General features: G+C 49.4%; 1 long non-coding RNA gene across 1 annotated transcript; it reads left to right on the top strand.

Annotated features, from left to right (window-relative positions):
• The first annotated feature begins 11,322 nt into the window (after positions 1–11,322).
• On the top strand, positions 11,323–27,641 carry LOC136786557 (uncharacterized). The gene is made up of 2 exons (XR_010825545.1): positions 11,323–12,997; positions 22,132–27,641. It is a non-coding gene; the product is annotated as an uncharacterized lncRNA (long non-coding RNA).
• The last annotated feature ends 25,607 nt before the right edge of the window (positions 27,642–53,248 follow it).

The raw sequence follows: 53,248 nt of genomic DNA, 5'->3' as shown, positions 1-53,248 counted from the left end.
AACAAGATGAGGGAAGGGAAGTGAAGGTACCCAGGCAGGTACTTCCGTCGGAAATTGGGCAAAGTTGTCAGGTACCTAGCCTGAAGCGATCTGAGGGCAGGATCCCAAAGTAAATCTGTATGTGGAGGTAGCCACAAGGTTTTGGCAAACCAGATCAGGCAGAGGCAAGTGAAGCCTCTTGGCATGCACCTCCGTCGAAAATTGGCCCAAGTTCTCTGGTACCTAGCCTGAAGGGTTCTGCGGTGAGAATCCACAAGTCCCTCTCTCTCTGGAAGAGGCCAAAACATTTCAGAAAGTATGCCTGGGAGGAGGAACGGGTAGCTACTGGGCATGCAGATAATTCCCAATTTGGCCAAAATTCCGGTAGCTACCCCTGACGGGTACGCTGCTTTCGTCCAGAACAGCCGCATGGAGGTGAAACGTTTTCCTAAGTACAATGTGGCGGAGGCAAAGTATGCTACCGGGCATGTACCAACCTCCAAAGTAGCCCAAATTCTGTGTTACCTAGCCCAGGGGAATCCGAGTTTAGGATCCCCAAAGAAAAAATCTCTGTTGGAGGAATCTAAATCTTTTTTCTAGAAGCATGCCGAGGTGAGAAGGCAAGGGTAGCTACCAGGCATACAGTTATGCATAAACTTGGCCAAACTTGTGGTGTCCCTACCCTGAAGGGCTTTGCAGCTGGTACCCAGAGCTAAATGTGTCTCAGGCAGAATCCCATACATTTTGAGAAGCTTTTGTGGAGGAAGCGATGGTTGCTAGCAGGCATGCAGCTACGTCCAAAGTAGGGCCAAAGTTGAGAGAGACGTAACGTGGAGGGGTCTTCAGCTGGTATTGACAAGCACTTGTTTATTTGGAGCTAGCCCAGAAGTTTTGGAAAACAAGATGAGCGAAGGGAAGTGAAGGTACCCAGGCAGGTACCTGCGTCGGAAATTGGGCAAAGTTGTCAGGTACCTAGCCTGAAGCGATCTGAGGGCAGGATCCCAAAGTAAATCTGTATGTGGAGGTAGCCACAAAGTTTTGGCAACCAAGATAAGCGGGAGGCTAGAGAAGCCTTTTCGGATGCATCTCCATCCCAAATTGGGCAAAGTTCTTGGGTACCTAGCCTGAAGGGTTCTGCGGACCGAATCCACAAGTCCCTCTCTCTCTGGAAGAGGCCAAATCATTTCAGGAAGTATGCCTGGGAGGTGGAACGGGTAGCTACTGGGCATGCACATAATTCCCAATTTGGCCAAAATTCCGGTAGCTACCCCAGATGGGTACGCTGCTTTTGTCCACAACAGCCGCAGGGAGGCGAAACGTTTTCCTAAGTACAATGTGGCGGAGGCAAAGTATTCTACTGGGCATGTACCAACCTCCAAAGTAGCCCAAATTCTCTGTTACCTAGCCCAGGGGATTATCCGAGTTTAGGATCCCCAAAGAAAAAATCTCTGTTGGAGGAAGCCAAATCTTTTTTCTAGAAGCATGCCGAGGTGAGAAGGCAAGGGTAGCTACCAGGCATACAGTTATGCATAAAGTTGGCCAAACTTGTGGTGTCCCTACCCTGAAGGGCTTTGCAGCTGGTCCCCAGAGCTAAATGTGTCTCAGGCAGAATCGCATACATTTTGAGAAACTTTTGTGGAGGAAGCAGAGGTAGCTAGCAGGCATGCAGCTACGTCCAAAGTAGGGCCAAAGTTGAGAGAGACGTAACGTGGAGGGGTCTTCAGCTGGTATTGACAAGCAGTTGTGTATTTGGAGCTAGCCCAGAAGTTTTGGAAAACAAGATGAGGGAAGGGAAGTGAAGGTACCCAGGCAGGTACCTGCGTCGGAAATTGGGCAAAGTTGTCAGGTACCTAGCCTGAAGCGATCTGAGGGCAGGATCCCAAAGTAAATCTGTATGTGGAGGTAGCCACAAGGTTTTGGCAAACCAGATCTGCCAGCTGTGTGGCATCCAGGGCAGCATTGATAGCACAGGCAGTTTGTATGTGGTCTTGGAGACTAGCTACGTGTGTCTTTATGCTGTCTGGGAGGCTACAGCTAAGGGGCAGTTAACCTTGCCAGATCAATCAGGGCTAGCTTTGGGGATCTCCGTGAGATCCTTCTCCTGCATCGCTTGTATGCAGCCTGGTTTTTGAACAGATGCAGCCAAATGGGAGAACCCTGAGGTCTTCATGAGAAGGGATTGTCCTCTTTCTTGTGGGTCTATTCCACTGACCCGATAGGCAGCTAAAATGAATCTATGCCCCTAACCCAATAGGCAGTTAATATGTTTATTTAACGTATAAATGCTATCACAGGTATTCCTCACCAAAGTGAAGGTGAAGGTGCAGAGCTTACCAAGGAGGTGTCCCTGTCTTGGTGGAGAAGGAGCACAGAACATCGACTGCCTCTTGTAGGTTTTCAATTTTTCTTCTCCCCCCCAACTCCCCAGCTCTCCCTTTTTTCCTCACTCTAGGGTTTTGCTGTCATTAACTTCTTTACCACTACCTCCTAACACTTTTATATCCTAAGCTTATCTGTCCCACCCTGGGATGACAATGAGCATATTTTGGGCAAAAAGTTGCGAATTATAGTCTTCTATGTTTAGCATGTACTTCCTTAATCTCATTATCTCCTTAAGAGTTAACTTTAATGTTTATTTTATAAGGAGTGAAGAAAAAGGTTTCACTTTGGGCACCGCAGACTTCAAGATGCTGTTCTGATGCCCAAAGAGGGTTTGTCACAGCCTGGGTATGCTGCTTTTGTTCAGAACTAAGGCATGTAGGCCCAACTTTTCCAGTGTGCTCCAGGCACCTGTCAGGACCCCCTGGGGCAGGACAGCCCAGCCGTGAGCTTGAGAGAGCTGGGCCATGGACGTCCTGGCTGCGGAGCTTCTCAGGGGCACAGGTATGGTGGAACCAAAAGAGAGTGTTCAGCTCCAGGGGAAAGAGAGAGAAGTCCGCCCTGTGGCACTTGGGGACTCCTGGACTCGCACATGCAGCACCTCGCTCAGGACCAAGCATGGGGACGCAGCTCCTTGGGAAGCCAAGGACAGGGACCGTGACCACATGGCAGCCCTGTGCTGTGAGGGGCAGTGCATATTGTGACCCAGAGTGGTGCTAGGCAACCGCCATGTCCCAGTGCAGGGCTGACAGGCACAGCCTCAGTCACCCCCAAGGCAGAGCTGGCCCCAGCCCAGACGTGCGGCTCCCAACAGGGTCCTGAGGCACCAGTGCAGGTGGGCTCGAGCTGGATGGTCTTTAAGGTCCCTTCCAACCCCAGGCATTGTAGGATTCTATGAGGGAGGCAGTGCACAGGGAAAATGGGGTGGGGTGCTGATGTCTGAAAAAAGCAAAGAAACAACAAAACTAAGTGGAGGATTCAAAGTAACAAAAGTGGTAGGATTGAAGGAAAGACCAAAGAAAGAAAAGGTCGTAATGCAAAGAAACACCCAAAGAAAACACAAGGAAACAAACACTGTCTATTCCATTGTTGCAGGGTTGGGAACGTACACCGATGGACAAAAATGAACTAGAGCAACAGCCTTGGAGGAGTTTGAGGCAGCAAGCCGAGGTTTCAGCTGTGTTCAGAGAATGCCAAAAGGAAAGGCTCAAAGAGATGCTTGGAAAGAGCCTTAAGGGTCAAACAGGACCAGACCTCAACAAATGGAGAAAAAAGTGGGGAACCTCCGTGCAATTTGAGGTAATCCGTGAGAGCTACAGGACATGCAGACACAGGCAGGTAACAAATACCAGACAGGTAAGCTGCTTTTCCAGAAGTAATGCAGGTAAGGCAAAATTTTCCCTAAGTACAATGTGGTGGAGGCAAAGGTAGCTAGCGGGCATGTACCAACCTCCAAAGTAGCCAGAATTCTCTGTTACCTAGCCTAGAGGGATCCGGGTTTAGGATCCTCAAAGACAAAATCTCTGTTGGAGGAAGCCAAATCTTTTTTCTAGAAGCATGCCGAGGTGAGAAGGCAAGGGTAGCTACCAGGCATAGACTTCCCTGTAAACTTGACCAAACTTGTGGTGTCCCTACCCTGAAGGGCTTTGCAGCTGGTCCCCAGAGCTAAATGTGTCTCAGGCAGAATCCCGTACATTTTGAGAAGCTTTTGTGGAGGAAGCGATGGTTGCTAGCAGGCATGCAGCTACGTCCAAAGTAGGGCCAAAGTTGAGAGAGACGTAACGTGGAGGGGTCTTCAGCTGGTATTGACAAGCAGTTGTGTATTTGGAGCTAGCCCAAAAGTTTTGGAAAAGGAGGGAAGGGAAGTGAAGGTACCCAGGCAGGTACCTCCGTCGGAAATTGGGCAAAGTTGTCAGGTACCTAGCCTGAAGCGATCTGAGGGCAGGATCGCAAGGTAAATCTGTATGTGGAGGTAGCCACAAGGTTTTGGCAAACCAGATCAGGCAGAGGGAAGAGAAGCCTCTTGGCATGCACCTCCATCGCAAATTGGCCCAAGTTCTCAGGTACCTAGCCTGAAGGGTTCTGCGGACCGAATCCACAAGTCCCTCTCTCTCTGGAAGAGGCCAAAACATTTCAGAAAGTATGCCTGGGAGGAGGAACGGGTAGCTACTGGGCATGCACATAATTCCCAATTTGGCCAAAATTCAGGTAGCTACCCCAGACGGGTACGCTGCTTTTATCCAGAACTGCCGCAGGGAGGCGAAACGTTTTCCTAAGTACAGTCTGGCAGAGGCAAAGTATGCTACCGGGCATGTACCAACCTCCAAATTAGCCCAAATTCTCTGTTACCTAGCCCAGGGGAATCCAAGTTTAGGATCCCCAAAGAAAAAATCTCTGTTGGAGGTATACAAAAATTTTGCAGAAGCATGCCAAGGTGAGAAGGCAAGGGTAGCTACCAGGAATACAGTCATGCATAAACTTGGCCAAACTTGTGGTGTCCCTACCCTGAAGGGCTTTGCAGCTGGTACCCAGAGCTAAATGTGTCTCAGGCAGAATCCCATACATTTTGAGAACCTCTTGTGGAGGAAGCGATGGTTGCTAGCAGGCATGCAGCTACGTCCAAAGTAGGGCCAAAGTTGAGAGAGACGTAACGTGGAGGGGTCTTCAGCTGGTATTGACAAGCAGTTGTTTATTTGGAGCTAGCCCAGAAGTTTTGGAAAACAAGATGAGGGAAGGGAAGTGAAGGTACCCAGGCAGGTACCTCCGTCGGAAATTGGGCAAAGTTGTCAGGTACCTAGCCTGAAGCGATCTGAGGGCAGGATCCCAAAGTAAATCTGTATGTGGAGGTAGCCACAAGGTTTTGGCAAACCAGATGAGGCAGAGGCAAGAGAAGCTTCTTGGCATGCACCTCCATCGAAAATTGGCCCAAGTTCTTGGGTACCTAGCCTGAAGGGTTCTGCGGACCGAATCCACAAGTCCCTCTCTCTCTGGAAGAGGCCAAAACATTTCAGAAAGTATGCCTGGGAGGAGGAACGGGTAGCTACTGGGCATGCAGATAATTCCCAATTTGGCCAAAATTCCGGTAGCTACCCCTGACGGGTACGCTGCTTTTGTCCAGAACTGCCGCAGGGAGGCGAAACGTTTTCCTAAGTACAATGTGGCGGAGGCAAAGTATTCTACTGGGCATGTACCAACCTCCAAAGTAGCCCAAATTCTCTGTTACCTAGCCCAGGGGATTATCCGAGTTTAGGATCCCCAAAGAAAAAATCTCTGTTGGAGGAAGCCAAATCTTTTTTCTAGAAGCATGCCGAGGTGAGAAGGGAAGGGTAGCTACCAGGCATACAGTTATGCATAAAGTTGGCCAAACTTGTGGTGTCCCTACCCTGAAGGGCTTTGCAGCTGGTCCCCAGAGCTAAATGTGTCTCAGGCAGAATCGCATACATTTTGAGAAACTTTTGTGGAGGAAGCAGAGGTAGCTAGCAGGCATGCAGCTACGTCCAAAGTAGGGCCAAAGTTGAGAGAGACGTAACGTGGAGGGGTCTTCAGCTGGTATTGACAAGCAGTTGTGTATTTGGAGCTAGCCCAGAAGTTTTGGAAAACAAGATGAGGGAAGGGAAGTGAAGGTACCCAGGCAGGTATCTCCGTCGGAAATTGGGCAAAGTTGTCAGGTACCTAGCCTGAAGCGATCTGAGGGCAGGATCCCAAAGTAAATCTGTATGTGGAGGTAGCCACAAGGTTTTGGCAAACCAGATCAGGCAGAGGCAAGAGAAGCCTCTTGGGATGCACCTCCATCGAAAATTGGCCCAAGTTCTCGGGTACCTAGCCTGAAGGGTTCTGCGGAACGAATCCACAAGTCCCTCTCTCTCTGGAAGAGGCCCAAAACATTTCAGAAGGTATGCCTGGGAGGAGGAACGGGTAGCTACTGGGCATGCGCATAATTCCCAATTTGGCCAAAATTCCTGTAGCTACCCTAGACGGGTACGGTACTTTTATCAAGAACTGCTGCAGGGAGACGAAACTTTTTCAAAAGTACAATGTGGCGGAGGCAAAGGTAGCTAGCGGGCATGTACCAACGTCCAGACTAGCCCAAATTCTCTGTTACCTAGCCCAGGGGAATCCGAGTTTAGGATCCCCAAAGAAAAAATCTCTGTTGGAGGAAGCCAAATCTTTTTTCTAGAAGCATGGCAAGGTGAGAAGGCAAGGGTAGCTACCAGGCATACAGTTATGCATAAAGTTGGCCAAACTTGTGGTGTCCCTACCCTGAAGGGCTTTGCAGCTGGTACCCAGAGCTAAATGTGTCTCAGGCAGAATCCCATACATTTTGAGAAGCTTTTGTGGAGGAAGCGATGGTTGCTAGCAGGCATGCAGCTACGTCCAAAGTAGGGCCAAAGTTGAGAGAGACGTAACGTGGAGGGGTCTTCAGCTGGTATTGACAAGCACTTGTTTATTTGGAGCTAGCCCAGAAGTTTTGGAAAACAAGATGAGCGAAGGGAAGTGAAGGTACCCAGGCAGGTACCTGCGTCGGAAATTGGGCAAAGTTGTCAGGTACCTAGCCTGAAGCGATCTGAGGGCAGGATCCCAAAGTAAATCTGTATGTGGAGGTAGCCACAAAGTTTTGGCAACCAAGATAAGCGGGAGGCTAGAGAAGCCTTTTCGGATGCATCTCCATCCCAAATTGGGCAAAGTTCTTGGGTACCTAGCCTGAAGGGTTCTGCGGACCGAATCCACAAGTCCCTCTCTCTCTGGAAGAGGCCAAATCATTTCAGGAAGTATGCCTGGGAGGTGGAACGGGTAGCTACTGGGCATGCACATAATTCCCAATTTGGCCAAAATTCCGGTAGCTACCCCAGATGGGTACGCTGCTTTTGTCCAGAACTGCCGCAGGGAGGCGAAACGTTTTCCTAAGTACAATGTGGCGAAGGCAAAGTATTCTACTGGGCATGTACCAACCTCCAAAGTAGCCCAAATTCTCTGTTACCTAGCCCAGGGGATTATCCGAGTTTAGGATCCCCAAAGAAAAAATCTCTGTTGGAGGAAGCCAAATCTTTTTTCTAGAAGCATGCCGAGGTGAGAAGGCAAGGGTAGCTACCAGGCATACAGTTATGCATAAAGTTGGCCAAACTTGTGGTGTCCCTACCCTGAAGGGCTTTGCAGCTGGTCCCCAGAGCTAAATGTGTCTCAGGCAGAATCGCATACATTTTGAGAAACTTTTGTGGAGGAAGCAGAGGTAGCTAGCAGGCATGCAGCTACGTCCAAAGTAGGGCCAAAGTTGAGAGAGACGTAACGTGGAGGGGTCTTCAGCTGGTATTGACAAGCAGTTGTGTATTTGGAGCTAGCCCAGAAGTTTTGGAAAACAAGATGAGGGAAGGGAAGTGAAGGTACCCAGGCAGGTATCTCCGTCGGAAATTGGGCAAAGTTGTCAGGTACCTAGCCTGAAGCGATCTGAGGGCAGGATCCCAAAGTAAATCTGTATGTGGAGGTAGCCACAAGGTTTTGGCAAACCAGATCAGGCAGAGGCAAGAGAAGCCTCTTGGGATGCACCTCCATCGAAAATTGGCCCAAGTTCTCGGGTACCTAGCCTGAAGGGTTCTGCGGACCGAATCCACAAGTCCCTCTCTCTCTGGAAGAGGCCCAAAACATTTCAGAAGGTATGCCTGGGAGGAGGAACGGGTAGCTACTGGGCATGCGCATAATTCCCAATTTGGCCAAAATTCCTGTAGCTACCCTAGACGGGTACGGTACTTTTATCAAGAACTGCTGCAGGGAGACGAAACTTTTTCAAAAGTACAATGTGGCGGAGGCAAAGGTAGCTAGCGGGCATGTACCAACGTCCAAACTAGCCCAAATTCTCTGTTACCTAGCCCAGGGGAATCCGAGTTTAGGATCCCCAAAGAAAAAATCTCTGTTGGAGGAAGCCAAATCTTTTTTCTAGAAGCATGCCGAGAGGTGAGAAGGCAAAACTTGGCCAAACTTGTGGTGTCCCTACCCTGAAGGGCTTTGCAGCTGGTACGCAGAGCTAAATGTGTCTCAGGCAGAATCCCATACATTTTGAGAAGCTTTTGTGGAGGAAGCGATGGTTGCTAGTTGCTAGCAGGCATGCAGCTACGTCCAAAGTAGGGCCAAAGTTGAGAGAGACGTAACGTGGAGGGGTCTTCAGCTGGTATTGACAAGCACTTGTTTATTTGGAGCTAGCCCAGAAGTTTTGGAAAACAAGATGAGCGAAGGGAAGTGAAGGTACCCAGGCAGGTACCTGCGTCGGAAATTGGGCAAAGTTGTCAGGTACCTAGCCTGAAGCGATCTGAGGGCAGGATCCCAAAGTAAATCTGTATGTGGAGGTAGCCACAAAGTTTTGGCAACCAAGATAAGCGGGAGGCTAGAGAAGCCTTTTCGGATGCATCTCCATCCCAAATTGGGCAAAGTTCTTGGGTACCTAGCCTGAAGGGTTCTGCGGACCGAATCCACAAGTCCCTCTCTCTCTGGAAGAGGCCAAAACATTTCAGAAAGTATGCCTGGGAGGAGGAACGGGTAGCTACTGGGCATGCACATAATTCCCAATTTGGCCAAAATTCCGGTAGCTACCCCTGACGGGTACGCTGCTTTCGTCCAGAACTGCCGCAGGGAGGTGAAACGTTTTCCTAAGTACAATCTGGCGGAGGCAAAGTATGCTACCGGGCATGTACCAACCTCCAAAGTAGCCCAAATTCTGTGTTACCTAGCCCAGGGGATTATCCGAGTTTAGGATCCCCAAAGAAAAAATCTCTGTTGGAGGAAGCCAAATCTTTTTTCTAGAAGCATGCCGAGGTGAGAAGGCAAGGGTAGCTACCAGGCATACAGTTATGCATAAACTTGGCCAAACTTGTGGTGTCCCTACCCTGAAGGGCTTTGCAGCTGGTACCCTGAGCTAAATGTGTCTCAGGCAGAATCCCATACATTTTGAGAACCTTTTCTCAGGAGGAAGCAGAGGTAGCTAGCAGGCATGCAGCTACGTCCAAAGTAGGGCCAAAGTTGAGAGAGACGTAACATGGAGGGGTCTTCAGCTGATATTGACAAGCAGTTGTTTATTTGAGCTAGCCCAGAAGTTTTGGAAAACAAGATGAGGGAAGGGAAGTGAAGGTACCCAGGCAGGTACCTCCGTCGGAAATTGGGCAAAGTTGTCAGGTACCTAGCCTGAAGCGATCTGAGGGCAGGATCCCAAAGTAAATCTGTATGTGGAGGTAGCCACAAGGTTTTGGCAAACCAGATCTGCCAGCTGTGTGGCATCCAGGGCAGCATTGATAGCACAGGAAGTTTGTATGTGGTCTTGGAGACTAGCTACGTGTGTCTTTATGCTGTCTGGGAGGCTACAGCTAAGGGGCAGTTAACCTTGCCAGATCAATCAGGGCTAGCTTTGTGGATGTCCGTGAGATCCTTCTCCTGCATCGCTTGTATGCAGGCTGGTTTTTGAACAGATGCAGCCAAATGGGAGAACCCTGAGGTCTTCATGAGAAGGGATTGTCCTCTTTCTTGTGGGTCTATTCCACTGACCCGATAGGCAGGTAAAATGAATCTATGCCTCTAACCCAATAGGCAGTTAATATGTTTATTTAACGTATAAATGCTATCGCAGGTATTCCTCACCAAAGTGAAGGTGAAGGTGCAGAGCTTACCAAGGAGGTGTCCCTGTCTTGGTGGAGAAGGAGCACAGAACATCGACTGCCTCTTGTAGGTTTTCAATTTTTCTTCTCCCCCCCAACTCCCCAGCTCTCCCATTTTTCCTCACTCTAGGGTTTTGCTGTCATTAACTTTTTTACCACTACCTCCTAACACTTTTATATCCTAAGCTTATCTGTCCCACCCTGGGATGACAATGAGCATATTTTGGGCAAAAAGTTGCGAATTATAGTCTTCTGTGTTTAGCATGTACTTCCTTAATCTCATTATCTCCTTAAGAGTTAACTTTAATGTTTATTTTATAAGGAGTGAAGAAAAAGGTTTCACTTTGGGCACCGCAGACTTCAAGATTCTGTTCTGATGCCCAGAGAGGGTTTGTCACAGCCTGGGTATGCTGCTTTTGTTCAGAACTAAGGCATGTAGGCCCAACTTTTCCAGTGTGCTCCAGGCACCTGTCAGGACCCCCTGGGGCAGGACAGCCCAGCCGTGAGCTTGAGAGAGCTGGGCCATGGACGTCCTGGCTGCGGAGCTTCTCAGGGGCACAGGTATGGTGGAACCAAAAGAGAGTGTTCAGCTCCAGGGGAAAGAGAGAGAAGTCCACCCTGTGGCACTTGGGGACTCCTGGACTCGCACATGCAGCACCTCGCTCAGGACCAAGCATGGGGACGCAGCTCCTTGGGAAGCCAAGGACAGGGACCGTGACCACATGGCAGCCCTGTGCTGTGAGGGGCAGTGCATATTGTGACCCAGAGTGGTGCTAGGCAACCGCCATGTCCCAGTGCAGGGCTGACAGGCACAGCCTCAGTCACCCCCAAGGCAGAGCTGGCCCCAGCCCAGACGTGCGGCTCCCAACAGGGTCCTGGGGCACCAGTGCAGGTGGGCTCGAGCTGGATGGTCTTTAAGGTCCCTTCCAACCCCAGGCATTGTAGGATTCTATGAGGGAGGCAGTGCACAGGGAAAATGGGGTGGGGTGCTGATGTCTGAAAAAAGCAAAGAAACAACAAAACTAAGTGGAGGATTCAAACTAACAAAAGTGGTAGGATTGAAGGAAAGACCAAAGAAAGAAAAGGTCGTAATGCAAAGAAACACCCAAAGAAAACAAAAGGAAACAAACACTGTCTATTCCATTGTTGCAGGGTTGGGAACGTACACCGATGGACAAAAATGAACTAGAGCAACAGCCTTGGAGGAGTTTGAGGCAGCAAGCCGAGGTTTCAGCTGTGTTCAGAGAATGCCAAAAGGAAAGGCTCAAAGAGATGCTTGGAAAGAGCCTTAAGGGTCAATCAGGACCAGACCTCAACAAATGGAGAAAAAAGTGGGGAACCTCCGTGCAATTTGAGGTAATCCGTGAGAGCTACAGGACATGCAGACACAGGCAGGTAACAAATACCAGACAGGTAAACTGCTTTTCCAGAACTAACGCAGGTAAGGCAAAATTTTCACTAAGTACAATGTGGTCAATGTGGTGGAGGCAAAGTATGCTACCGGGCATGTACCAACGTCCAAAATAGCCAAAATTCTGTTACCTAGCCCAGGGGAATCCGAGTTTAGGATCCCCAAAGAAAAAATCTCTGTTGAAGGAAGCCAAATCTATTTTCTAGAAGCATGCCAAGGTGAGAAGGCAAGGGTAGCTACCAGGCATACACTTCCCTGTAAACTTGGCCAAACTTGTGGTGTCCCTACCCTGAAGGGCTTTGCAGCTGGTACCCTGAGCTAAATGTGTCTCAGGCTGAATCTCGAACATTTGCAGAAGCTTCCCTGCAGGAGGCAATGGTAGCTAGCAGGCATGCAGCTACGTCCAAAGTAGGGCCATAGTTGAGAGAGACGTAACGTGGAGGGGTCTTCAGCTGGTATTGACAAGCACTTGTTTATTTGGAGCAAGCCCAGAAGTTTTGGAAAACAAGATGAGCGAAGGGAAGTGAAGGTAACCAGGCGGGTACCTCGGTCGGAAATTGGGCAAAGTTCTCAGGTACCTAGCCTGAAGGGTTCTGTGGACCGAATTCACAAGTCCCTCTCTCTCTGGAAGAGGCCAAAACATTTCAGAAAGTATGCCTGGGAGGAGGAACGGGTAGCTACTGGGCATGCACATAATTCCCAATTTGGCCAAAATTCAGGTAGCTACCCCAGACGGGTACGCTGCTTTTGTCCAGAACAGCCGCAGGGAGGCGAAACGTTTTCCTAAGTACAATCTGGCAGAGGCAAAGTATGCTACCGGGCATGTACCAACCTCCAAAGTAGCCCAAATTCTCTGTTACCTAGCCCAGGGGAATCCGAGTTTAGGATCCCCAAAGAAAAAAATCTCTGTTGGAGAAAGCCAAATCTTTTGCAGAAGCATGCCGAGGTGAGAAGGCAAGGGTAGCTATGAGGCATACAGTTATGCATAAACTTGGCCAAACTTGTGGTGTCCCTACCCTGAAGGGCTTTGCAGCTGGTACCCAGAGGTAAATGTCTCCCAGGAATAATCCCAAACATTTTGAGAAGCTTTTGTGGAGGAAGCGATGGTTGCTAGGAGGCATGCAGCTACATCCAAAGTAGGGCCAAAGTTGAGAGAGACGTAACGTGGAGGGGTCTTCAGCTGGTATTGACAAGCATTTGTGTATTTGGAGCTAGCCCAGAAGTTTTGGAAAACAAGATGAGGGAAGGGAAGTGAAGGTACCCAGGCAGGTACCTCCGTCGGAAATTGGGCAAAGTTGTCAGGTACCTAGCCTGAAGCGATCTGAGGGCAGGATCCCAAAGTAAATCTGTATGTGGAGGTAGCCACAAGGTTTTGGTAACCAAGATAAGCGGGAGGCAAGAGAAGCCTCTTGGTATGTACCTCCGTCGAAAATTGGCCCAAGTTCTTGGGTACCTATCCTGAACGGTTCTGCGGACCAAACTCACAAGTCCCTCTCTCTCTGGAAGAGGCCAAAACATTTCAGAAAGTATGCCTGGGAGGAGGAACGGGTAGCTACTGGGCATGCACATAATTCCCAATTTGGCCAAAATTCCTGTAGCTACCCCTGACGGGTACGCTGCTTTTGTCCACAACAGCCGCATGGAGGTGAAACGTTTTCTTAAGTACAATCTGGCGGAGGCAAAGTATTCTACTGGGCATGTACCAACCTCCAAAGTAGCCCAAATTCTGTGTTACCAAGCCCAGGGGAATCCGAGTTTAGGATCCCCAAAGAAAAAATCTCTGTTGGAGGAAGCCAAATCTTTTTTCTAGAAGCATGCCGAGGTGAGAAGGCAAGGGTAGCTACCAGGCATACAGTTATGCATAAACTTGGCCAAACTTGTGGTGTCCCTACCCTGAAGGGTTTTGCAGCTGGTACCCAGAGGTAAATGTGTCTCAGGCAGAATCCCATACATTTTGAGAAACTTTTGTGGAGGAAGCGATGGTTGCTAGCAGGCATGCAGCTACGTCCAAAGTAGGGCCAAAGTTGAGAGAGACGTAACGTGGAGGGGTCTTCAGCTGGTATTGACAAGCAGTTGTTTATTTGGAGCTAGCCCAGAAGTTTTGGAAAACAAGATGAGGGAAGGGAAGTGAAGGTACCCAGGCAGGTATATCCGTCGGAAATTGGGCAAAGTTGTCAGGTACCTAGCCTGAAGCGATCTGAGGGCAGGATCCCAAAGTAAATCTGTATGTGGAGGTAGCCACAAGGTTTTGGCAAACCAGATCAGGCAGAGGCAAGAGAAGCCTCTTGGCATGCACCTCCATCGAAAATTGGCCCAAGTTCTCGGGTACCTAGCCTGAAGGGTTCTGCGGAACGAATCCACAAGTCCCTCTCTCTCTGGAAGAGGCCCAAAACATTTCAGAAGGTATGCCTGGGAGGAGGAACGGGTAGCTACTGGGCATGCGCATAATTCCCAATTTGGCCAAAATTCCTGTAGCTACCCTAGACGGGTACGGTACTTTTATCAAGAACTGCTGCAGGGAGACGAAACTTTTTCAAAAGTACAATGTGGCGGAGGCAAAGGTAGCTAGCGGGCATGTACCAACGTCCAAACTAGCCCAAATTCTCTGTTACCTAGCCCAGGGGAATCCGAGTTTAGGATCCCCAAAGAAAAAATCTCTGTTGGAGGAAGCCAAATCTTTTTTCTAGAAGCATGGCAAGGTGAGAAGGCAAGGGTAGCTACCAGGCATACAGTTATGCATAAACTTGGCCAAACTTGTGGTGTCCCTACCCTGAAGGGCTTTGCAGCTGGTACCCAGAGCTAAATGTGTCTCAGGCAGAATCCCATACATTTTGAGAAGCTTTTGTGGAGGAAGCGATGGTTGCTAGCAGGCATGCAGCTACGTCCAAAGTAGGGCCAAAGTTGAGAGAGACGTAACGTGGAGGGGTCTTCAGCTGGTATTGACAAGCACTTGTTTATTTGGAGCTAGCCCAGAAGTTTTGGAAAACAAGATGAGCGAAGGGAAGTGAAGGTACCCAGGCAGGTACCTCGGTCCCAAATTGGGCAAAGTTGTCAGGTACCTAGCCTGAAGCGATCTGAGGGCAGGATCCCAAAGTAAATCTGTATGTGGAGGTAGCCACAAGGTTTTGGCAAACCAGATCAGGCAGAGGGAAGAGAAGCCTCTTGGCATGCACCTCCGTCGCAAATTGGCCCAAGTTCTCAGGTACCTAGCCTGAAGGGTTCTGCGGACCGAACCCACAAGTCCCTCTCTCTCTGGAAGAGGCCCAAAACATTTCAGAAAGTATGCCTGGGAGGAGGAACGGGTAGCTACTGGGCATGCACATAATTCCCAATTTGGCCAAAATTCCGGTAGCTTCCCCAGACGGGTACGGTGCTTTTATCCAGAACTGCCGCAGGGAGGCAAAACTTTTTCAAAAGTACAATGTGGCGGAGGCAAAGTATGCTACCGGGCATGTACCAACCTCCAAATTAGCCCAAATTCTCTGTTACCTAGCCCAGGGGAATCCGAGTTTAGGATCCCCAAAGAAAAAATCTCTGTTGGAGGTAGACAAAAATTTTGCAGAAGCATGCCAAGGTGAGAAGGCAAGGGTAGCTACCAGGCATACACTTACGCATAAAGTTGGCCAAACTTGTGGTGTCCCTACCCTGAAGGGCTTTGCAGCTGGTCCCCAGAGCTAAATGTGTCTCAGGCAGAATCGCATACATTTTGAGAACCTCTTGTGGAGGAAGCGATGGTTGCTAGCAGGCATGCAGCTACGTCCAAAGTAGGGCCAAAGTTGAGAGAGACGTAACGTGGAGGGGTCTTCAGCTGATATTGACAAGCATTTGTGTATTTGGAGCTAGCCCAGAAGTTTTGGAAAACAAGATGAGGAAGGGAAGTGAAGGTACCCAGGCAGGTACCTGCGTCGGAAATTGGGCAAAGTTGTCAGGTACCTAGCCTGAAGCGATCTGAGGGCAGGATCCCAAAGTAAATCTGTATGTGGATGTAGCCACAAGGTTTTGGCAAACCAGATCTGCCAGCTGTGTGGCATCCAGGGCAGCATTGATAGCACAGGCAGTTTGTATGTGGTCTTGGAGACTAGCTACATGTGTCTTTATGCTGTCTGGGAGGCTACAGCTAAGGGGCAGTTAACCTTGCCAGATCAATCAGGGCTAGCTTTGGGGATCTCCGTGAGATCCTTCTCCTGCATCGCTTGTATGCAGGCTGGTTTTTGAACAGATGCAGCCAAATGGGAGAACCCTGAGGTCTTCATGAGAAGGGATTGTCCTCTTTCTTGTGGGTCTATTCCACTGACCCGATAGGCAGCTAAAATGAATCTATGCCCCTAACCCAATAGGCAGTTAATATGTTTATTTAACGTATAAATGCTATCGCAGGTATTCCTCACCAAAGTGAAGGTGAAGGTGCAGAGCTTACCAAGGAGGTGTCCCTGTCTTGGTGGAGAAGGAGCACAGAACATCGACTGCCTCTTGTAGGTTTTCAATTTTTCTTCTCCCCCCCAACTCCCCAGCTCTCCCTTTTTTCCTCACTCTAGGGTTTTGCTGTCATTAACTTCTTTACCACTACCTCCTAACACTTTTATATCCTAAGCTTATCTGTCCCACCCTGGGATGACAATGAGCATATTTTGGGCAAAAAGTTGCGAATTATAGTCTTCTATGTTTAGCATGTACTTCCTTAATCTCATTATCTCCTTAAGAGTTAACTTTAATGTTTATTTTATAAGGAGTGAAGAAAAAGGTTTCACTTTGGGCACCGCAGACTTCAAGATTCTGTTCTGATGCCCAAAGAGGGTTTGTCACAGCCTGGGTATGCTGCTTTTGTTCAGAACTAAGGCATGTAGGCCCAACTTTTCCAGTGTGCTCCAGGCACCTGTCAGGACCCCCTGGGGCAGGACAGCCCAGCCGTGAGCTTGAGAGAGCTGGGCCATGGACGTCCTGGCTGTGGAGCTTCTCAGGGGCACAGGTATGGTGGAACCAAAAGAGAGTGTTCAGCTCCAGGGGAAAGAGAGAGAAGTCCACCCTGTGGCACTTGGGGACTCCTGGACTCGCACATGCAGCACCTCGCTCAGGACCAAGCATGGGGACGCAGCTCCTTGGGAAGCCAAGGACAGGGACCGTGACCACATGGCAGCCCTGTGCTGTGAGGGGCAGTGCATATTGTGACCCAGAGTGGTGCTAGGCAACCGCCATGTCCCAGTGCAGGGCTGACAGGCACAGCCTCAGTCACCCCCAAGGCAGAGCTGGCCCCAGCCCAGACGTGCGGCTCCCAACAGGGTCCTGAGGCACCAGTGCAGGTGGGCTCGAGCTGGATGGTCTTTAAGGTCCCTTCCAACCCCAGGCATTGTAGGATTCTATGAGGGAGGCAGTGCACAGGGAAAATGGGGTGGGGTGCTGATGTCTGAAAAAAGCAAAGAAACAACAAAACTAAGTGGAGGATTCAAACTAACAAAAGTGGTAGGATTGAAGGAAAGACCAAAGAAAGAAAAGGTCGTAATGCAAAGAAACACCCAAAGAAAACAAAAGGAAACAAACACTGTCTATTCCATTGTTGCAGGGTTGGGAACGTACACCGATGGACAAAAATGAACTAGAGCAACAGCCTTGGAGGAGTTTGAGGCAGCAAGCCGAGGTTTCAGCTGTGTTCAGAGAATGCCAAAAGGAAAGGCTCAAAGAGATGCTTGGAAAGAGCCTTAAGGGTCAAACAGGACCAGACCTCAACAAATGGAGAAAAAAGTGGGGAACCTCCGTGCAATTTGAGGTAATCCGTGAGAGCTACAGGACATGCAGACACAGGCAGGTAACAAATACCAGACAGGTAAGCTGCTTTTCCAGAAGTAATGCAGGTAAGGCAAAATTTTCCCTAAGTACAATGTGGTGGAGGCAAAGGTAGCTAGCGGGCATGTACCAACGTCCAAATTAGCCAGAATTCTCTGTTACCTAGCCTAGAGGGATCCGGGTTTAGGATCCTCAAAGACAAAATCTCTGTTGGAGGAAGCCAAATCTTTTTTCTAGAAGCATGCCGAGGTGAGAAGGCAAGGGTAGCTACCAGGCATAGACTTCCCTGTAAACTTGACCAAACTTGTGGTGTCCCTACCCTGAAGGGCTTTGCAGCTGGTCCCCAGAGCTAAATGTGTCTCAGGCAGAATCCCGTACATTTTGAGAAGCTTTTGTGGAGGAAGCGATGGTTGCTAGCAGGCATGCAGCTACGTCCAAAGTAGGGCCAAAGTTGAGAGAGACGTAACGTGGAGGGGTCTTCAGCTGGTATTGACAAGCAGTTGTGTATTTGGAGCTAGCCCAAAAGTTTTGGAAAAGGAGGGAAGGGAAGTGAAGGTACCCAGGCAGGTACCTCCGTCGGAAATTGGGCAAAGTTGTCAGGTACCTAGCCTGAAGCGATCTGAGGGCAGGATCGCAAGGTAAATCTGTATGTGGAGGTAGGCACAAGGTTTTGGCAAACCAGATCAGGCAGAGGGAAGAGAAGCCTCTTGGCATGCACCTCCATCGCAAATTGGCCCAAGTTCTCAGGTACCTAGCCTGAAGGGTTCTGCGGACCGAATCCACAAGTCCCTCTCTCTCTGGAAGAGGCCAAAACATTTCAGAAAGTATGCCTGGGAGGAGGAACGGGTAGCTACTGGGCATGCACATAATTCCCAATTTGGCCAAAATTCAGGTAGCTACCCCAGACGGGTACGCTGCTTTTATCCAGAACTGCCGCAGGGAGGCAAAACTTTTTCAAAAGTACAGTCTGGCAGAGGCAAAGTATGCTACCGGGCATGTACCAACCTCCAAATTAGCCCAAATTCTCTGTTACCTAGCCCAGGGGAATCCAAGTTTAGGATCCCCAAAGAAAAAATCTATGTTGGAGGTATACAAAAATTTTGCAGAAGCATGCCAAGGTGAGAAGGCAAGGGTAGCTACGAGGCATACAGTTATGCATAAACTTGGCCAAACTTGTGGTGTCCCTACCCTGAAGGGCTTTGCAGCTGGTACCCAGAGGTAAATGTCTCCCAGGCAGAATCCCATACATTTTGAGAACCTCTTGTGGAGGAAGCGATGGTTGCTAGCAGGCATGCAGCTACGTCCAAAGTAGGGCCAAAGTTGAGAGAGACGTAACGTGGAGGGGTCTTCAGCTGGTATTGACAAGCAGTTGTTTATTTGGAGCTAGCCCAGAAGTTTTGGAAAACAAGATGAGGGAAGGGAAGTGAAGGTACCCAGGCAGGTACCTCCGTCGGAAATTGGGCAAAGTTGTCAGGTACCTAGCCTGAAGCGATCTGAGGGCAGGATCCCAAAGTAAATCTGTATGTGGAGGTAGCCACAAGGTTTTGGCAAACCAGATGAGGCAGAGGCAAGAGAAGCTTCTTGGCATGCACCTCCATCGAAAATTGGCCCAAGTTCTTGGGTACCTAGCCTGAAGGGTTCTGCGGACCGAATCCACAAGTCCCTCTCTCTCTGGAAGAGGCCAAAACATTTCAGAAAGTATGCCTGGGAGGAGGAACGGGTAGCTACTGGGCATGCAGATAATTCCCAATTTGGCCAAAATTCCTGTAGCTACCCCTGACGGGTACGCTGCTTTTGTCCAGAACAGCCGCATGGAGGTGAAACGTTTTCCTAAGTACAATCTGGCGGAGGCAAAGTATTCTACCGGGCATGTACCAACCTCCAAAGTAGCCCAAATTCTGTGTTACCTAGCCCAGGGGAATCCGAGTTTAGGATCCCCAAAGAAAAAATCTCTGTTGGAGGAAGCCAAATCTTTTTTCTAGAAGCATGCCGAGGTGAGAAGGGAAGGGTAGCTACGAGGCATACAGTTATGCATAAACTTGGCCAAACTTGTGGTGTCCCTACCCTGAAGGGCTTTGCAGCTGGTACCCTGAGCTAAATGTGTCTCAGGCAGAATCCCATACATTTTGAGAACCTTTTCGCAGGAGGAAGCAGAGGTAGCTAGCAGGCATGCAGCTACGTCCAAAGTAGGGCCAAAGTTGAGAGAGACGTAACGTGGAGGGGTCTTCAGCTGGTATTGACAAGCAGTTGTGTATTTGGAGCTAGCCCAGAAGTTTTGGAAAACAAGATGAGGGAAGGGAAGTGAAGGTACCCAGGCAGGTATCTCCGTCGGAAATTGGGCAAAGTTGTCAGGTACCTAGCCTGAAGCGATCTGAGGGCAGGATCCCAAAGTAAATCTGTATGTGGAGGTAGCCACAAGGTTTTGGCAAACCAGATCTGCCAGCTGTGTGGCATCCAGGGCAGCATTGATAGCACAGGCAGTTTGTATGTGGTCTTGGAGACTAGCTACGTGTGTCTTTATGCTGTCTGGGAGGCTACAGCTAAGGGGCAGTTAACCTTGCCAGATCAATCAGGGCTAGCTTTGTGGATGTCCGTGAGATCCTTCTCCTGCATCGCTTGTATGCAGGCTGGTTTTTGAACAGATGCAGCCAAATGGGAGAACCCTGAGGTCTTCATGAGAAGGGATTGTCCTCTTTCTTGTGGGTCTATTCCACTGACCCGATAGGCAGCTAAAATGAATCTATGCCCCTAACCCAATAGGCAGTTAATATGTTTATTTAACGTATAAATGCTATCGCAGGTATTCCTCACCAAAGTGAAGGTGAAGGTGCAGAGCTTACCAAGGAGGTGTCCCTGTCTTGGTGGAGAAGGAGCACAGAACATCGACTGCCTCTTGTAGGTTTTCAATTTTTCTTCTCCCCCCCAACTCCCCAGCTCTCCCATTTTTCCTCACTCTAGGGTTTTGCTGTCATTAACTTCTTTACCACTACCTCCTAACACTTTTATATCCTAAGCTTATCTGTCCCACCCTGGGATGACAATGAGCATATTTTGGGCAAAAAGTTGCGAATTATAGTCTTCTGTGTTTAGCATGTACTTCCTTAATCTCATTATCTCCTTAAGAGTTAACTTTAATGTTTATTTTATAAGGAGTGAAGAAAAAGGTTTCACTTTGGGCACCGCAGACTTCAAGATTCTGTTCTGATGCCCAGAGAGGGTTTGTCACAGCCTGGGTATGCTGCTTTTGTTCAGAACTAAGGCATGTAGGCCCAACTTTTCCAGTGTGCTCCAGGCACCTGTCAGGACCCCCTGGGGCAGGACAGCCCAGCCGTGAGCTTGAGAGAGCTGGGCCATGGACGTCCTGGCTGCGGAGCTTCTCAGGGGCACAGGTATGGTGGAACCAAAAGAGAGTGTTCAGCTCCAGGGGAAAGAGAGAGAAGTCCACCCTGTGGCACTTGGGGACTCCTGGACTCGCACATGCAGCACCTCGCTCAGGACCAAGCATGGGGACGCAGCTCCTTGGGAAGCCAAGGACAGGGACCGTGACCACATGGCAGCCCTGTGCTGTGAGGGGCAGTGCATATTGTGACCCAGAGTGGTGCTAGGCAACCGCCATGTCCCAGTGCAGGGCTGACAGGCACAGCCTCAGTCACCCCCAAGGCAGAGCTGGCCCCAGCCCAGACGTGCGGCTCCCAACAGGGTCCTGAGGCACCAGTGCAGGTGGGCTCGAGCTGGATGGTCTTTAAGGTCCCTTCCAACCCCAGGCATTGTAGGATTCTATGAGGGAGGCAGTGCACAGGGAAAATGGGGTGGGGTGCTGATGTCTGAAAAAAGCAAAGAAACAACAAAACTAAGTGGAGGATTCAAACTAACAAAAGTGGTAGGATTGAAGGAAAGACCAAAGAAAGAAAAGATCGTAATGCAAAGAAACACCCAAAGAAAACAAAAGGAAACAAACACTGTCTATTCCATTGTTGCAGGGTTGGGAACGTACACCGATGGACAAAAATGAACTAGAGCAACAGCCTTGGAGGAGTTTGAGGCAGCAAGCCGAGGTTTCAGCTGTGTTCAGAGAATGCCAAAAGGAAAGGCTCAAAGAGATGCTTGGAAAGAGCCTTAAGGGTCAAACAGGACCAGACCTCAACAAATGGAGAAAAAAGTGGGGAACCTCCGTGCAATTTGAGGTAATCCGTGAGAGCTACAGGACATGCAGACACAAGGCAGGTAACAAATACCAGACAGGTAAACTGCTTTTCCAGAACTAACGCAGGTAAGGCAAAATTTTCACTAAGTACAATGTGGTGGAGGCAAAGTATGCTACCGGGCATGTACCAACGTCCAAAATAGCCAAAATTCTGTTACCTAGCCCAGGGGAATCCGAGTTTAGGATCCCCAAAGAAAAAATCTCTGTTGGAGGAAGCCAAATCTATTTTCTAGAAGCATGCCAAGGTGAGAAGGCAAGGGTAGCTACCAGGCATACACTTCCCTGTAAACTTGGCCAAACATGTGGTGTCCCTACCCTGAAGGGCTTTGCAGCTGGTCCCCAGAGCTAAATGTGTCTCAGGCTGAATCTCGAACATTTGCAGAAGCTTCCCTGCAGGAGGCAATGGTAGCTAGCAGGCATGCAGCTACGTCCAAAGTAGGGCCATAGTTGAGAGAGACGTAACGTGGAGGGGTCTTCAGCTGGTATTGACAAGCACTTGTTTATTTGGAGCAAGCCCAGAAGTTTTGGAAAACAAGATGAGGGAAGGGAAGTGAAGGTAACCAGGCGGGTACCTCGGTCGGAAATTGGGCAAAGTTCTCAGGTACCTAGCCTGAAGGGTTCTGTGGACCGAATTCACAAGTCCCTCTCTCTCTGGAAGAGGCCAAAACATTTCAGAAAGTATGCCTGGGAGGAGGAACGGGTAGCTACTGGGCATGCACATAATTCCCAATTTGGCCAAAATTCAGGTAGCTACCCCAGACGGGTACGCTGCTTTTGTCCAGAACAGCCGCAGGGAGGCGAAACGTTTTCCTAAGTACAATCTGGCAGAGGCAAAGTATGCTACCGGGCATGTACCAACCTCCAAAGTAGCCCAAATTCTCTGTTACCTAGCCCAGGGGAATCCGAGTTTAGGATCCCCAAAGAAAAAATCTCTGTTGGAGAAAGCCAAATCTTTTGCAGAAGCATGCCGAGGTGAGAAGGCAAGGGTAGCTACCAGGCATACAGTTATGCATAAAGTTGGCCAAACTTGTGGTGTCCCTACCCTGAAGGGCTTTGCAGCTGGTCCCCAGAGCTAAATGTCTCCCAGGAATAATCCCAAACATTTTGAGAAGCTTTTGTGGAGGAAGCGATGGTTGCTAGCAGGCATGCAGCTACGTCCAAAGTAGGACCAAAGTTGAGAGAGACGTAACGTGGAGGGGTCTTCAGCTGGTATTGACAAGCATTTGTGTATTTGGAGCTAGCCCAGAAGTTTTGGAAAACAAGATGAGGGAAGGGAAGTGAAGGTACCCAGGCAGGTACTTCCGTCGGAAATTGGGCAAAGTTGTCAGGTACCTAGCCTGAAGCGATCTGAGGGCAGGATCCCAAAGTAAATCTGTATGTGGAGGTAGCCACAAGGTTTTGGCAAACCAGATCAGGCAGAGGCAAGTGAAGCCTCTTGGCATGCACCTCCGTCGAAAATTGGCCCAAGTTCTCTGGTACCTAGCCTGAAGGGTTCTGCGGTGAGAATCCACAAGTCCCTCTCTCTCTGGAAGAGGCCAAAACATTTCAGAAAGTATGCCTGGGAGGAGGAACGGGTAGCTACTGGGCATGCAGATAATTCCCAATTTGGCCAAAATTCCGGTAGCTACCCCTGACGGGTACGCTGCTTTCGTCCAGAACAGCCGCATGGAGGTGAAACGTTTTCCTAAGTACAATCTGGCGGAGGCAAAGTATGCTACCGGGCATGTACCAACCTCCAAAGTAGCCCAAATTCTGTGTTACCTAGCCCAGGGGAATCCGAGTTTAGGATCCCCAAAGAAAAAATCTCTGTTGGAGGAATCTAAATCTTTTTTCTAGAAGCATGCCGAGGTGAGAAGGCAAGGGTAGCTACCAGGCATACAGTTATGCATAAAGTTGGCCAAACTTGTGGTGTCCCTACCCTGAAGGGCTTTGCAGCTGGTCCCCAGAGCTAAATGTGTCTCAGGCAGAATCGCATACATTTTGAGAAACTTTTGTGGAGGAAGCAGAGGTAGCTAGCAGGCATGCAGCTACGTCCAAAGTAGGGCCAAAGTTGAGAGAGACGTAACGTGGAGGGGTCTTCAGCTGGTATTGACAAGCAGTTGTGTATTTGGAGCTAGCCCAGAAGTTTTGGAAAACAAGATGAGGGAAGGGAAGTGAAGGTACCCAGGCAGGTACCTCCGTCGGAAATTGGGCAAAGTTGTCAGGTACCTAGCCTGAAGCGATCTGAGGGCAGGATCCCAAAGTAAATCTGTATGTGGAGGTAGCCACAAGGTTTTGGCAAACCAGATCAGGCAGAGGCAAGAGAAGCCTCTTGGCATGCACCTCCATCGAAAATTGGCCCAAGTTCTCGGGTACCTAGCCTGAAGGGTTCTGCGGAACGAATCCACAAGTCCCTCTCTCTCTGGAAGAGGCCCAAAACATTTCAGAAGGTATGCCTGGGAGGAGGAACGGGTAGCTACTGGGCATGCGCATAATTCCCAATTTGGCCAAAATTCCTGTAGCTACCCTAGACGGGTACGGTACTTTTATCAAGAACTGCTGCAGGGAGACGAAACTTTTTCAAAAGTACAATGTGGCGGAGGCAAAGGTAGCTAGCGGGCATGTACCAACGTCCAAACTAGCCCAAATTCTCTGTTACCTAGCCCAGGGGAATCCGAGTTTAGGATCCCCAAAGAAAAAATCTCTGTTGGAGGAAGCCAAATCTTTTTTCTAGAAGCATGGCAAGGTGAGAAGGCAAGGGTAGCTACCAGGCATACAGTTATGCATAAACTTGGCCAAACTTGTGGTGTCCCTACCCTGAAGGGCTCTGCAGCTGGTACCCAGAGCTAAATGTGTCTCAGGCAGAATCCCATACATTTTGAGAAGCTTTTGTGGAGGAAGCGATGGTTGCTAGCAGGCATGCAGCTACGTCCAAAGTAGGGCCAAAGTTGAGAGAGACGTAACGTGGAGGGGTCTTCAGCTGGTATTGACAAGCACTTGTTTATTTGGAGCTAGCCCAGAAGTTTTGGAAAACAAGATGAGCGAAGGGAAGTGAAGGTACCCAGGCAGGTACCTGCGTCGGAAATTGGGCAAAGTTGTCAGGTACCTAGCCTGAAGCGATCTGAGGGCAGGATCGCAAGGTAAATCTGTATGTGGAGGTAGCCACAAAGTTTTGGCAACCAAGATAAGCGGGAGGCTAGAGAAGCCTTTTCGGATGCATCTCCATCCCAAATTGGGCAAAGTTCTTGGGTACCTAGCCTGAAGGGTTCTGCGGACCGAATCCACAAGTCCCTCTCTCTCTGGAAGAGGCCAAATCATTTCAGGAAGTATGCCTGGGAGGTGGAACGGGTAGCTACTGGGCATGCACATAATTCCCAATTTGGCCAAAATTCCGGTAGCTACCCCAGATGGGTACGCTGCTTTTGTCCAGAACTGCCGCAGGGAGGCGAAACGTTTTCCTAAGTACAATGTGGCGGAGGCAAAGTATTCTACTGGGCATGTACCAACCTCCAAAGTAGCCCAAATTCTCTGTTACCTAGCCCAGGGGATTATCCGAGTTTAGGATCCCCAAAGAAAAAATCTCTGTTGGAGGAAGCCAAATCTTTTTTCTAGAAGCATGCCGAGGTGAGAAGGCAAGGGTAGCTACCAGGCATACAGTTATGCATAAAGTTGGCCAAACTTGTGGTGTCCCTACCCTGAAGGGCTTTGCAGCTGGTCCCCAGAGCTAAATGTGTCTCAGGCAGAATCGCATACATTTTGAGAAACTTTTGTGGAGGAAGCAGAGGTAGCTAGCAGGCATGCAGCTACGTCCAAAGTAGGGCCAAAGTTGAGAGAGACGTAACGTGGAGGGGTCTTCAGCTGGTATTGACAAGCAGTTGTGTATTTGGAGCTAGCCCAGAAGTTTTGGAAAACAAGATGAGGGAAGGGAAGTGAAGGTACCCAGGCAGGTATCTCCGTCGGAAATTGGGCAAAGTTGTCAGGTACCTAGCCTGAAGCGATCTGAGGGCAGGATCCCAAAGTAAATCTGTATGTGGAGGTAGCCACAAGGTTTTGGCAAACCAGATCAGGCAGAGGCAAGAGAAGCCTCTTGGGATGCACCTCCATCGAAAATTGGCCCAAGTTCTCGGGTACCTAGCCTGAAGGGTTCTGCGGACCGAATCCACAAGTCCCTCTCTCTCTGGAAGAGGCCCAAAACATTTCAGAAGGTATGCCTGGGAGGAGGAACGGGTAGCTACTGGGCATGCGCATAATTCCCAATTTGGCCAAAATTCCTGTAGCTACCCTAGACGGGTACGGTACTTTTATCAAGAACTGCTGCAGGGAGACGAAACTTTTTCAAAAGTACAATGTGGCGGAGGCAAAGGTAGCTAGCGGGCATGTACCAACGTCCAAACTAGCCCAAATTCTCTGTTACCTAGCCCAGGGGAATCCGAGTTTAGGATCCCCAAAGAAAAAATCTCTGTTGGAGGAATCTAAATCTTTTTTCTAGAAGCATGCCGAGGTGAGAAGGCAAGGGTAGCTACCAGGCATACAGTTATGCATAAACTTGGCCAAACTTGTGGTGTCCCTACCCTGAAGGGCTTTGCAGCTGGTCCCCAGAGCTAAATGTGTCTCAGGCAGAATCGCATACATTTTGAGAAACTTTTGTGGAGGAAGCAGAGGTAGCTAGCAGGCATGCAGCTACGTCCAAAGTAGGGCCAAAGTTGAGAGAGACGTAACGTGGAGGGGTCTTCAGCTGGTATTGACAAGCAGTTGTGTATTTGGAGCTAGCCCAGAAGTTTTGGAAAACAAGATGAGGGAAGGGAAGTGAAGGTACCCAGGCAGGTACCTCCGTCGGAAATTGGGCAAAGTTGTCAGGTACCTAGCCTGAAGCGATCTGAGGGCAGGATCCCAAAGTAAATCTGTATGTGGAGGTAGCCACAAGGTTTTGGCAAACCAGATCAGGCAGAGGCAAGAGAAGCCTCTTGGGATGCACCTCCATCGAAAATTGGCCCAAGTTCTCGGGTACCTAGCCTGAAGGGTTCTGCGGAACGAATCCACAAGTCCCTCTCTCTCTGGAAGAGGCCCAAAACATTTCAGAAGGTATGCCTGGGAGGAGGAACGGGTAGCTACTGGGCATGCGCATAATTCCCAATTTGGCCAAAATTCCTGTAGCTACCCTAGACGGGTACGGTACTTTTATCAAGAACTGCTGCAGGGAGACGAAACTTTTTCAAAAGTACAATGTGGCGGAGGCAAAGGTAGCTAGCGGGCATGTACCAACGTCCAAAGTAGCCCAAATTCTCTGTTACCTAGCCCAGGGGAATCCGAGTTTAGGATCCCCAAAGAAAAAATCTCTGTTGGAGGAAGCCAAATCTTTTTTCTAGAAGCATGGCAAGGTGAGAAGGCAAGGGTAGCTACCAGGCATACAGTTATGCATAAACTTGGCCAAACTTGTGGTGTCCCTACCCTGAAGGGCTCTGCAGCTGGTACCCAGAGCTAAATGTGTCTCAGGCAGAATCCCATACATTTTGAGAAGCTTTTGTGGAGGAAGCGATGGTTGCTAGCAGGCATGCAGCTACGTCCAAAGTAGGGCCAAAGTTGAGAGAGACGTAACGTGGAGGGGTCTTCAGCTGGTATTGACAAGCACTTGTTTATTTGGAGCTAGCCCAGAAGTTTTGGAAAACAAGATGAGCGAAGGGAAGTGAAGGTACCCAGGCAGGTACCTGCGTCGGAAATTGGGCAAAGTTGTCAGGTACCTAGCCTGAAGCGATCTGAGGGCAGGATCCCAAAGTAAATCTGTATGTGGAGGTAGCCACAAAGTTTTGGCAACCAAGATAAGCGGGAGGCTAGAGAAGCCTTTTCGGATGCATCTCCATCCCAAATTGGGCAAAGTTCTTGGGTACCTAGCCTGAAGGGTTCTGCGGACCGAATCCACAAGTCCCTCTCTCTCTGGAAGAGGCCAAATCATTTCAGGAAGTATGCCTGGGAGGTGGAACGGGTAGCTACTGGGCATGCACATAATTCCCAATTTGGCCAAAATTCCGGTAGCTACCCCAGATGGGTACGCTGCTTTTGTCCAGAACTGCCGCAGGGAGGCGAAACGTTTTCCTAAGTACAATGTGGCGGAGGCAAAGTATTCTACTGGGCATGTACCAACCTCCAAAGTAGCCCAAATTCTCTGTTACCTAGCCCAGGGGATTATCCGAGTTTAGGATCCCCAAAGAAAAAATCTCTGTTGGAGGAAGCCAAATCTTTTTTCTAGAAGCATGCCGAGGTGAGAAGGCAAGGGTAGCTACCAGGCATACAGTTATGCATAAAGTTGGCCAAACTTGTGGTGTCCCTACCCTGAAGGGCTTTGCAGCTGGTCCCCAGAGCTAAATGTGTCTCAGGCAGAATCGCATACATTTTGAGAAACTTTTGTGGAGGAAGCAGAGGTAGCTAGCAGGCATGCAGCTACGTCCAAAGTAGGGCCAAAGTTGAGAGAGACGTAACGTGGAGGGGTCTTCAGCTGGTATTGACAAGCAGTTGTGTATTTGGAGCTAGCCCAGAAGTTTTGGAAAACAAGATGAGGGAAGGGAAGTGAAGGTACCCAGGCAGGTATCTCCGTCGGAAATTGGGCAAAGTTGTCAGGTACCTAGCCTGAAGCGATCTGAGGGCAGGATCCCAAAGTAAATCTGTATGTGGAGGTAGCCACAAGGTTTTGGCAAACCAGATGAGGCAGAGGCAAGAGAAGCCTCTTGGGATGCACCTCCATCGAAAATTGGCCCAAGTTCTCTGGTACCTAGCCTGAAGGGTTCTGCGGACCGAATCCACAAGTCCCTCTCTCTCTGGAAGAGGCCCAAAACATTTCAGAAGGTATGCCTGGGAGGAGGAACGGGTAGCTACTGGGCATGCGCATAATTCCCAATTTGGCCAAAATTCCTGTAGCTACCCTAAGCGGGTACGGTACTTTTATCAAGAACTGCTGCAGGGAGACGAAACTTTTTCAAAAGTACAATGTGGCGGAGGCAAAGGTAGCTAGCGGGCATGTACCAACGTCCAAAGTAGCCCAAATTCTCTGTTACCTAGCCCAGGGGAATCCGAGTTTAGGATCCCCAAAGAAAAAATCTCTGTTGGAGGAAGCCAAATCTTTTTTCTAGAAGCATGGCAAGGTGAGAAGGCAAGGGTAGCTACCAGGCATACAGTTATGCATAAACTTGGCCAAACTTGTGGTGTCCCTACCCTGAAGGGCTTTGCAGCTGGTCCCCAGAGCTAAATGTGTCTCAGGCAGAATCCCATACATTTTGAGAAGCTTTTGTGGAGGAAGCGATGGTTGCTAGCAGGCATGCAGCTACGTCCAAAGTAGGGCCAAAGTTGAGAGAGACGTAACGTGGAGGGGTCTTCAGCTGGTATTGACAAGCACTTGTTTATTTGGAGCTAGCCCAGAAGTTTTGGAAAACAAGATGAGCGAAGGGAAGTGAAGGTACCCAGGCAGGTACCTGCGTCGGAAATTGGGCAAAGTTGTCAGGTACCTAGCCTGAAGCGATCTGAGGGCAGGATCCCAAAGTAAATCTGTATGTGGAGGTAGCCACAAAGTTTTGGCAACCAAGATAAGCGGGAGGCTAGAGAAGCCTTTTCGGATGCATCTCCATCCCAAATTGGGCAAAGTTCTTGGGTACCTAGCCTGAAGGGTTCTGCGGACCGAATCCACAAGTCCCTCTCTCTCTGGAAGAGGCCAAATCATTTCAGGAAGTATGCCTGGGAGGTGGAACGGGTAGCTACTGGGCATGCACATAATTCCCAATTTGGCCAAAATTCCGGTAGCTACCCCAGATGGGTACGCTGCTTTTGTCCAGAACTGCCGCAGGGAGGCGAAACGTTTTCCTAAGTACAATGTGGCGGAGGCAAAGTATTCTACTGGGCATGTACCAACCTCCAAAGTAGCCCAAATTCTCTGTTACCTAGCCCAGGGGATTATCCGAGTTTAGGATCCCCAAAGAAAAAATCTCTGTTGGAGGAATCTAAATCTTTTTTCTAGAAGCATGCCGAGGTGAGAAGGCAAGGGTAGCTACCAGGCATACAGTTATGCATAAAGTTGGCCAAACTTGTGGTGTCCCTACCCTGAAGGGCTTTGCAGCTGGTCCCCAGAGCTAAATGTGTCTCAGGCAGAATCGCATACATTTTGAGAAACTTTTGTGGAGGAAGCAGAGGTAGCTAGCAGGCATGCAGCTACGTCCAAAGTAGGGCCAAAGTTGAGAGAGACGTAACGTGGAGGGGTCTTCAGCTGGTATTGACAAGCAGTTGTGTATTTGGAGCTAGCCCAGAAGTTTTGGAAAACAAGATGAGGGAAGGGAAGTGAAGGTACCCAGGCAGGTACCTCCGTCGGAAATTGGGCAAAGTTGTCAGGTACCTAGCCTGAAGCGATCTGAGGGCAGGATCCCAAAGTAAATCTGTATGTGGAGGTAGCCACAAGGTTTTGGCAAACCAGATCTGCCAGCTGTGTGGCATCCAGGGCAGCATTGATAGCACAGGCAATTTGTATGTGGTCTTGGAGACTAGCTACATGTGTCTTTATGCTGTCTGGGAGGCTACAGCTAAGGGGCAGTTAACCTTGCCAGATCAATCAGGGCTAGCTTTGGGGATCTCCGTGAGATCCTTCTCCTGCATCGCTTGTATGCAGGCTGGTTTTTGAACAGATGCAGCCAAATGGGAGAACCCTGAGGTCTTCATGAGAAGGGATTGTCCTCTTTCTTGTGGGTCTATTCCACTGACCCGATAGGCAGCTAAAATGAATCTGTGCCCCTAACCCAATAGGCAGTTAATATGTTTATTTAACGTATAAATGCTATCGCAGGTATTCCTCACCAAAGTGAAGGTGAAGGTGCAGAGCTTACCAAGGAGGTGTCCCTGTCTTGGTGGAGAAGGAGCACAGAACATCGACTGCCTCTTGTAGGTTTTCAATTTTTCTTCTCCCCCCCAACTCCCCAGCTCTCCCATTTTTCCTCACTCTAGGGTTTTGCTGTCATTAACTTCTTTACCACTACCTCCTAACACTTTTATATCCTAAGCTTATCTGTCCCACCCTGGGATGACAATGAGCATATTTTGGGCAAAAAGTTGCGAATTATAGTCTTCTATGTTTAGCATGTACTTCCTTAATCTCATTATCTCCTTAAGAGTTAACTTTAATGTTTATTTTATAAGGAGTGAAGAAAAAGGTTTCACTTTGGGCACCGCAGACTTCAAGATTCTGTTCTGATGCCCAGAGAGGGTTTGTCACAGCCTGGGTATGCTGCTTTTGTTCAGAACTAAGGCATGTAGGCCCAACTTTTCCAGTGTGCTCCAGGCACCTGTCAGGACCCCCTGGGGCAGGACAGCCCAGCCGTGAGCTTGAGAGAGCTGGGCCATGGACGTCCTGGCTGCGGAGCTTCTCAGGGGCACAGGTATGGTGGAACCAAAAGAGAGTGTTCAGCTCCAGGGGAAAGAGAGAGAAGTCCACCCTGTGGCACTTGGGGACTCCTGGACTCGCACATGCAGCACCTCGCTCAGGACCAAGCATGGGGACGCAGCTCCTTGGGAAGCCAAGGACAGGGACCGTGACCACATGGCAGCCCTGTGCTGTGAGGGGCAGTGCATATTGTGACCCAGAGTGGTGCTAGGCAACCGCCATGTCCCAGTGCAGGGCTGACAGGCACAGCCTCAGTCACCCCCAAGGCAGAGCTGGCCCCAGCCCAGACGTGCGGCTCCCAACAGGGTCCTGGGGCACCAGTGCAGGTGGGCTCGAGCTGGATGGTCTTTAAGGTCCCTTCCAACCCCAGGCATTGTAGGATTCTATGAGGGAGGCAGTGCACAGGGAAAATGGGGTGGGGTGCTGATGTCTGAAAAAAGCAAAGAAACAACAAAACTAAGTGGAGGATTCAAACTAACAAAAGTGGTAGGATTGAAGGAAAGACCAAAGAAAGAAAAGATCGTAATGCAAAGAAACACCCAAAGAAAACAAAAGGAAACAAACACTGTCTATTCCATTGTTGCAGGGTTGGGAACGTACACCGATGGACAAAAATGAACTAGAGCAACAGCCTTGGAGGAGTTTGAGGCAGCAAGCCGAGGTTTCAGCTGTGTTCAGAGAATGCCAAAAGGAAAGGCTCAAAGAGATGCTTGGAAAGAGCCTTAAGGGTCAAACAGGACCAGACCTCAACAAATGGAGAAAAAAGTGGGGAACCTCCGTGCAATTTGAGGTAATCCGTGAGAGCTACAGGACATGCAGACACAAGGCAGGTAACAAATACCAGACAGGTAAACTGCTTTTCCAGAACTAACGCAGGTAAGGCAAAATTTTCACTAAGTACAATGTGGTGGAGGCAAAGTATGCTACCGGGCATGTACCAACGTCCAAAATAGCCAAAATTCTGTTACCTAGCCCAGGGGAATCCGAGTTTAGGATCCCCAAAGAAAAAATCTCTGTTGGAGGAAGCCAAATCTATTTTCTAGAAGCATGCCAAGGTGAGAAGGCAAGGGTAGCTACCAGGCATACAGTTATGCATAAAGTTGGCCAAACTTGTGGTGTCCCTACCCTGAAGGGCTTTGCAGCTGGTCCCCAGAGCTAAATGTGTCTCAGGCAGAATCGCATACATTTTGAGAAACTTTTGTGGAGGAAGCAGAGGTAGCTAGCAGGCATGCAGCTACGTCCAAAGTAGGGCCAAAGTTGAGAGAGACGTAACGTGGAGGGGTCTTCAGCTGGTATTGACAAGCAGTTGTGTATTTGGAGCTAGCCCAGAAGTTTTGGAAAACAAGATGAGGGAAGGGAAGTGAAGGTACCCAGGCAGGTACCTCCGTCGGAAATTGGGCAAAGTTGTCAGGTACCTAGCCTGAAGCGATCTGAGGGCAGGATCCCAAAGTAAATCTGTATGTGGAGGTAGCCACAAGGTTTTGGCAAACCAGATCAGGCAGAGGCAAGAGAAGCCTCTTGGGATGCACCTCCATCGAAAATTGGCCCAAGTTCTCGGGTACCTAGCCTGAAGGGTTCTGCGGAACGAATCCACAAGTCCCTCTCTCTCTGGAAGAGGCCCAAAACATTTCAGAAGGTATGCCTGGGAGGAGGAACGGGTAGCTACTGGGCATGCGCATAATTCCCAATTTGGCCAAAATTCCTGTAGCTACCCTAGACGGGTACGGTACTTTTATCAAGAACTGCTGCAGGGAGACGAAACTTTTTCAAAAGTACAATGTGGCGGAGGCAAAGGTAGCTAGCGGGCATGTACCAACGTCCAAAGTAGCCCAAATTCTCTGTTACCTAGCCCAGGGGAATCCGAGTTTAGGATCCCCAAAGAAAAAATCTCTGTTGGAGGAAGCCAAATCTTTTTTCTAGAAGCATGGCAAGGTGAGAAGGCAAGGGTAGCTACCAGGCATACAGTTATGCATAAACTTGGCCAAACTTGTGGTGTCCCTACCCTGAAGGGCTCTGCAGCTGGTACCCAGAGCTAAATGTGTCTCAGGCAGAATCCCATACATTTTGAGAAGCTTTTGTGGAGGAAGCGATGGTTGCTAGCAGGCATGCAGCTACGTCCAAAGTAGGGCCAAAGTTGAGAGAGACGTAACGTGGAGGGGTCTTCAGCTGGTATTGACAAGCACTTGTTTATTTGGAGCTAGCCCAGAAGTTTTGGAAAACAAGATGAGCGAAGGGAAGTGAAGGTACCCAGGCAGGTACCTGCGTCGGAAATTGGGCAAAGTTGTCAGGTACCTAGCCTGAAGCGATCTGAGGGCAGGATCCCAAAGTAAATCTGTATGTGGAGGTAGCCACAAAGTTTTGGCAACCAAGATAAGCGGGAGGCTAGAGAAGCCTTTTCGGATGCATCTCCATCCCAAATTGGGCAAAGTTCTTGGGTACCTAGCCTGAAGGGTTCTGCGGACCGAATCCACAAGTCCCTCTCTCTCTGGAAGAGGCCAAATCATTTCAGGAAGTATGCCTGGGAGGTGGAACGGGTAGCTACTGGGCATGCACATAATTCCCAATTTGGCCAAAATTCCGGTAGCTACCCCAGATGGGTACGCTGCTTTTGTCCAGAACTGCCGCAGGGAGGCGAAACGTTTTCCTAAGTACAATGTGGCGGAGGCAAAGTATTCTACTGGGCATGTACCAACCTCCAAAGTAGCCCAAATTCTCTGTTACCTAGCCCAGGGGATTATCCGAGTTTAGGATCCCCAAAGAAAAAATCTCTGTTGGAGGAATCTAAATCTTTTTTCTAGAAGCATGCCGAGGTGAGAAGGCAAGGGTAGCTACCAGGCATACAGTTATGCATAAAGTTGGCCAAACTTGTGGTGTCCCTACCCTGAAGGGCTTTGCAGCTGGTCCCCAGAGCTAAATGTGTCTCAGGCAGAATCGCATACATTTTGAGAAACTTTTGTGGAGGAAGCAGAGGTAGCTAGCAGGCATGCAGCTACGTCCAAAGTAGGGCCAAAGTTGAGAGAGACGTAACGTGGAGGGGTCTTCAGCTGGTATTGACAAGCAGTTGTGTATTTGGAGCTAGCCCAGAAGTTTTGGAAAACAAGATGAGGGAAGGGAAGTGAAGGTACCCAGGCAGGTACCTCCGTCGGAAATTGGGCAAAGTTGTCAGGTACCTAGCCTGAAGCGATCTGAGGGCAGGATCCCAAAGTAAATCTGTATGTGGAGGTAGCCACAAGGTTTTGGCAAACCAGATCTGCCAGCTGTGTGGCATCCAGGGCAGCATTGATAGCACAGGCAATTTGTATGTGGTCTTGGAGACTAGCTACATGTGTCTTTATGCTGTCTGGGAGGCTACAGCTAAGGGGCAGTTAACCTTGCCAGATCAATCAGGGCTAGCTTTGGGGATCTCCGTGAGATCCTTCTCCTGCATCGCTTGTATGCAGGCTGGTTTTTGAACAGATGCAGCCAAATGGGAGAACCCTGAGGTCTTCATGAGAAGGGATTGTCCTCTTTCTTGTGGGTCTATTCCACTGACCCGATAGGCAGCTAAAATGAATCTGTGCCCCTAACCCAATAGGCAGTTAATATGTTTATTTAACGTATAAATGCTATCGCAGGTATTCCTCACCAAAGTGAAGGTGAAGGTGCAGAGCTTACCAAGGAGGTGTCCCTGTCTTGGTGGAGAAGGAGCACAGAACATCGACTGCCTCTTGTAGGTTTTCAATTTTTCTTCTCCCCCCCAACTCCCCAGCTCTCCCATTTTTCCTCACTCTAGGGTTTTGCTGTCATTAACTTCTTTACCACTACCTCCTAACACTTTTATATCCTAAGCTTATCTGTCCCACCCTGGGATGACAATGAGCATATTTTGGGCAAAAAGTTGCGAATTATAGTCTTCTATGTTTAGCATGTACTTCCTTAATCTCATTATCTCCTTAAGAGTTAACTTTAATGTTTATTTTATAAGGAGTGAAGAAAAAGGTTTCACTTTGGGCACCGCAGACTTCAAGATTCTGTTCTGATGCCCAGAGAGGGTTTGTCACAGCCTGGGTATGCTGCTTTTGTTCAGAACTAAGGCATGTAGGCCCAACTTTTCCAGTGTGCTCCAGGCACCTGTCAGGACCCCCTGGGGCAGGACAGCCCAGCCGTGAGCTTGAGAGAGCTGGGCCATGGACGTCCTGGCTGCGGAGCTTCTCAGGGGCACAGGTATGGTGGAACCAAAAGAGAGTGTTCAGCTCCAGGGGAAAGAGAGAGAAGTCCACCCTGTGGCACTTGGGGACTCCTGGACTCGCACATGCAGCACCTCGCTCAGGACCAAGCATGGGGACGCAGCTCCTTGGGAAGCCAAGGACAGGGACCGTGACCACATGGCAGCCCTGTGCTGTGAGGGGCAGTGCATATTGTGACCCAGAGTGGTGCTAGGCAACCGCCATGTCCCAGTGCAGGGCTGACAGGCACAGCCTCAGTCACCCCCAAGGCAGAGCTGGCCCCAGCCCAGACGTGCGGCTCCCAACAGGGTCCTGAGGCACCAGTGCAGGTGGGCTCGAGCTGGATGGTCTTTAAGGTCCCTTCCAACCCCAGGCATTGTAGGATTCTATGAGGGAGGCAGTGCACAGGGAAAATGGGGTGGGGTGCTGATGTCTGAAAAAAGCAAAGAAACAACAAAACTAAGTGGAGGATTCAAACTAACAAAAGTGGTAGGATTGAAGGAAAGACCAAAGAAAGAAAAGGTCGTAATGCAAAGAAACACCCAAAGAAAACACAAGGAAACAAACACTGTCTATTCCATTGTTGCAGGGTTGGGAACGTACACCGATGGACAAAAATGAACTAGAGCAACAGCCTTGGAGGAGTTTGAGGCAGCAAGCCGAGGTTTCAGCTGTGTTCAGAGAATGCCAAAAGGAAAGGCTCAAAGAGATGCTTGGAAAGAGCCTTAAGGGTCAAACAGGACCAGACCTCAACAAATGGAGAAAAAAGTGGGGAACCTCCGTGCAATTTGAGGTAATCCGTGAGAGCTACAGGACATGCAGACACAGGCAGGTAACAAATACCAGACAGGTAAGCTGCTTTTCCAGAAGTAATGCAGGTAAGGCAAAATTTTCCCTAAGTACAATGTGGTGGAGGCAAAGGTAGCTAGCGGGCATGTACCAACCTCCAAAGTAGCCAGAATTCTCTGTTACCTAGCCCAGAGGGATCCGGGTTTAGGATCCTCAAAGACAAAATCTCTGTTGGAGGAAGCCAAATCTTTTTTCTAGAAGCATGCCGAGGTGAGAAGGCAAGGGTAGCTACCAGGCATACACTTCCCTGTAAACTTGACCAAACTTGTGGTGTCCCTACCCTGAAGGGCTTTGCAGCTGGTCCCCAGAGCTAAATGTGTCTCAGGCAGAATCCCGTACATTTTGAGAAGCTTTTGTGGAGGAAGCGATGGTTGCTAGCAGGCATGCAGCTACGTCCAAAGTAGGGCCAAAGTTGAGAGAGACGTAACGTGGAGGGGTCTTCAGCTGGTATTGACAAGCAGTTGTGTATTTGGAGCTAGCCCAAAAGTTTTGGAAAAGGAGGGAAGGGAAGTGAAGGTACCCAGGCAGGTACCTGCGTCGGAAATTGGGCAAAGTTGTCAGGTACCTAGCCTGAAGCGATCTGAGGGCAGGATCCCAAAGTAAATCTGTATGTGGAGGTAGGCACAAGGTTTTGGCAAACCAGATCAGGCAGAGGGAAGAGAAGCCTCTTGGCATGCACCTCCATCGCAAATTGGCCCAAGTTCTCAGGTACCTAGCCTGAAGGGTTCTGCGGACCGAATCCACAAGTCCCTCTCTCTCTGGAAGAGGCCAAAACATTTCAGAAAGTATGCCTGGGAGGAGGAACGGGTAGCTACTGGGCATGCACATAATTCCCAATTTGGCCAAAATTCAGGTAGCTACCCCAGACGGGTACGCTGCTTTTATCCAGAACTGCCGCAGGGAGGCGAAACGTTTTCCTAAGTACAGTCTGGCAGAGGCAAAGTATGCTACCGGGCATGTACCAACCTCCAAATTAGCCCAAATTCTCTGTTACCTAGCCCAGGGGAATCCAAGTTTAGGATCCCCAAAGAAAAAATCTCTGTTGGAGGTATACAAAAATTTTGCAGAAGCATGCCAAGGTGAGAAGGCAAGGGTAGCTACCAGGAATACAGTCATGCATAAACTTGGCCAAACTTGTGGTGTCCCTACCCTGAAGGGCTTTGCAGCTGGTACCCAGAGCTAAATGTGTCTCAGGCAGAATCCCATACATTTTGAGAACCTCTTGTGGAGGAAGCGATGGTTGCTAGCAGGCATGCAGCTACGTCCAAAGTAGGGCCAAAGTTGAGAGAGACGTAACGTGGAGGGGTCTTCAGCTGGTATTGACAAGCAGTTGTTTATTTGGAGCTAGCCCAGAAGTTTTGGAAAACAAGATGAGGGAAGGGAAGTGAAGGTACCCAGGCAGGTACCTCCGTCGGAAATTGGGCAAAGTTGTCAGGTACCTAGCCTGAAGCGATCTGAGGGCAGGATCCCAAAGTAAATCTGTATGTGGAGGTAGCCACAAGGTTTTGGCAAACCAGATGAGGCAGAGGCAAGAGAAGCTTCTTGGCATGCACCTCCATCGAAAATTGGCCCAAGTTCTTGGGTACCTAGCCTGAAGGGTTCTGCGGACCGAATCCACAAGTCCCTCTCTCTCTGGAAGAGGCCAAAACATTTCAGAAAGTATGCCTGGGAGGAGGAACGGGTAGCTACTGGGCATGCGCATAATTCCCAATTTGGCCAAAATTCCTGTAGCTACCCCTGACGGGTACGCTGCTTTTGTCCAGAACAGCCGCATGGAGGTGAAACGTTTTCCTAAGTACAATCTGGCGGAGGCAAAGTATGCTACCGGGCATGTACCAACCTCCAAAGTAGCCCAAATTCTCTGTTACCTAGCCCAGGGGAATCCGAGTTTAGGATCCCCAAAGAAAAAATCTCTGTTGGAGGAAGCCAAATCTTTTTTCTAGAAGCATGCCGAGGTGAGAAGGGAAGGGTAGCTACCAGGCATACAGTTATGCATAAACTTGGCCAAACTTGTGGTGTCCCTACCCTGAAGGGCTTTGCAGCTGGTACCCTGAGCTAAATGTGTCTCAGGCAGAATCGCATACATTTTGAGAACCTTTTCTCAGGAGGAAGCAGAGGTAGCTACCAGGCATGCAGCTACGTCCAAAGTAGGGCCAAAGTTGAGAGAGACGTAACGTGGAGGGGTCTTCAGCTGGTATTGACAAGCAGTTGTGTATTTGGAGCTAGCCCAGAAGTTTTGGAAAACAAGATGAGGGAAGGGAAGTGAAGGTACCCAGGCAGGTACCTCCGTCGGAAATTGGGCAAAGTTGTCAGGTACCTAGCCTGAAGCGATCTGAGGGCAGGATCCCAAAGTAAATCTGTATGTGGAGGTAGCCACAAGGTTTTGGCAAACCAGATCTGCCAGCTGTGTGGCATCCAGGGCAGCATTGATAGCACAGGCAGTTTGTATGTGGTCTTGGAGACTAGCTACATGTGTCTTTATGCTGTCTGGGAGGCTACAGCTAAGGGGCAGTTAACCTTGCCAGATCAATCAGGGCTAGCTTTGTGGATGTCCGTGAGATCCTTCTCCTGCATCGCTTGTATGCAGGCTGGTTTTTGAACAGATGCAGCCAAATGGGAGAACCCTGAGGTCTTCATGACAAGGGATTGTCCTCTTTCTTGTGGGTCTATTCCACTGACCCGATAGGCAGGTAAAATGAATCTGTGCCTCTAACCCAATAGGCAGTTAATATGTTTATTTAACGTATAAATGCTATTGCAGGTATTCCTCACCAAAGTGAAGGTGAAGGTGCAGAGCTTACCAAGGAGGTGTCCCTGTCTTGGTGGAGAAGGAGCACAGAACATCGACTGCCTCTTGTAGGTTTTCAATTTTTCTTCTCCCCCCCAACTCCCCAGCTCTCCCTTTTTTCCTCACTCTAGGGTTTTGCTGTCATTAACTTTTTTACCACTACCTCCTAACACTTTTATATCCTAAGCTTATCTGTCCCACCCTGGGATGACAATGAGCATATTTTGGGCAAAAAGTTGCATATTATAGTCTTCTGTGTTTAGCATGTACTTCCTTAATCTCATTATCTCCTTAAGAGTTAACTTTAATGTTTATTTTATAAGGAGTGAAGAAAAAGGTTTCACTTTGGGCACCGCAGACTTCAAGATTCTGTTCTGATGCCCAAAGAGGGTTTGTCACAGCCTGGGTATGCTGCTTTTGTTCAGAACTAAGGCATGTAGGCCCAACTTTTCCAGTGTGCTCCAGGCACCTGTCAGGACCCCCTGGGGCAGGACAGCCCAGCCGTGAGCTTGAGAGAGCTGGGCCATGGACGTCCTGGCTGTGGAGCTTCTCAGGGGCACAGGTATGGTGGAACCAAAAGAGAGTGTTCAGCTCCAGGGGAAAGAGAGGGAAGTCCACCCTGTGGCACTTGGGGACTCCTGGACTCGCACATGCAGCACCTCGCTCAGGACCAAGCATGGGGACGCAGCTCCTTGGGAAGCCAAGGACAGGGACCGTGACCACATGGCAGCCCTGTGCTGTGAGGGGCAGTGCATATTGTGACCCAGAGTGGTGCTAGGCAACCGCCATGTCCCAGTGCAGGGCTGACAGGCACAGCCTCAGTCACCCCCAAGGCAGAGCTGGCCCCAGCCCAGACGTGCGGCTCCCAACAGGGTCCTGGGGCACCAGTGCAGGTGGGCTCGAGCTGGATGGTCTTTAAGGTCCCTTCCAACCCCAGGCATTGTAGGATTCTATGAGGGAGGCAGTGCACAGGGAAAATGGGGTGGGGTGCTGATGTCTGAAAAAAGCAAAGAAACAACAAAACTAAGAGGAGGATTCAAAGTAACAAAAGTGGTAGGATTGAAGGAAAGACCAAAGAAAGAAAAGGTCGTAATGCAAAGAAACACCCAAAGAAAACAAAAGGAAACAAACACTGTCTATTCCATTGTTGCAGGGTTGGGAACGTACACCGATGGACAAAAATGAACTAGAGCAACAGCCTTGGAGGAGTTTGAGGCAGCAAGCCGAGGTTTCAGCTGTGTTCGGAGAATGCCAAAAGGAAAGGCTCAAAGAGATGCTTGGAAAGAGCCTTAAGGGTCAAACAGGACCAGACCTCAACAAATGGAGAAAAAAGTGGGGAACCTCCGTGCAATTTGAGGTAATCCGTGAGAGCTACAGGACATGCAGACACAGGCAGGTAACAAATACCAGACAGGTAAACTGCTTTTCCAGAACTAACGCAGGTAAGGCAAAATTTTCCCTAAGTACAATGTGGTGGAGGCAAAGTATGCTACCGGGCATGTACCAACGTCCAAAATAGCCAAAATTCTGTTACCTAGCCCAGGGGAATCCGAGTTTAGGATCCCCAAAGAAAAAATCTCTGCTGGAGGAAGCCAAATCTATTTTCTAGAAGCATGCCAAGGTGAGAAGGCAAGGGTAGCTACCAGGCATACACTTCCCTGTAAACTTGGCCAAACATGTGGTGTCCCTACCCTGAAGGGCTTTGCAGCTGGTCCCCAGAGCTAAATGTGTCTCAGGCTGAATCTCGAACATTTGCAGAAGCTTCCCTGCAGGAGGCAATGGTAGCTAGCAGGCATGCAGCTACGTCCAAAGTAGGGCCAAAGTTGAGAGAGACGTAACGTGGAGGGGTCTTCAGCTGGTATTGACAAGCACTTGTTTATTTGGAGCAAGCCCAGAAGTTTTGGAAAACAAGATGAGGGAAGGGAAGTGAAGGTAACCAGGCGGGTACCTCGGTCGGAAATTGGGCAAAGTTCTCAGGTACCTAGCCTGAAGGGTTCTGTGGACCGAATTCACAAGTCCCTCTCTCTCTGGAAGAGGCCAAAACATTTCAGAAAGTATGCCTGGGAGGAGGAACGGGTAGCTACTGGGCATGCACATAATTCCCAATTTGGCCAAAATTCAGGTAGCTACCCCAGACGGGTACGCTGCTTTTGTCCAGAACAGCCGCAGGGAGGCGAAACGTTTTCCTAAGTACAATCTGGCAGAGGCAAAGTATGCTACCGGGCATGTACCAACCTCCAAAGTAGCCCAAATTCTCTGTTACCTAGCCCAGGGGAATCCGAGTTTAGGATCCCCAAAGAAAAAATCTCTGTTGAAGAAAGCCAAATCTTTTGCAGAAGCATGCCGAGGTGAGAAGGCAAGGGTAGCTACGAGGCATACAGTTATGCATAAAGTTGGCCAAACTTGTGGTGTCCCTACCCTGAAGGGCTTTGCAGCTGGTACCCAGAGGTAAATGTCTCCCAGGAATAATCCCAAACATTTTGAGAAGCTTTTGTGGAGGAAGCGATGGTTGCTAGGAGGCATGCAGCTACGTCCAAAGTAGGACCAAAGTTGAGAGAGACCTAACGTGGAGGGGTCTTCAGCTGGTATTGACAAGCATTTGTGTATTTGGAGCTAGCCCAGAAGTTTTGGAAAACTAGATGAGGGAAGGGAAGTGAAGGTACCCAGGCAGGTACTTCCGTCGGAAATTGGGCAAAGTTGTCAGCTACCTAGCCTGAAGCGATCTGAGGACAGGATCCCAAAGTAAATCTGTATGTGGAGGTAGCCACAAGGTTTTGGCAAACCAGATCAGGCAGAGGCAAGTGAAGCCTCTTGGCATGCACCTCCGTCGAAAATTGGCCCAAGTTCTCTGGTACCTAGCCTGAAGGGTTCTGCGGTGAGAATCCACAAGTCCCTCTCTCTCTGGAAGAGGCCAAAACATTTCAGAAAGTATGCCTGGGAGGAGGAACGGGTAGCTACTGGGCATGCAGATAATTCCCAATTTGGCCAAAATTCCGGTAGCTACCCCTGACGGGTACGCTGCTTTTGTCCAGAACTGCCGCAGGGAGGCGAAACGTTTTCCTAAGTACAATGTGGCGGAGGCAAAGTATTCTACTGGGCATGTACCAACCTCCAAAGTAGCCCAAATTCTCTGTTACCTAGCCCAGGGGATTATCCGAGTTTAGGATCCCCAAAGAAAAAATCTCTGTTGGAGGAAGCCAAATCTTTTTTCTAGAAGCATGCCGAGGTGAGAAGGCAAGGGTAGCTACCAGGCATACAGTTATGCATAAAGTTGGCCAAACTTGTGGTGTCCCTACCCTGAAGGGCTTTGCAGCTGGTCCCCAGAGCTAAATGTGTCTCAGGCAGAATCGCATACATTTTGAGAAACTTTTGTGGAGGAAGCAGAGGTAGCTAGCAGGCATGCAGCTACGTCCAAAGTAGGGCCAAAGTTGAGAGAGACGTAACGTGGAGGGGTCTTCAGCTGGTATTGACAAGCAGTTGTGTATTTGGAGCTAGCCCAGAAGTTTTGGAAAACAAGATGAGGGAAGGGAAGTGAAGGTACCCAGGCAGGTATCTCCGTCGGAAATTGGGCAAAGTTGTCAGGTACCTAGCCTGAAGCGATCTGAGGGCAGGATCCCAAAGTAAATCTGTATGTGGAGGTAGCCACAAGGTTTTGGCAAACCAGATCAGGCAGAGGCAAGAGAAGCCTCTTGGCATGCACCTCCATCGAAAATTGGCCCAAGTTCTCGGGTACCTAGCCTGAAGGGTTCTGCGGACCGAATCCACAAGTCCCTCTCTCTCTGGAAGAGGCCCAAAACATTTCAGAAGGTATGCCTGGGAGGAGGAACGGGTAGCTACTGGGCATGCGCATAATTCCCAATTTGGCCAAAATTCCTGTAGCTACCCTAGACGGGTACGGTACTTTTATCAAGAACTGCTGCAGGGAGACGAAACTTTTTCAAAAGTACAATGTGGCGGAGGCAAAGGTAGCTAGCGGGCATGTACCAACGTCCAAACTAGCCCAAATTCTCTGTTACCTAGCCCAGGGGAATCCGAGTTTAGGATCCCCAAAGAAAAAATCTCTGTTGGAGGAAGCCAAATCTTTTTTCTAGAAGCATGGCAAGGTGAGAAGGCAAGGGTAGCTACCAGGCATACAGTTATGCATAAAGTTGGCCAAACTTGTGGTGTCCCTACCCTGAAGGGCTTTGCAGCTGGTCCCCAGAGCTAAATGTGTCTCAGGCAGAATCCCATACATTTTGAGAAGCTTTTGTGGAGGAAGCGATGGTTGCTAGCAGGCATGCAGCTACGTCCAAAGTAGGGCCAAAGTTGAGAGAGACGTAACGTGGAGGGGTCTTCAGCTGGTATTGACAAGCACTTGTTTATTTGGAGCTAGCCCAGAAGTTTTGGAAAACAAGATGAGCGAAGGGAAGTGAAGGTACCCAGGCAGGTACCTCGGTCGGAAATTGGGCAAAGTTGTCAGGTACCTAGCCTGAAGCGATCTGAGGGCAGGATCCCAAAGTAAATCTGTATGTGGAGGTAGCCACAAAGTTTTGGCAACCAAGATAAGCGGGAGGCTAGAGAAGCCTTTTCGGATGCATCTCCATCCCAAATTGGGCAAAGTTCTTGGGTACCTAGCCTGAAGGGTTCTGCGGACCGAATCCACAAGTCCCTCTCTCTCTGGAAGAGGCCAAATCATTTCAGGAAGTATGCCTGGGAGGTGGAACGGGTAGCTACTGGGCATGCACATAATTCCCAATTTGGCCAAAATTCCGGTAGCTACCCCAGATGGGTACGCTGCTTTTGTCCAGAACTGCCGCAGGGAGGCGAAACGTTTTCCTAAGTACAATGTGGCGGAGGCAAAGTATTCTACTGGGCATGTACCAACCTCCAAAGTAGCCCAAATTCTCTGTTACCTAGCCCAGGGGATTATCCGAGTTTAGGATCCCCAAAGAAAAAATCTCTGTTGGAGGAAGCCAAATCTTTTTTCTAGAAGCATGCCGAGGTGAGAAGGCAAGGGTAGCTACCAGGCATACAGTTATGCATAAAGTTGGCCAAACTTGTGGTGTCCCTACCCTGAAGGGCTTTGCAGCTGGTCCCCAGAGCTAAATGTGTCTCAGGCAGAATCGCATACATTTTGAGAAACTTTTGTGGAGGAAGCAGAGGTAGCTAGCAGGCATGCAGCTACGTCCAAAGTAGGGCCAAAGTTGAGAGAGACGTAACGTGGAGGGGTCTTCAGCTGGTATTGACAAGCAGTTGTGTATTTGGAGCTAGCCCAGAAGTTTTGGAAAACAAGATGAGGGAAGGGAAGTGAAGGTACCCAGGCAGGTATCTCCGTCGGAAATTGGGCAAAGTTGTCAGGTACCTAGCCTGAAGCGATCTGAGGGCAGGATCCCAAAGTAAATCTGTATGTGGAGGTAGCCACAAGGTTTTGGCAAACCAGATCAGGCAGAGGCAAGAGAAGCCTCTTGGGATGCACCTCCATCGAAAATTGGCCCAAGTTCTCGGGTACCTAGCCTGAAGGGTTCTGCGGAACGAATCCACAAGTCCCTCTCTCTCTGGAAGAGGCCCAAAACATTTCAGAAGGTATGCCTGGGAGGAGGAACGGGTAGCTACTGGGCATGCGCATAATTCCCAATTTGGCCAAAATTCCTGTAGCTACCCTAGACGGGTACGGTACTTTTATCAAGAACTGCTGCAGGGAGACGAAACTTTTTCAAAAGTACAATGTGGCGGAGGCAAAGGTAGCTAGCGGGCATGTACCAACGTCCAAACTAGCCCAAATTCTCTGTTACCTAGCCCAGGGGAATCCGAGTTTAGGATCCCCAAAGAAAAAATCTCTGTTGGAGGAAGCCAAATATTTTTTTTATAGAAGCATGCCGAGGTGAGAAGGCAAGGGTAGCTACCAGGCATACAGTTATGCATAAACTTGGCCAAACTTGTGGTGTCCCTACCCTGAAGGGCTTTGCAGCTGGTACCCAGAGCTAAATGTGTCTCAGGCAGAATCCCATACATTTTGAGAAGCTTTTGTGGAGGAAGCGATGGTTGCTAGCAGGCATGCAGCTACGTCCAAAGTAGGGCCAAAGTTGAGAGAGACGTAACGTGGAGGGGTCTTCAGCTGGTATTGACAAGCACTTGTTTATTTGGAGCTAGCCCAGAAGTTTTGGAAAACAAGATGAGGGAAGGGAAGTGAAGGTACCCAGGCAGGTACCTGCGTCGGAAATTGGGCAAAGTTGTCAGGTACCTAGCCTGAAGCGATCTGAGGGCAGGATCCCAAAGTAAATCTGTATGTGGAGGTAGCCACAAAGTTTTGGCAACCAAGATAAGCGGGAGGCTAGAGAAGCCTTTTCGGATGCATCTCCATCCCAAATTGGGCAAAGTTCTTGGGTACCTAGCCTGAAGGGTTCTGCGGACCGAATCCACAAGTCCCTCTCTCTCTGGAAGAGGCCAAATCATTTCAGGAAGTATGCCTGGGAGGTGGAACGGGTAGCTACTGGGCATGCACATAATTCCCAATTTGGCCAAAATTCCGGTAGCTACCCCAGATGGGTACGCTGCTTTTGTCCAGAACTGCCGCAGGGAGGCGAAACGTTTTCCTAAGTACAATGTGGCGGAGGCAAAGTATTCTACTGGGCATGTACCAACCTCCAAAGTAGCCCAAATTCTCTGTTACCTAGCCCAGGGGATTATCCGAGTTTAGGATCCCCAAAGAAAAAATCTCTGTTGGAGGAAGCCAAATCTTTTTTCTAGAAGCATGCCGAGGTGAGAAGGCAAGGGTAGCTACCAGGCATACAGTTATGCATAAAGTTGGCCAAACTTGTGGTGTCCCTACCCTGAAGGGCTTTGCAGCTGGTCCCCAGAGCTAAATGTGTCTCAGGCAGAATCGCATACATTTTGAGAAACTTTTGTGGAGGAAGCAGAGGTAGCTAGCAGGCATGCAGCTACGTCCAAAGTAGGGCCAAAGTTGAGAGAGACGTAACGTGGAGGGGTCTTCAGCTGGTATTGACAAGCAGTTGTGTATTTGGAGCTAGCCCAGAAGTTTTGGAAAACAAGATGAGGGAAGGGAAGTGAAGGTACCCAGGCAGGTACCTCCGTCGGAAATTGGGCAAAGTTGTCAGGTACCTAGCCTGAAGCGACCTGAGGGCAGGATCCCAAAGTAAATCTGTATGTGGAGGTAGCCACAAGGTTTTGGCAAACCAGATCTGCCAGCTGTGTGGCATCCAGGGCAGCATTGATAGCACAGGCAGTTTGTATGTGGTCTTGGAGACTAGCTACGTGTGTCTTTATGCTGTCTGGGAGGCTACAGCTAAGGGGCAGTTAACCTTGCCAGATCAATCAGGGCTAGCTTTGGGGATCTCCGTGAGATCCTTCTCCTGCATCGCTTGTATGCAGGCTGGTTTTTGAACAGATGCAGCCAAATGGGAGAACCCTGAGGTCTTCATGAGAAGGGATTGTCCTCTTTCTTGTGGGTCTATTCCACTGACCCGATAGGCAGCTAAAATGAATCTATGCCCCTAACCCAATAGGCAGTTAATATGTTTATTTAACGTATAAATGCTATCGCAGGTATTCCTCACCAAAGTGAAGGTGAAGGTGCAGAGCTTACCAAGGAGGTGTCCCTGTCTTGGTGGAGAAGGAGCACAGAACATCGACTGCCTCTTGTAGGTTTTCAATTTTTCTTCTCCCCCCCAACTCCCCAGCTCTCCCATTTTTCCTCACTCTAGGGTTTTGCTGTCATTAACTTCTTTACCACTACCTCCTAACACTTTTATATCCTAAGCTTATCTGTCCCACCCTGGGATGACAATGAGCATATTTTGGGCAAAAAGTTGCGAATTATAGTCTTCTATGTTTAGCATGTACTTCCTTAATCTCATTATCTCCTTAAGAGTTAACTTTAATGTTTATTTTATAAGGAGTAAAGAAAAAGGTTTCACTTTGGGCACCGCAGACTTCAAGATTCTGTTCTGATGCCCAAAGAGGGTTTGTCACAGCCTGGGTATGCTGCTTTTGTTCAGAACTAAGGCATGTAGGCCCAACTTTTCCAGTGTGCTCCAGGCACCTGTCAGGACCCCCTGGGGCAGGACAGCCCAGCCGTGAGCTTGAGAGAGCTGGGCCATGGACGTCCTGGCTGTGGAGCTTCTCAGGGGCACAGGTATGGTGGAACCAAAAGAGAGTGTTCATCTCCAGGGGAAAGGGAGAGAAGTCCGCCCTGTGGCACTTGGGGACTCCTGGACTCGCACATGCAGCACCTCGCTCAGGACCAAGCATGGGGACGCAGCTCCTTGGGAAGCCAAGGACAGGGACCGTGACCACATGGCAGCCCTGTGCTGTGAGTTGCAGTGCATATTGTGACCCAGAGTGGTGCTAGGCAACCGCCATGTCCCAGTGCAGGGCTGACAGGCACAGCCTCAGTCACCCCCAAGGCAGAGCTGGCCCCAGCCCAGACGTGCGGCTCCCAACAGGGTCCTGAGGCACCAGTGCAGGTGGGCTCGAGCTGGATGGTCTTTAAGGTCCCTTCCAACCCCAGGCATTGTAGGATTCTATGAGGGAGGCAGTGCACAGGGAAAATGGGGTGGGGTGCTGATGTCTGAAAAAAGCAAAGAAACAACAAAACTAAGTGGAGGATTCAAACTAACAAAAGTGGTAGGATTGAAGGAAAGACCAAAGAAAGAAAAGATCGTAATGCAAAGAAACACCCAAAGAAAACAAAAGGAAACAAACACTGTCTATTCCATTGTTGCAGGGTTGGGAACGTACACCGATGGACAAAAATGAACTAGAGCAACAGCCTTGGAGGAGTTTGAGGCAGCAAGCCGAGGTTTCAGCTGTGTTCAGAGAATGCCAAAAGGAAAGGCTCAAAGAGATGCTTGGAAAGAGCCTTAAGGGTCAAACAGGACCAGACCTCAACAAATGGAGAAAAAAGTGGGGAACCTCCGTGCAATTTGAGGTAATCCGTGAGAGCTACAGGACATGCAGACACAGGCAGGTAACAAATACCAGACAGGTAAGCTGCTTTTCCAGAAGTAATGCAGGTAAGGCAAAATTTTCCCTAAGTACAATGTGGTGGAGGCAAAGGTAGCTAGCGGGCATGTACCAACGTCCAAATTAGCCAGAATTCTCTGTTACCTAGCCTAGAGGGATCCGGGTTTAGGATCCTCAAAGACAAAATCTCTGTTGGAGGAAGCCAAATCTTTTTTCTAGAAGCATGCCGAGGTGAGAAGGCAAGGGTAGCTACCAGGCATAGACTTCCCTGTAAACTTGGCCAACCTTGTGGTGTCCCTACCCTGAAGGGCTTTGCAGCTGGTCCCCAGAGCTAAATGTGTCTCAGGCAGAATCCCGTACATTTTGAGAAGCTTTTGTGGAGGAAGCGATGGTTGCTAGCAGGCATGCAGCTACGTCCAAAGTAGGGCCAAAGTTGAGAGAGACGTAACGTGGAGGGGTCTTCAGCTGGTATTGACAAGCAGTTGTGTATTTGGAGCTAGCCCAAAAGTTTTGGAAAAGGAGGGAAGGGAAGTGAAGGTACCCAGGCAGGTACCTCGGTCCCAAATTGGGCAAAGTTGTCAGGTACCTAGCCTGAAGCGATCTGAGGGCAGGATCGCAAGGTAAATCTGTATGTGGAGGTAGCCACAAGGTTTTGGCAAACCAGATCAGGCAGAGGGAAGAGAAGCCTCTTGGCATGCACCTCCATCGCAAATTGGCCCAAGTTCTCAGGTACCTAGCCTGAAGGGTTCTGCGGACCGAATCCACAAGTCCCTCTCTCTCTGGAAGAGGCCAAAACATTTCAGAAAGTATGCCTGGGAGGAGGAACGGGTAGCTACTGGGCATGCACATAATTCCCAATTTGGCCAAAATTCCGGTAGCTACCCCAGATGGGTACGCTGCTTTTGTCCAGAACTGCCGCAGGGAGGCGAAACGTTTTCCTAAGTACAATGTGGCGGAGGCAAAGTATTCTACTGGGCATGTACCAACCTCCAAAGTAGCCCAAATTCTCTGTTACCTAGCCCAGGGGATTATCCGAGTTTTGGAGGGTGAGATCCCCCAGAGCTAAAGAAAAAATCTCTGTTGGAGGAAGCCAAATCTTTTTTCTAGAAGCATGCCGAGGTGAGAAGGCAAGGGTAGCTACCAGGCATACAGTTATGCATAAAGTTGGCCAAACTTGTGGTGTCCCTACCCTGAAGGGCTTTGCAGCTGGTACCCAGAGCTAAATGTGTCTCAGGCAGAATCCCATACATTTTGAGAAGCTTTTGAAGCGATGGTTGCTAGCAGGCATGCAGCTACGTCCAAAGTAGGGCCAAAGTTGAGAGAGACGTAACGTGGAGGGGTCTTCAGCTGGTATTGACAAGCACTTGTTTATTTGGAGCTAGCCCAGAAGTTTTGGAAAACAAGATGAGGGAAGGGAAGTGAAGGTACCCAGGCAGGTACCTGCGTCGGAAATTGGGCAAAGTTGTCAGGTACCTAGCCTGAAGCGATCTGAGGGCAGGATCCCAAAGTAAATCTGTATGTGGAGGTAGCCACAAAGTTTTGGCAACCAAGATAAGCGGGAGGCTAGAGAAGCCTTTTCGGATGCATCTCCATCCCAAATTGGGCAAAGTTCTTGGGTACCTAGCCTGAAGGGTTCTGCGGACCGAATCCACAAGTCCCTCTCTCTCTGGAAGAGGCCAAATCATTTCAGGAAGTATGCCTGGGAGGTGGAACGGGTAGCTACTGGGCATGCACATAATTCCCAATTTGGCCAAAATTCCGGTAGCTACCCCAGATGGGTACGCTGCTTTTGTCCAGAACTGCCGCAGGGAGGCGAAACGTTTTCCTAAGTACAATGTGGCGGAGGCAAAGTATTCTACTGGGCATGTACCAACCTCCAAAGTAGCCCAAATTCTCTGTTACCTAGCCCAGGGGATTATCCGAGTTTAGGATCCCCAAAGAAAAAATCTCTGTTGGAGGAAGCCAAATCTTTTTTCTAGAAGCATGCCGAGGTGAGAAGGCAAGGGTAGCTACCAGGCATACAGTTATGCATAAAGTTGGCCAAACTTGTGGTGTCCCTACCCTGAAGGGCTTTGCAGCTGGTCCCCAGAGCTAAATGTGTCTCAGGCAGAATCGCATACATTTTGAGAAACTTTTGTGGAGGAAGCAGAGGTAGCTAGCAGGCATGCAGCTACGTCCAAAGTAGGGCCAAAGTTGAGAGAGACGTAACGTGGAGGGGTCTTCAGCTGGTATTGACAAGCAGTTGTGTATTTGGAGCTAGCCCAGAAGTTTTGGAAAACAAGATGAGGGAAGGGAAGTGAAGGTACCCAGGCAGGTACCTGCGTCGGAAATTGGGCAAAGTTGTCAGGTACCTAGCCTGAAGCGACCTGAGGGCAGGATCCCAAAGTAAATCTGTATGTGGAGGTAGCCACAAGGTTTTGGCAAACCAGATCTGCCAGCTGTGTGGCATCCAGGGCAGCATTGATAGCACAGGCAGTTTGTATGTGGTCATGGAGACTAGCTACGTGTGTCTTTATGCTGTCTGGGAGGCTACAGCTAAGGGGCAGTTAACCTTGCCAGATCAATCAGGGCTAGCTTTGGGGATCTCCGTGAGATCCTTCTCCTGCATCGCTTGTATGCAGGCTGGTTTTTGAACAGATGCAGCCAAATGGGAGAACCCTGAGGTCTTCATGAGAAGGGATTGTCCTCTTTCTTGTGGGTCTATTCCACTGACCCGATAGGCAGCTAAAATGAATCTATGCCCCTAACCCAATAGGCAGTTAATATGTTTATTTAACGTATAAATGCTATCGCAGGTATTCCTCACCAAAGTGAAGGTGAAGGTGCAGAGCTTACCAAGGAGGTGTCCCTGTCTTGGTGGAGAAGGAGCACAGAACATCGACTGCCTCTTGTAGGTTTTCAATTTTTCTTCTCCCCCCCAACTCCCCAGCTCTCCCATTTTTCCTCACTCTAGGGTTTTGCTGTCATTAACTTCTTTACCACTACCTCCTAACACTTTTATATCCTAAGCTTATCTGTCCCACCCTGGGATGACAATGAGCATATTTTGGGCAAAAAGTTGCGAATTATAGTCTTCTATGTTTAGCATGTACTTCCTTAATCTCATTATCTCCTTAAGAGTTAACTTTAATGTTCATTTTATAAAGAATGAAGAAAAAGGTTTCACTTTGGGCACCGCAGACTTCAAGATTCTGTTCTGATGCCCAAAGAGGGTTTGTCACAGCCTGGGTATGCTGCTTTTGTTCAGAACTAAGGCATGTAGGCCCAACTTTTCCAGTGTGCTCCAGGCACCTGTCAGGACCCCCTGGGGCAGGACAGCCCAGCCGTGAGCTTGAGAGAGCTGGGCCATGGACGTCCTGGCTGTGGAGCTTCTCAGGGGCAGAGGTATGGTGGAACCAAAAGAGAGTGTTCAGCTCCAGGGGAAAGAGAGAGAAGTCCGCCCTGTGGCACTTGGGGACTCCTGGACTCGCACATGCAGCACCTCGCTCAGGACCAAGCATGGGGACGCAGCTCCTTGGGAAGCCAAGGACAGGGACCGTGACCACATGGCAGCCCTGTGCTGTGAGGGGCAGTGCATATTGTGACCCAGAGTGGTGCTAGGCAACCGCCATGTCCCACTGCAGGGCTGACAGGCACAGCCTCAGTCACCCCCAAGGCAGAGCTGGCCCCAGCCCAGACGTGCGGCTCCCAACAGGGTCCTGGGGCACCAGTGCAGGTGGGCTCGAGCTGGATGGTCTTTAAGGTCCCTTCCAACCCCAGGCATTGTAGGATTCTATGAGGGAGGCAGTGCACAGGGAAAATGGGGTGGGGTGCTGATGTCTGAAAAAAGCAAAGAAACAACAAAACTAAGTGGAGGATTCAAAGTAACAAAAGTGGTAGGATTGAAGGAAAGACCAAAGAAAGAAAAGGTCGTAATGCAAAGAAACACCCAAAGAAAACACAAGGAAACAAACACTGTCTATTCCATTGTTGCAGGGTTGGGAACGTACACCGATGGACAAAAATGAACTAGAGCAACAGCCTTGGAGGAGTTTGAGGCAGCAAGCCGAGGTTTCAGCTGTGTTCAGAGAATGCCAAAAGGAAAGGCTCAAAGAGATGCTTTGAAAAAACCCTAAGGGTCAAACAGGACCAGACCTCAACAAATGGAGAAAAAAGTGGGGAACCTCCGTGCAATTTGAGGTAATCCGTGAGAGCTACAGGACATGCAGACACAGGCAGGTAACAAATACCAGACAGGTAAGCTGCTTTTCCAGAAGTAATGCAGGTAAGGCAAAATTTTCCCTAAGTACAATGTGGTGGAGGCAAAGGTAGCTAGCGGGCATGTACCAACCTCCAAAGTAGCCAGAATTCTCTGTTACCTAGCCTAGAGGGATCCGGGTTTAGGATCCTCAAAGACAAAATATCTGTTGGAGGAAGCCAAATCTTTTTTCTAGAAGCATGCCGAGGTGAGAAGGCAAGGGTAGCTACCAGGCATACACTTCCCTGTAAACTTGACCAACCTTGTGGTGTCCCTACCCTGAAGGGCTTTGCAGCTGGTCCCCAGAGCTAAATGTGTCTCAGGCAGAATCCCGTACATTTTGAGAAGCTTTTGTGGAGGAAGCGATGGTTGCTAGCAGGCATGCAGCTACGTCCAAAGTAGGGCCAAAGTTGAGAGAGACGTAACGTGGAGGGGTCTTCAGCTGGTATTGACAAGCAGTTGTGTATTTGGAGCTAGCCCAGAAGTTTTGGAAAACAAGATGAGGGAAGGGAAGTGAAGGTACCCAGGCAGGTACCTCCGTCGGAAATTGGGCAAAGTTGTCAGGTACCTAGCCTGAAGCGATCTGAGGGCAGGATCCCAAAGTAAATCTGTATGTGGAGGTAGCCACAAGGTTTTGGCAAACCAGATCAGGCAGAGGCAAGAGAAGCCTCTTGGCATGCACCTCCGTTGAAAATTGGCCCAAGTTCTCAGGTACCTATCCTGAAGGGTTCTGTGGACCGAATCCACAAGTCCCTCTCTCTCTGGAAGAGGCCCAAAACATTTCAGAAGGTATGCCTGGGAGGAGGAATGGGTAGCTACTGGGCATGCAGATAATTCCCAATTTGGCCAAAATTCAGGTAGCTACCCCAGATGGGTACGCTGCTTTTGTCCAGAACTGCCGCAGGTAGGCAAAACTTTTTCAAAAGTACAATGTGGTAGAGGCAAAGGTAGCTAGCGGGCATGTACCAACGTCCAAATTAGCCCAAATTCTCTGTTACCTAGCCCAGGGGAATCCGAGTTTAGGATCCCCAAAGAAAAAATCTCTGTTGGAGGAAGCCAAATCTTTTTTCTAGAAGCATGCCAAGGTGAGAAGGCAAGGGTAGCTACCAGGCATACAGTTATGCATAAACTTGGCCAAACTTGTGGTGTCCCTACCCTGAAGGGCTTTGCAGCTGGTACCCAGAGCTAAATGTGTCTCAGGCAGAATCCCATACATTTTGAGAACCTCTTGTGGAGGAAGCGATGGTTGCTAGCAGGCATGCAGCTACGTCCAAAGTAGGGCCAAAGTTGAGAGAGACGTAACGTGGAGGGGTCTTCAGCTGGTATTGACAAGCAGTTGTGTATTTGGAGCTAGCCCAGAAGTTTTGGAAAACAAGATGAGGGAAGGGAAGTGAAGGTACCCAGGCAGGTACCTGCGTCGGAAATTGGGCAAAGT

The sequence above is a fragment of the Anser cygnoides genome, chromosome 17 (assembly GCF_040182565.1).
Source record: "Anser cygnoides isolate HZ-2024a breed goose chromosome 17, Taihu_goose_T2T_genome, whole genome shotgun sequence".
Taxonomy (NCBI): domain Eukaryota; kingdom Metazoa; phylum Chordata; class Aves; order Anseriformes; family Anatidae; genus Anser; species Anser cygnoides.
This window is presented reverse-complemented; position numbering and strand designations above follow the sequence as displayed.